Raw genomic sequence first — 72,089 nt, forward strand, 5'->3', positions numbered from 1 at the left:
CTTAAAGATGTAAGCAAAGTGCTCTTTAATTATGCTCAAAAAATCTTATAAAAATTACAGAAGCAAAGATATTAGGACATGTCACTAATTTTTCAAACCAAATATTGAACAGTCAATATTAATATGCAAATAGTGAATTGGTGATGTCATCGCTTCACTTTTTCGTTTTACACCGTTACATCGTTTTTATGTTACTAACAAAAGAATAATAAGTCTTCTGTAGAGTTGGTTTCAAATGCTAGAAATCAAATTGATCAATGTACTTTACAAGGTAAAACTGTCTCAATGGGCAAGGTCACATAGAATACATTAATTTTTTGAGCTTGTTTTTGTAAATAGACACTACGGGTGACAAGCAAAAGTTCCTTCAGCAAGGTTTTCCATGTCAATGGTCCATAAAATGAGGAACTATGCTCACCAGCCACAGTTTTTACACATAGTATGTGGAGAAAGATATTCCAGTCGAACCTGTCTATAGCGATCACCCAAGGAAGACAAAAAAGAGTGGCCATTACAGAGATTCCAACCCCAAGCACCTTCTGATCGGGAGATTCTCCCGCCTGAAACCCATAGCAAACGGGAGACTCCAATTTTAAGGGCCCTGGAAGCTCTAGGGTTCTAGATGCTCTCTCGTGCTATCTAAGGCTTATTTTTCAACATACAATGATATTAAAGTGGGTCTGCATTGGTAAGAAACATGTCTAGCGCCATCATAAGGCTCATTTCTCTCTGTGGTGCCCAGCATGTCTCCCATAATGCCGAGCGGCGTGCATCAAAATTAACCCGTTCCATACTGAATTCTGATATTCCCATAGACTTAACACACAGAGGTTCCCGTAGGGGATGGCCTAGCAGCGCAGCGGCTCGCTTCGCTCCCACATTATCTTGCGCAGTCCAGTGCATACATTCACGTACCACAGAAATCTAGATATCGATACCGTTATAGGTTGTCACTTATCACTTCGCGATGCGCGATCTGCATGTATGTTCGGTGCTTTCAAACACTGTATTCGACACTCAGATCGTTTATTCTGATCGTTGTGTCGAACTTCAATCTGCGATTATGTCGCGGATACGACTTGGTAAATGCTGGATCCAGTGGGAGGAGATGCGAGCTGTTTATCGGCAAGAAATGAACAAGATAAACGTTGCCCTTGACAGCCTATCAAGCCATTCAACACAGGATGACTTTGCTGGTCATCTGCTAGCTGCTGGATGTCCACCACTGGGCATCAGCACTGGTGTCGAGCCTATGAAGCTGTGTGCCAGGATTGCGGGATCAGCCCGTCGTGAAAGTTCCACTTGCACTCAGACTGAGTCAGAAGCCTCTGATAAGCCATGGTGGGTGAAACTCAACTTGTATGATATACAATTGTACCTACTTTTTATTCAGTTGCAAATGACATTCACTGAACGCTGAATTTATAACCTTCCAAATCCATGTAACGACTAACGTTACCGTTACTCGAATTACCGCTGCGTTGCCGTTGATCATCATAACATCGCGATGAACGATGACAAAATTTAAAACAACCTTATTCACGTTTTTTTCAGTGATTATTACAATAAATACTGACGTCCAACTTACGACAAGAAGTGTCTATGATGACTTGATGACTAGACCTAGACCTAGACCTAGACCTAGGCCTGATTAATAGTCGCAATACACGCGCCGAGGAGCCGAGGAGCTATTTTACCAGCTAATTTACCAGCTACAGGGGACACATTTCTTCGAAATTCTCGTGCACCTTGCGGAACTGCTACGATACACTAGAATATTAATAGTGCTTTTGGCTGCGGATTCTGAATTCAGAAGAATGGACACATTTGAATTTCACATTCAGCCTCAGCAGCATGACCCCGCTCTTCGTGTGTAGTCCCGTCCATTTGTCTTTGTGCGCTGTGCCCTGGAATAGTGATATACAGTCAGTGCACCGTGTCTCAGCTTGGCACTGTGCTGTGGAACCAGAACTTCACGTTGGAGACGAGCAGTCTACCCCATCATGCCCCAGCCTGTTCCGTCACAGTCCCCTCCCTCAACGAGGAAATCAACTGCGCTTGTTTGTCAAGTAATCAAGGAGCTGTTGAACAATGAAGACTACATCAATATGCTCAACAGTGTAGTCAGCAATGCAGTCGACAAGGCCTTCACTAAACTCAACAGCCGTGTTGAAGTGCTTGAAGGTCAAGTCCATGATCTCCAAAATGAATGCGACAACAAGTCACACCAGATCACAGTTCTCAAGAAGGAGATAAGTCAGCAGTCAGACCGAATCCAAAATCTTGTCCAGGGTCAACTCGACCTCGAGCAGTACTCCAGACGTAACTGCATCCGGATCTTCGGTGTCAGAGAAGCAGCAGGGGAATGCACCGACAACATACTGTGCGACATTGCTCAGAGCAAGCTAGGAATCACCATAAACCCAGCAACAGACATAGACCGGAGCCACCGCACAGGAAGGAAGAAACCTGAATCGGCCTCTCATTCTCCCAGACCAATCATCGTCAAAATGACCTCGTACAAAAAGAAGCATCAAATCCTCACAGCAAGAAGAAAACTGAAAGGAAGCGGTATCTCCATTCATGAAGATCTCACGAAGCACAATGTCGATCTCCTACGCAAAGCAACACACCACCAGAAAGTGAAGAATGCCTGGTCATCAGACGGTCGTATCATAGTCGAAATACCTGCCTCACATGGGAAAACGATCAACAAAGTAATCAGAAGTGAAAGTGATCTGGCCAGATTATGACTTAAACTTCTCAAAGTCCCCCACCTCCATGTATGTATCCTGTAAGTTTTTGTAGTTTTTGTAAGAGACAACGGGCTCAAGATAATATCTGTTATTTTTGTGCAACCTCTAGTTCCAGTCGCCTGAGGGCATTAGAAGAAGATGAAGATGGTGTATCTGTACTTAGTACTGAAACAGAATATTTCATTCCAAGTGAATTTGCCTCTATGATGAATGGTACGTTTTCAGAAATGTTTACGTGTCTGCATTTCAACTGTCGAAGTTTGAAGGGTAACAGTGATAACTTTATATCGTGCATTAATTCCTTGAATACTGAAATATCTATTATTGCTGTATCTGAAACATGGGCACAGGGAAATGAATCCCCTCAGTTTACGTTGCCCCAATATAAATTCCTCGGAAGGGGAAGAACAGATAAGAGAGGTGGAGGTGTTGGTATGTTCATTAATAGAAAATATAATGTTAAACAGAGATGTGATTTAGAGGTTTTTGATCAATGTATTGAGTCAACATTTGCTGAAATTATCAATTTGAAGGATAAAATTGTTATTGGCGTGGTATACAGACCCCCCAATCAATCTCTTCAATCATTTCTTACTGGTCTACAGCCAACGTTACAGAATATATCTCGAGAAGGTAAACATTGTATCCTACTTGGTGATTTTAATGTTGATTTATTGAGTTCCGACAGTTCCACTCACCAATTCTTGGACTTAATTCTTACCTCCTCATACACTCCTACTATTTTTAAACCAACACGTGTAACAAACCACTCTGCAACCTTACTTGATAATGTATTCATTAATCGTCCTGAAAATGTAGTTAAGTCTGGTATATTGATTTCAGATGTGAGTGATCATTTATCACCCTTTGTCATCTATCACCTTGGCCGTCAGCAGGTGAGCACCGAAAAGGAATCATCCACTTATATTTACAAAAGAATGATACATGAAGAGGGTATGACAAATTTTTTTTCATTGCTCCAGTCTTATGAGTGGAGCCACCTGGAAAATATTCCAGACATCAATGAGAAATACTCTGTTTTTATATCTCATTTTATGACCCTGTACGATGAGTGCTTTCCTATAAAGAAACTTGATAAAAAAAAATATGAGAAAAAACAAACTTGGTTTAACAGCCATCTGAAGAAGTTGTGTAAAAAGAAATACATTTTGTACCGTAAATACATCAAGAATCCTACAATGTACAGAAAAGAGATTTACGTCAAATATAGAAATTTTGTGAATAATGAAATACGACGTGTTAAGCGGGAATATTATCATGGTATTTTTGATAGAGTAAAAAATGACCAAAAAGGTACATGGAAGGCGATTAACGAAGTCTTGAATACATCGAAGTCTAAAACTACATGTGCAAGTATTATGAAAGAAGGTGTTCTGATTGAGGATAAAGAAAACATTGTGAATTTATTCAATGATTATTTTAGTAATATTGGTTCTGAGTTGGTTAGAAATATGCCCCCGTGTTCTATGAATAATGATTTTTCAGAGTATTTAAGACCGAGAGTATTACATACTATGTTTTTTAACCCCATTTCTGAATCTGATTTGATTACAGCTGTATTAAGTATAAAGGATAATAAGAGTTCAGGGCATGATGGCATAGAAGCATTTATTGTCAAAAAATGCATTCATTTGATTGCATCCCCATTATGCCATATTTTCAATACTTCAATTGAAAAAGGTGTTTTCCCAAGTGATATGAAAATCGCAAAAGTTATCCCAATCTTTAAATCTGGGGACAATCGTCTTTGTTCTAATTATAGACCAATTTCTATTTTGTCCATTTTTTCAAAGGTTTTCGAAAAGTTGGTACACAAACGATTGATCTCATTCTTGGAAAAAAATGCAATCCTGTATCAAGGGCAATTTGGTTTCAGACAAGGATATAGCACATTTATGGCCCTTTTAGAATTTGTCAATAATGCTACTTTGGCTTTTGAAGAAAAAAACATTGTTATTGGATTATTCTTAGACTTATCAAAAGCCTTTGATACTATTGATCACAAAATTCTGATAAGTAAAATGTATCATTATGGAATTAGAGGCAATGTGTTAAACTGGTTTGAAAGTTATTTGTTAAACAGAAAACAATATGTGTTTATTGATAATCATACTTCACAATTTCAACATATCAATGTTGGTGTCCCACAAGGATCAGTGTTAGGTCCATTACTCTTTTTGCTTTATGTAAATGACCTGGCTTTTGTAAGTGATGTTTTAAAGCCCATTATATTTGCTGATGACACAAACATCTTTCTGTCAGGCAAGGATATCCATGATATGAATGTTGTATTCAATGCAGAACTTGAAAAGGTGTATTCCTGGTTTTTATCCAACAAACTCACTATTAATTTTGAAAAAACAAATTTTATGATATTTAGACCTCAGCAATTACAGCTAGATACAGCTTTGTTTGATTTATCCATTAATGACCAAAAAATAAGTAATGTTAAAAAAATAAAGTTTCTTGGTGTCATTATTGACGAACATCTCACATGGAAAGATCAAGTGCAAAATATTTCAGGTAAAATAGCAAAAGCAGTGGGTATTTTAAACAGATTGAAGAGCTTGCTTCCTCTTCGAATTATGTTAAATATTTATAATACCTTGGTTTTGCCACATCTTTCATATTGTACTGTTGTATGGGGAAACTGCTCTAAATATCTTTTGGACAGATTGCTTGTTTTGCAGAAACGTGCAGTCCGTTGTGTCTCAAACTCTCACTTTTTAGCTCCAACAAACCCTTTGTTTGAGAAATTGAAGGTTTTAAAGGTCTTAGATTTGTATACATTGCAGGCAGCATGCTTCATGTACAAATTTTCTAGGGATTTACTGCCTGATGTTTTTAAAGAGTATTTTATTTGTAATAACAAAGTTAATTTGTATAGAACTAGAAACTCTGATAAATTGTATGTACCATTTTACCGTCTTAGCCTGTCAAGAAAGTCAATAAGGTATACAGGCCCAAAAATATGGAACTCAATTACCCCCAGTTTGAAATCATGCCCCACCATTTCATCATTCAAAAGACAGTTTAAGTTACAGTTGATTAATGCATACCGGTATTGTTCATAGAACTGTACTGTGTCTATACAGTGCACTGGCTGATTCTCGGCATGTGTTGTTCTGTGTTCTCTGTTCGGGCGCGCCTGCTCGGTGACCTTCACCCCGGCGCGCTGGCGCGGTGCGCGCGCCGGGGTGGGGGTCGCCGGGCGGCCGCCTCGGGTGGAGGATGTAGGGTGGTACAGGTTGGGAATCGCGCGCGTGCCTGTGGTGATTATGATCGGAGCCTTCTACATTCATTGTACAATGTATTACAATTATTCTTTTACACTGTACTCAGTACATGTATCGTAATGGAGAGCTCTGATCATGTTGGAAGTGGTGCGCCCTCAGTGGCGGGGCGCGGCTCACGATATTGCTTGGCATAAATGTACACACTGAAGAATCACGATTATACAGCTGCACACCATATTCAATGATACTCGATGATGATATGTATTTTTTTTTTGTCTTTGTCGATTCTTATAGAATATTATATGCTCAAACCATATATATATTTCTTAAATTGCATTCAATGATAATTCTTGCCCATTTTTGTCCCACCCTTTTTATGGTTGTTTTTGGTATGTCGTGGTTCCTTCCTTTTGGATGTGCTTTTTTTTTTTTCTTCTTCTTCTTCTTCTTCTTGCCCCTATTTATTGCAAATCCAGTTCTTTTTTATGCGACTCATGATTTATGTAACAGTGTATAACGACATACAGTTTTAATATTGTATATTTGCTCAGGGGATCAGCCTCGAAAGGCCAATGGCCTACTGCTGATCTCCTCCACCATTTATTTTAATTGTTATGTCAATCTGGAACACACACTTTTTAACTTTTAACTGTGATTATGTATTTATCCAAAATAATTTTTGGTTTGTATGTATGTGTTAGAACTGATTGATTGTGTATTTATATGTTTTTACCTGAACTGTGGAAATAAACTGAATTGAATTGAATTGAATTGAATTAAGTCAATTAGTGAACGTGTACGGTGTAGACCCATAACGGGCCATATCAGTATCACTATCTTATCAATCAGTATGAACGTTTTCATTTTAGCGTTTACAAGTATTTTTAAGGTTATTGTTCCTCACTAACCCAGCCTCAACAAATTGTCGAATGAAATTTCTAGGAAGGGAAATCATGATAAATTCAAGATATGTTATCTGTTTTCCAATTGCAATCTCGAGATGTTAGCTTGGTGTCATTTCTCACATGTGTGATAATAATATTCAGGGCAGGGGGACAGCACATAGATATAGGAACCGCATGTACATTTGTTCTGGTACTACTAGGCCTAGTAGTTTACTAGTAGTACAATTTGTACTATTACTACACTGTACTAACGTTTAGATCTATATAACTCTTACCGTCTAACTGTTAGTAGTAGCAAAGATTTATGTGTGAGAGATATTCGTAAATGCATCTGGAGCTTTCCCTCATCACTCATTGTGTTGGACTTCATGAAAACTCAATAAAGAGCATGAAATTTGAAGGAATATTTTACTGCACATCATGTAGATATCTAAATCAGCTGGCCCGACGAAGAAACCGACGGCCACATTACAGTAATTCACTGCCCAGCGATGTTTTTCTGCTCGCTGCGCTGGTATGGTGTATAGCGAGTAGGTCATTAATTGGCTGAGTGAGTGGATTGTCCCGGATCTCTCTCGCGACAAGTAACCCGTTCCCTCGCGATCGGCCGAAAGATTGAGGCCGCGCCGGGCGGGCCGCGCCGGGCGGGCCGGGCTGGGCTCTCGGTACCCCACCATAATTATTATGCACTGCTTGTGTGTGTTCTCTCGATCTCGGCTCTGCGCACAGCTGCTGTGAGATCGTGCGCTGACCGGCATGCAGGCGGCGATCAGCCACAAACGATGTAACCACAGAACTAGAGTTCTGACTTGAGTTAACCCAGCCACCGGAAGTTTTGATAGATGGCGCTCTTTACAAAAAGGTCTGGCATCAAAATAATGCCCAGTGCAGACCGGCTTTAAGTAAGAAATCATTTCAAGCGGGAGACATAGAGCCAGGGCGGGAGAATGGGAGATTTTGCAAAAACGGACTTTCGGCGGGAGATCTCCCGTCGAAAACGGGAGAGTTGGAGTCTCTGCCATTGTAGATAGGCGGCCGCTTTTAAGTCAGCGTATACAGCAGGTGGCTGCCATAGACAGGTGGCTACTATTCAAGACAGGTTTGACCATATTTACATTGTATGACAGATCACAATCTGTAAGTTGAATGGCGGGGGGATTCTAACATTCATGTATAAGATTGAGGAGCAAGGTGTTGTAGGTAATGAAAAACCAGCAAACATATTCTATATGTGACTCTTTTCTTTACAGGCAACCAATGTAACTGTTTGCAGTTGTAGATTATAACTTTTTAAAGCATTTAGTCACTATTTCCAACACTAATTTGTTCATACAAGTGTACACGTAGCTTCATATTTACACAACATCAGGGATTCTCTGGAAGCACGAAGGACCTACCTTACAATTTTCACTCTGGAAGTAGTATTTAAAAGTGCCCTTTGCAAGTGAACTGAATGTTCACCAAGGCAGTTCACAAATAAAAACCACAGTTTCATACTCCAGCCACAGAATTGTAAGAAAAAAAAAATGAGAAAGTTGACAAAAATAATGGATAAATATACAGACAGTTATAAATATCTTGCATATTACCACAGCTGATTCATATTTAATCATCACATAAAAGAAAACAGAAACCACCAAAAAGTTTGTTCATTTACTTATCAAAATTAGTAGCAAAATATTTTATATTCGCAAAACATTTTATATTCGCAAAATAAAAAGACAAACAAACAGATAAACTCTGACCTTAAATTGACCTCTGCCACGACCTCTCTGATCACGATGACCTCTCCCTCTTCCCCTGGAACGCCGGGATTCTGACAACGGAAAATAAGATGATCTTTCAAAGACAGAAAACGATTCCTACAATTTGTATGCCAATATCACAGACAACTACTTGTCAACTTTATTGATTCAATATCACGATTGTGAAACACTTAGCAGAATTATCATACCTGATATAGTGTCAGCCTGAATTCAACTGACAAATTGCGCTCAATTAAAGCAAATAAATATGCTTCCAAACTCATTGCGAGGTCACCATTTGGCACGCCACTTTATACTACCTGACAGACAGCATAGAGTACATTATACAGCATTTTCTTGATGATTCGCTTTCTTTTTGATGGGAGGGGGGAGGAGCAAAAGTAACACTAATATCATGCTTGCAGTTACTTAAACACAAGACTAGAGATAAAATGCCTGCATTTGAATCCAACCAAGGGCCCATTTCATAAAACTTGTCATCAGTAACAACTGCCACATTTCTATGACAAATTTGCTCTCAGCCAATCAGATGCAATGATTTCAGTAGCTTGTCACATCTATGACAACTTGTCACTGATGACAAGTTTTATGAAACGGGCCGCAAGTCTTCATAAAAAACAACAAATAAGTTAAATACTACTGACATCATCATTTTTCTTTTCTTTTTATTTTTTTGCTCCATTTCTCTTTCTGTTTTGTTCTGGTTTGTAAAGAAAATTTAAGTCCTGGTACTCATAAATGACAAATTTTATATTCCTAAAGTGCACTGCACCCAAACATGGAGCACATGTCACTGCACTTTGATACCTGGCTACATAAATATTGCATAAAAGTGAAACGATGCATGGCATGGAAACTTCGGAGTATAGCAACCTAAGAAAAAAATCTTTTTCTTTTTTCCTTCGAACTTCATACACATGTAATTCGATATGAGCAACATCAAGCCAACCTAATGAAAAGTACAACAAAGTGTAAAGGATAATAAAAAAAAGAATGTCAAGGAAGACAAACAAAGAAAGCATGATGAAAGCCTTTGAGTCCTGCACAGTCAGACACATAAACATGGTCACTGTATGCGACATACATTTCGCGGGGTTTTTATTTTCGCAAATTTTGCGAGCTGGGTGTTATTCGTGAATGAAATACATGTAATACACAAAAAATGTTAACTCCGATCCCGACTCTGATCCTGGCATGAATGCAACACGCACACATACATTTCTTCATTCACAGCTGGACGCAGTATGATTGAAAATTTAACAACTCACGTAATAAATGTCAGGAAGTCCCACTTTGCAAAAAAAATTTGACTCACTACTGAGATACTGTATACGATGAATATTTCATGAGGTTTTAATTTTTACGAATTTCGCGAGTCAGGAGCTATTCGTGAAATTAAAGACGCGCGAAAATATTGACTCTGATCCCGATGTGAATGTGACGTACGCCTGTACACTTCTCCATTCAGTACAGGACTCCACAATCACGAATCTAACCACTCGCGAAATCATCGAGAATTCCTGATTCGCAAAAATTTAGACTCACGAAATATATGGCGTATACAGTATATGCTGTATAATACAGTATTTCTATCCCTATCAACATTTCCTGCACAGAGATTTCAAGATGGAGTTTTTCAACTATTCGTTGCCAACATTTGATGGACTTCCCACAAACCCTGAACTTCTCTAGGTGTCAGGTTCCATGAAGGAGAAGGCTAAATTTAACTGCTTCAGGAACCTCCTTTATACCCCCATAACACAGAGATTTGTTCTCATTGGTCACTCATCGGAGGCAAAATCTACTGCTTCCAGCCACCCACCGAAGTGTATCGGATGGCATTCGGATGAATCCAACTTGTGTTGGTCAACCATCAGGTCAGTGTCAGACATGCCAGGCATGATCTGATGAGGCAAGATCGTCTGATGAGGATCTCACGCAACATATCTGACACTGACCCGATAGTCAACCAACACAAGTCTGATTCATCAGACTGTGATCTGATACACTCTGGTGGGAAACCAGAAGCAACAAACTTTGCCTTCGATGAGTGACCGATGAGAAGAAGTTTATATTGGTTTCATTTTTTTTTTATTTCAAAAGATGAAAAGTCCAACTTTCAAGAGGCGATTTTGTATTATCGTATTTCACTCTTTTTATCGAACTTCATACTATGAAATCGTCTTGGCTGGCATCTCTGTACCAATACTAGCAGTTCACGAATGAGGAAATTGTCCTCCAATCTCTGATAAGACATCTCTCACTCGGCAAATCACAAACTCGTAAAAAAGAATTAGAAAAGTGTTGCTAGGGGCAACAGCTGTCTTTTGTGGAAAAGGGTAAAGGGACTATTGGTGGACAGAATCATTTTCACACATGTAGAACATTATCATCCTTAATGGCACATCTGACTTGCCTAACACACAATTTTTTTCCTAATAATGGCATCTTTAATCCACGACAGATCCCTACACTTTCTGTAAAGTACTATACAATTTGTATACTTGTTCCCTTTAGTACCTGAAGACCTAAACTACAGACTTGGTAAGAAAACCAGCAACCAGACTAGATTTCATATCTGTCTCAGACTTCAAATTTCAGACAGGAGATACAAAGGATGGCAAACTTTTGATATTTGTACAAATAATCAAGTTTCTAATTATTCAGTCAAGTCAAATTAATTTCCATTTTTCTCAGCTTTCATGTTTGTGACTTCATTAGGGTGAGTACATGACAGGCATCATATTCTTCTGAATGTCCTGTTTTCTCAGAGGATAGGCAGATATTTGATACTCGTCACATGCTTTAAGTATTCTCAATAAGTCTGATTTGTTCAACAGTAGGATGTTCAATCTCTGTCTAGACTTGCCAAGTTTGCCAAGATAATTTTTGCGAAGTTTTCTGCACTATATCTAATATAGCTCTGATAAGGTATTCTACATTCAAAGTGTGCATTCTATAATCATCCAAGCACTAATTTAAACATATCTATGCTACCTGCTACTTCTGTCATATGGCATAGGCCTACGTACAGTGTATATTTTGATATAGTTTATGTCTTGTAGCCGTCATACCCCTGTACTAACACATTTCTCAGTGTACTCCGAGAGAGTTGACAGAAATGAAGTAAAAGTTCAGGTCATTTTTGTCCTCAAAGAGAAATGATGGAAGTACATACTGACCTTGGAACACAGTGTAGTCTGCCTGACTGTAATCATAGGGCGTGACCCGTCTCTCTCCTCTCTCTCCCCTTGACTCCGCCCACTGGTCTCTCTCTCCCCTAGACTCCGCCCACTGGTCTCCCTGCTCCCTTGACTCCGCCCTGTGGTGTCTCTTATCCTCGCCCCGCCCATGTTTCTCCGCCCCTCTCCTCTCGGCGTGCTCTCCACGGCGATCCTTCTTTGGCCTCGGAGTCTCACCGGTTGGGTTGTCTGAGTGCTTTCTTTTCTTGGACTGTTTCCCACCCTAGTCCAGACAAAGAGATGGCCGATATGTCAACTGTGAGAGAGACTATCACAATAGCTGATTTGACAGATGTTACCAAGCCAGATACTGTAAAAGTGGAAATTTTTGCGGTGTTGAAATTTTCGCGCATTTCGCGCATCCACAAACTAGCACGAAAATAAAAGCACGCTAATATTTTTGCTTGCCATATGTTCCTGTGTGTGATGTCTTGATTCCTAGTCGCGTGAAAATATCCACTTATACAGTACTGTATATGCCATATATTTCGAAAGGTTTTTATTTTCGTTAATCTTGCGAGTTGGATGCTATTTGTAAAACTAATAATGCACTGATCCTGACCATGATGCAACAGGTATGTGTATATTTCTCCTCTCATCACTGTACTCCCAGAATTTTATCGAATTTGACCACTCACCAAATTGTCAGAAAGCCTTGATTCGCAAAAAAAAATTTGACTCGCTATTAAAATAAATGGCGTATGCAGTAATGCAATATGAACCAAGTGCTATCCATGCTATAGGTGTATTTGTGAGCAGCATCATCAGGGGCGGATCCAGGAATTCTGCAAAGGGGGGGGGGCGCAACTAATATTTCTGGTGCCACTTCCGGGTTTCATTTCATTTTTTTTTTAAATTTCTTTTGTTTTTAACGATAAATAAAGGGGGGCGTGTGCCTCTTGCGCCCCCCCTCTGGATCCTCCAAGGATCATTATCAACAATCAACTATCTACATGTACTTCTACTAGTGTGGTATTCTACTATACCATACTTCAGCATGTTCTGATGAATTTTCATGTATGTAATTGTGTTGTGTGCCTGGCAGAAGGGTCTTAGCATAATATCAATGTTGCCATGCAAGAGCCCTTCTGCCGGACACACAACAAATATACCTCTAAAAACCATGAGATTTTCCCCTTTCTACAAATATAGGGATTCAACAAAATTTAATGGTGTGACCATTGACTGGAATCCATCGACCCTTCGCACAGGTTGTCATTGTACGCCCCTAATGACTCCTTTCATTGAGTCCCTCCCCCTTCCAACCTTCACATTTACTAATGAAGGTTGCTCTTCTTAAAAAAAAAAATATATATATATACATAAATCATATAACACTCTAGCTTTCCCTAATCACTGTATTTGACATTAAGTTAACAACATGACAAAGGGTCAAATTGAATTAGTTTCATAAGCAATATTGTACTTACATTAATGTATCTGCGGGTTTTAAATCGTTATCCTTCTACACCCACAGATTTCTGCTAAAAAGCTCTTCCCCTGCTTTTTTTGTTAAGAAATTCTCATGAAGGGAATGGTGACTGTGAATGGGTACTTAGGGTGAACATAAAACAGTGACAAGGACGAATAGAAAAGTCTATAGCATAAACACAACTGAAGTCATTGGACAATTCTCTTTTACGCTACGTGGGGGGGGGGGGGGGGGAGGGGAAGAGATTCATAAAGTATGAAGAAAGAGTACAAATGATGCATCAGCCAAGTGAGGAGGCATCATTGAATGATTCTAATCTCTCGCGACAAGAGTCCACGAGTGTGCCTCTCTTGTTTGGCTGCTCCGTTTGAAGGTCTGCCAGAGACAAGCAAGGCCAACCAAGAGCCGAGCAGCAGCCAAAAATATTTCACTCCGATCTCTGACGTGACGGGGTGAGGCACCTTGCTGCTATTTTAGCCAGACACCCATTGTCTGCCGGGGGAACGGAAGGACTCAACCTTCATACAATCAATCCATGTACTTCATTAGTCACTGGATGATTTATGGCACAGCTCACGGACCAGCACAAAAATGCAGGAAAACAGGACACGGGAAATGAGGAAAGAAATGCCTTTAATTGGCACGGTACAAGGAGGGATTATCTCACATGATATCAAATGCGATTCACACAATATCTATCAAACTTGGCCAGACATTCTTAATTCAGAATAACATCACTCCAATCACGCCGTTTTCTTTTAAAGCTAGAGCATTGTCACCCTAACTGTGATATTGAAAGAGAAAGGCAATATTCTCTGTATGAAGTGGCAATAAAATATTTCGCATTCAATCTCGGATACCGCCGTAGCGATCTTCAGCACATTTGAAACTGATTCATCGATAGTGTTACTGCAAGATATATGAACAAGCAGATTTAAGTATGATTTGGGTGCGAGCCAAATCAAAAGTGGGCATGTGCACATCCAGAGAGGCCCCAGGTTGACTGTTTCAAGATCATACAAAGAAGAGGAGATATAACCAGAATAGTTTAGAGTAGATTCGATGAATATTCTCTAAGGGTTTGCATGATGAGAGGCTCAAGTTACAATAGTTTGTGGTGAATCACAAACATTTCTTCAATGATTTGTCCAAACTACTCTGATTTCATCTGGACCATGATCAGGATTTGCTTATCAAAAGGATCAAAGTAGGCCCTCTTCAAGACCATACTCAGTCAAGAAAGATCAATGTAGCTCACCCCAAAACATGGAACTTTTATTTTCAAAAGTTTATTCTCTTCCAACATTAACTTTGAGTAGAAATAAAGTGTCCAGTGTGTCGACTGACAGTTTAGCACAAACGGAACAGGGTGAATAAGGCATGCAGTGTACTGCACAAAATGGGCCCCTGTCTTGCGGACGCTGAAGTCTACCTTGTACTGCACTTGTTCCCCAAACTAAAATACCACATTGAAAATGATGGGGAAGAGGGAGAGGGGGAGAGGGCGAGGTAGAGGGGGAGAGGGAGAGGGGAGAGGGGAGGGGGAGAGGGATGAAGGGGAAAGGGGAAAAGGGGGAGGGGAGAGGGCAGGGTAGAGGGGAGGGGAGAGGGGGAAGGGAGAGGGGGAGAGGGGAGGGGGAGAGAGGGGAGGGGAGGGGAGAGGGGAGGGGGAGAGGGGAGGGTAGAGGGGAGAGGGGGAAAGGGGTGGGAGAGAGGGGAGAGGGGGAGAGGGGGAGAGGGGAGAGGGGGAGAGGGGAGAGGGGAGAGGGGGAGAGGGGGAAAGGGGGAAAGGGGGAGGGGAGAGGAGAGAGGAGGGGAGGGGAGAGAGGAGGGGGAGAGGGAGAGGGGGGAGGGGGAGAGGGAGAGGGGGAAGGGGGGGGGGGACTTTACCATTTGTCTGACTGGCAGCGGCAGCTCAGAGCTCCTTCCTGGCCCTTCTTCCTTTTTATTCTCCTCTTTCTTCTTCTTGGCAGCGTCTGGGTTAAACACTACACGCGTCTCATACGTCTCGGGCTCCTCCTTCTCCGGCTTTGGCCTCTTGGTGGCTCTCTTCATGATCCAGACAGACAGAGGCTGGACAGAAGAAGACTGGAGGGAGAGATTTCATTTCTTTCTATCGTACCTTCATATTTACCTATTCAGTTACGCCAATTGTCATCTACGGAAACATTCAAATCCAATCTGAAAATGTATTTGTTCTTTTCACATCGAGGATTACATAATTGCAAAACACAATTTTAGGAAAAATTGTGTTTGCTTGTTGTTTGTTATTTTCTTTCCTGTTGTCATGTCTACAACGCATACATGCATATATATTTTTTTTCTTTTCTTTTTTGAAGGGCCACGAGCACTGAAAGGCGGCCTGCAAGCTATACAAATAACCACTGCTATTATTTATTATCATTATTATAATCATCATTATCATTATCATTATCATTATCATTATCCTTATCATTATCATTATCATTATCATTTTTTTTTCTTTTGCCAATTCACAATGCATGCTTTACTTTTCATTCGGTTCGCATTACTCCTGATATTCATGTAAACAAGTTTTAATAGTGGAGTAAAATAGCAAAAAACATGCCAGCAGAGTCAACAAAAGTGAATCAAAATTACTATCAACCAAGAAATGTACGTACTTATTACACATATGATAAATATCTAGAAAACTGTCATGAAATTTCAATATGGAGAGCAGATATTAAAGTGGAGTTTATTTTGTGGTTATGTGAAAAGATCTATAATATCAATGAAGTAGCTTTATAATGTTAATGTCCCATTGTGGAATGTGATTTTTGGTCAGGCGAGGGCTACAGACCATCGTTTTGCATGTGTGTGTTTGTGTTGGGTGGATGTGTGTCTCTTACAAATCCATAATTGCGGCTAATAGAGGTCATTTGTGACCCTGCACCCCAAAACAAACAAAAAGTCACCAGACATGGATTTTTAGTTAAGAGTAGATTCTGAAAGAGCAGACTCTAAGCTTTAAAATGACGTATAACTCAATTCAAATGGACCCTCCTAACCTATCTAAATATTGGAGAGAAAGGACACACTCTGAAAAGTGTGAACTGAGAAAACAGGCTCTGAAGTACAGGGTGTATTCAAGAGCTTAATCTTTAACAAGCTATACTGGCTGTGGGATGAATGGAACAAAAAAACAGGATGTTGACCACTGGAGCAACAACAATGAAGGGGTTATCAGATTAAGCTGAAATTAAGCATGCTTCATTAGCACATTCTGTACATGACAAACGCCAACTTTCAATGCAGTAGCATCATTCTTTTTAAAGTTATTGGAGTTGAAAGTGAAGTGTATTGACAGGGTTTTTTGAGAAACGGGAAGAGGGTTCTATGAGAAACAACTAATCACACTATTCCACCAAAAAGTGTTTGGGAAAAACTGCTGAAAACACAAGTTCCTGTTTGTTTTATGATCCCAAACTTTAATATGATATAGAAAAAGACTTGCTCTTTCAGAAAATATGGAAAGCTAAAAATTGGCATGGTTGACTCATTTCACTTATTTTCAGTCCTCAAACAAAATCACTGTGTGCGACTTTTTGTTCGTTTTGAGATGCACGGTCACATTTGGTCACACCTGGTACTCGCACTTATCCCTTCAGCATACTGTCATGTACTTGCATCAGCCTCCCCCCATATCAGAAGATTTCCTTCCCAAACAGTAAGTACTGTATAAGCTGTTATTTTCGCGAGGGTTTAACTTTCACGAATTTTGCGAATTACTGTTGAACTGCAAATTTAACAGCACGCGAAAATGTCACCATGCACTACATGTAGTTTAATAGTGCGCCTATGATAGCCTCGGGTGTCAATTCGCGAAAACAACACCTCGTGAAAATGTCCGTGACCTCCTGATTCGCGCAAATATCTGTCAAGTGTACACGAAAATAACAGCTTATACAACATTCCTTCTCCGAATTTATTCCCACGTACATGTATATATACCTGTTGCGATGCTTTAGTCTTGTCGTTTACTGTGATCTTGTCTGCCTCCAGGATGTTGGGTGAAATCTGCCTGGGTTTTGAGAGGAGCATGTACTGTAGAAACAGGTGCAAAGAATGGAAGAGAGAAGACAAGAATCAGTAAAATAATACCAGAGTCACAAGGTTACACCATCTGGGCCTTGTTTTATGAAGAATTAAAACTGATTTTAAAGTTGATTTCAAATGTAAGTCTATGGCAGCCTGTGTGGTACAGAAATTTAGAATCCATTTTATCTTTTGATAAAACAGGGCCCAGGTCCTGGGAGATTCAATGTAGAAATGATCATCTCTTCCTATAGCAATTAATTAAGCCATTGAGGATGAGCTGATTTTGCTACAACACACATTTCCAATAGGCACCTGCTTGAGCATACTCAGGACTAGTCTTCAATGGGCTAAAGACGGAGCAGTGTGGGGATGCCACGGAGCGGGAAGGTTGGCCAAGCTCAGACATTAAGTATTCAAGAATCACTATAAGGAATTATGTACAGCTTTATCACTGATTTCTATGTAAAGTACACTAATAGTCAAAGAATCGGTTTATTGCCACTTGGTCTAATATCGGATGGTCTACTTTCCAGTTCGTCTAACACCACTAAGGCTAAACTCATTTGGTCCACCACCAATTTCGTCTAATGCCCATTTATTTTCACTTGGTCTAATGCCCAGGTTGGCTAATTATCGTTTCATCTAATAACCGGATGGTCTAACTGCAATTTTGCATCCCTGAATTTTTTTGTCATTTTGTCTAATAAACCATGGTATTAGACAAAATGGGCATAGCCCATATATGGAAGTAGACCAACTAGTAATGAGGCTAAGTGACAATTGGACTAAATGGTCACTAGACGAACTGGTTGTAGACGAAATGGGATTAGACCAAATGGGTTGAGACTAAATGCCTATGACACGAAGTGGGAGTAGACCAAGTGATAGATCACCAAAGAATATTGACTAGAATCAATCGTTACTGATAAGCATACGCATCGCTGCATATATTCGCAGACTTGCAATTTCTATTGACTAGCAGGCCTACACTTGTCATGGTTTTTCGATGTACATTGTAGTACCTTGGTGGGCAGGTAAATGAAAATCAATTCAAGTTGTCACCCTTGTTTCTTCCACTCTACCAGGTTTTTGAATCAAAAGTTCTAAATCTCCTACATTCACCTTGTCATATTGAAGAAAGATTAGATGGACATTGTTGCAACAGATTTTTCTTCTTTTTTTTTTCAGTAGAAAATTGAGTAGAAGTCTTAAAGCTGTGACTCTAGCAATGGTGAGAGAACAGAACTATTCGGAATGAACAAACATGATTACACATGTGCAAACGCAATTCTACCTACAATTTTTGTATGAACAGATTAAACTGTACAGTAGTTACGCACAATTACAAGTTAACTTTGCTTGTGAGAGGAAACAAGATTTCAGTAAATTAAGAACAGGGAGAATGAACAACAACAAAAAAAAATAGCTGACTACAGATGACCTGATATACAATCTACAGATGCGTAGAACATACCGTAGATACATACCTACTGAAATGTACATGCACACACAATGTACACATGTCCACTATGTGAATATTTACAAGACAAAGAACAAATCTATCCCATTTAGACCTAATCAGCTTTTTATGGAATGACTGACAACCCAGAACAAGTGTCTACAAAGTCCAATAAGTGAGGGATTGTTTTTGTTTTATTTTTCTTCCCACTACAAGGAGAACATATTTTATGTCAACAGCCTAAATACATTTTCTTGTTTTAACAATTACAGGGCAGTCCACAATGTGAAATTTAAGTCTCCCATACAATTTGTTTATGTAAAAATCTTGATATTGAGCATGACGGTAGTGTAATGTCCTATGCAGCTGATGGTTCTACACGCTTGGTGATACCTTATTCATGTTTGTTCTTTATTGCTTGACCACTACCAATGGGATTGTGATCAAAGGATTGAGATATGAAGCCAACTGCCTTTATAAAGTTCAGATACATTCTGTGCATTTGCAAGTTCCTTGTCTGCAGCATGTCATCATTTCTTGGCATGGTGCTCAGAATGCTCTCAAGACTTTATTTAAATTTCAGATCGATGGCAAAATGTCCACCAGAGAATTCCATCTGCCTGCCATAAGCAAGGCCAGCTGATGCTAACGAACCTCCACTCATCATTAACAGCTCTAGAGCCAGTCATCTTTTTTTGACCAATACAAGAAAGGTCAGCAAACTGGTCATTAGCTCTTCCCACTAACAAGGCACATGACCTTGATTTTATAACAACCTCATCCCCAAATGAAAATACTTTGCAGGACCCAGAGAAATGTCAAACCAATGTATCTGTCACCTATCCTTGCCAAAATCAACACATTCCACACTGTATGCTGGCAGTATAGACCCATGTGGTTTGGGCGCTGTTTTGTTTTTTATTTTTTTTTATGTTAATGTCTTTATCAACCAAAACTGGGGGGCTTCAGTGTGTCTATTAACAATTATAGTTAAAGGGGTATTCCGGACGATTTTTATAATTCAATATCATATAGTACATAAATCGACAGTTCTTCCATGTATAGATTTGTGGAATTTATTGTGGTCCTTGAGCAGAGAAACCAATTTTTGGAAATAAACAAATTACACCGAACAGTGTTCATGACATGGGAGCCTTACATATTTCAGAAATGTGGCAGTGTAATTCCATTACAATACGGCTTGTGAAAACAAGCTCACCTGTGTAAAATCTATACATGCCTTCTTTTGTTCTGCTTCATTGAGCCCCAACTCATGCATGCATTCTAATGGTAAGGCTGTGTGTCATCATCCTTGTTCATTGCAATTTGTTATAAATTTTGAAAACATTCCTATTCCTCATCCCAGTCACAATGAATTCTGAAACTCTGTACCTGGTATAACCAATTTATAGATGTTCAGTATGAAAATCGTCCGGAGGTTTCCTTTAATGTATGAATTGACATAGCGTTGCGCCTGATTCCTTGCATTATCCATTGAATCATCTCTTCTTCTGACTTTGGAAGCCGCCCAGTCATGGCCAACATAAGTTACAGTGTTTTAAAAATAGGTAAAGAAAAACCCAAACACAATGCCCGGGCACTTTCAGGGCAGAAGAATAAAAATCTATTTTGACCACCATGTGATTTGTCGTTGCATTGTGTACACAGGCATGGAATGGTTGGGATAAATTCTCAATCTAGCATACCTTAGATAATTCAAATCAAGCAAGCCATCACATAAAACAATACTAAGAGAAAATTTTATACTGGGCAAAGAGAATTGCAACATTGAAACTTCAACTACATAAAAAGTGCATGGCAATAAAACACACACACTATACACAAATGGCAGAGGTCTACGACATTGCACATAAGGTCATGGAACAGGCCAGCTTACTTTAATGTACATTCAAATTTATGGATATCATTTTAATGAACACCCAGTAACAAGCTACAGTTATTCCTTCTGCCTAGACATATCTACTGCAATACATTTGATTACTTGGGATCCAGTTGGCATAGTCAGTCATTGCCTGTCTGACAAGCTGTTTATTAATAAGCCAGTTCATAATTAGCTCATGTACACATTGGTACAAATGACCTTTCTTTCTTTCTCAGTTGGTTAGGCACTTCACTTGTTTTCAAAGCGGCATAATGCATAAGCTTGCCTGACATAACAATTTATGGAATTCATGTCCAAACAAAGAATGAGCATGCATAGAGCAGGTGATCACAATACTCCATCAGTTGACAATTTAGCAGGCATCCATTTCATTGTTTTGTAGGGCAAGTCCAAGATATCGCGCACCTTACGTATGGGACATTCAGAGATTTCAAACCTCTGAAAAGTAATGAAGGAGCACTTGGATTTTACTGTTAATCATCAGGAGGACTGGTAGCCCTGAGAAGAATATTGTGTTGAACTTTGATGTCATTCGACCTTGGGTTAATTATTTCATTAAGAAAAACATGCCAACTTACGTATGGGACCAGAGAAAAACTGGATTTTTCAAAATAAAGTTTGAATTGAAAATTCTCTGAAAGTACCTTACTGATCAAGTTCTATTTAGAAGTGAAGAAAGGTACAATACTGAAGTGTCTTTCAGCAAAGTTTCACTGCAAAAGAATGGCGCATATTTTCATGAAGTTTGTTTAATTAACGAAAGTACACCTTACGTATGGGACATGGCTCAACTTACGTATGGGACATTTGTCTTTAGTGCACAAGTGTATTCATGGGAATGACTTTAAATTTTCCCATAGTGTCATATTCTGTTCCACAAATCATACTACAACATGTAACAAATGAAATAGACTTCTAAGTGGGTACTTTCCCGGTTCAGATACCTAACAAAAGCTAAAATAAGACAAATAAAAGTAATTACCAATTTACAATTAAATGTCTTAGTTTGGAATCCGTCATGCTTTAACATTGTCCTCATGATGTCTACACATACAGATACAGTATACTGACACTCTATTTCTAGCCCATTTGTAATACTCTGGTCAATATTTTTTATCAAATGAAAAAAAAAAATGTGCGAATTCTAGCTTGCGACCTTGATGTAGCATACATGCACATGTACCATGCCTAATTTGTAGTCTTGATAATTTCAACTGTAAAATCAAATGTCATGTACAGTGTAATTTGCAAATACAGTTTGAAGTGGGTACTTTTAGTAGTTCTAGGCTTACCTTGCAAGTTGTCTAAGTTCTTATAGAGCTTTGTAATTGTTTGAGATGCAGCACAAAACAAAACAACAACAAGAAGAGTGATTAATTTTGCTCTGTAATCATCATGTTTTGCCATGTGAATTTTAGCTTCTGCAAAATCAATCAAATTTTAATGAAACTTTTAGATTTTAAAAGCCTTGGTAGAACAAAGAGATAGAAGAATGTATGTGCCAATGCTGGCTTTTTTTTTTCAAATTGCTTGGCTTCAGGTCTATGAAACCAAAGATGACAAAATTTGTGTTTATACTTTGTACATACATACTGTATGCTTGTGTAGTGATACAGGAAAGATTATCATTTGTACATAATCTTAAGAGAAAATGTAATTCTAGATTTGAAACACTTAAGTAACTCACTGATCTGAAACTTACAATTTTGATAAATTCTAATAACCTAATTTGATCATACACTACAAGATTGCAATGCTTGTTGATAATTGTGTAGATGTGGGGTACAAAGTACAATGTAAGTATGAGTTGATGAAGGTGTCTCAGAGCACATATGTCTCTTCAAACACAATATAGAAAAGAAAATTGAATTCCCTATTTGTTTGTGTAATTTGTGATATTAGCACTCCAACCACAGAACCAGTATTGATATTGTGGTTCATGGCAAATGTAAACTATAGTCTTCATTTTACAGGATTTTCAGAAATCATGTTCATGACCTTGATAAGTCATGACATATTCTGAGGGTGTGCAGTTGAAATATTAAACATCATATCAAAGTAAAAAGTATTCTCGTAGGGTTTTTCCTTTGCTATGATCAACTCAAGTAATGACAAAGTTACCTGCTGTCACCTCAAGTGATTTTTCTTTTCAGTAAGATCGGTAATATTGTCATTGATGAGCGCCACAAGCACAATTGTTTTGATTTCCCTTTTTAGGCTGTACAGCCTGTAGTACATGCTGAACAGTGTACTGCACCTAAAATGACACTCAGAGAATCCCATTCTCTAGGACAAAGTCATTTTGTAGAGAGGTAAAGTTGAAAATGATAACTGAATTAAGAAAATGTCCAATATCAAAATGTTAAAAGGAGGAATGTTAATTGATGACCAGCTGCACAGCCTGTAATGAAAATAAGAAAATACAGGTACAAATGAATATTCTTTATTTTCCTTTCTTAATCATAGAATGACTCAATAATGCTGTTCTTACACTCTCCCTGAGGTCAACTAAGTAGGAGAGGTAGATATACAGACATATCCTTCAGAGTAGGTGCAAAGATAACCATTAACCAAACAAATGTAAGGACATATAGCATCCATGTCAAAAGGCGGTTTTCCCATTTACTTTGCATGTAATGTCCCATACGTAAGCAAACTTTAATTAGTTATAAGATGAAGGACTGATTAAATTTCCACATTTAGTTTTGCTAATCTGGAGTTAAAATGAATAAATTAGAACTTCCTAAAGTATGATTGGTCAATGTTACAAATCTTCAGAAAAAACTTAAAAAAACATACTCAAATCCTTACGTATGGGACACTTCGTTCTGGGAAAGAGCATAATTTGCATAATTAATGTGCTGACCTTGTCTTACCTATTGGAAATCATACTAGCTCATACAAGGGTATGTCCATAAAGGAACTAGGTCAAGGACAAATTCAACTGATTTTAGATGAATATTTTTAATTTGTCCCATACGTAAGGTTTGTTTTTGATTTATGCAAATTAAGGCCATATTTCTTGCATAAATTTGCATAATTAAATATTTTCTTTGCTGGAAATATGTAATTTAACTCTTTGGCTACAACATGATATCAGTAACTTTTTGATTAAATCAAGATGAATTTTGAGCATCTGAGGGGACATTATCTTGGACTTGCCCTGTATTGAACGCAATAACAGCCTATTTCCTTTTATATTGCAAAATACCATTCTCGCTGTCAGGTGGATGTGCAGGCAAGCACCATAAGGATCACATGAATAATCATCGCATCACAGATGCTTATCTCAGTGAATTTACAAACCAAAATGCCTGTTGGTACAAATGAGCTTTTTCTGCTCATAATGTGCAAAGTGGAATTGAGAACTGGTCTGTTGTTATAATGGTATGCATAAATTTGAGTATCACAATAATCCTGTCTACTTGATACACTGTAAGGTTACCATGGCAACATGTGAATCTTTTAGGAAGCACTTCCATTACACAATAACTGCAGTGCAACAACCAAACTACAATATGTAGGTCACATATATTTAATGCAAGCTTGTGATGTCGTGTTGCAAAGTGGTTAGAATAAAGGCTTCCTCAAAAGAGCCGGCACCTGTTCTGTCATAAATGCTAGATGATGAGCGCACACATAAAAACCATCTCCTCTTCAAAGTGCTCACTTGACTGGGGGAAACCCCCTCAGGAAATTGGCCAACTGATCCTGCCAATTAAGCCATCAAAGGTTGGGGATTTTTGTCCCTGATCAGATGAAAGTGGTATTAAAATTTTATGTTGTCTTTTCACTGCACAGTGCTGTCAAAAGATGAAACAAAATCAAATTCAAATTGTCCCATCGCACTCACTCACTCTCACTCATTCCGTTGGTCATTCATTAATTTACTTACTAATTTACTCACTAATTCCTTCATACACTCACTAAATTCAGTCACTGCATTTCTTCCTTCATTCACTCATTCATTCATTTACTCTTGATCGTTCACTCATTCATTCATTTATTCATTCATTTATTCATTCATTCATTCATTCATTTATTCATTTATTCATTCATTCATTCATTCATTCATTCATTCATTTACTCTTGATCGTTCACTCATTCATTCATTCATTCATTCATTCATTTATTCATTCACTCATTCATTCATTCATTCATTCATTCATTCATTCATTTATTCATTCATTCATTCATTCATTTATTCATTCATTCATTCATTCATTCATTCATTCATTCATTCATTCATTCATTCACTCCTTCACTGGTAGTGCAGTATGATAAAAACAGACTAATTTGGTCAGCTACAGATATATTCACTGGGAATAAACATTGGCTTCTGGAATACAAGACAAACACTTTACTGACCAAGTCATTTCGCTCCTATTACTATTGCCATAGTGTGTAAGCTCAAAGTCAGCATCAACTACAAACACATGTACACTGCAGGGTGTACATAAATGTAACTTTAATTGACCACTTGCCCGGTCGGGCAAGCAGATTTTCAATGCTGCTACAAACCACTTGCCCAAAAAGAAAGTCCAAAATATAAGGAAATAATAAAGAAAATCATGTGTCAGTCAAGGGCTTAATAAAACACAATTATTTGAATAAACAGCACACTTTGATTGGTATGCTTAAACACAATAGAGTTACAAACTTGGTCCGATCTAGTGTTGCCGTTGCATTGCATTGGGACTTCTTCACGTGAAGTGTTGGAAAGTTGCTGGAATTAAATATAAAGTGTGCTGCATCACTAAACAGCCATTATCTTTGGGCTTCTGTATGGTTGATTTTGTGGGAATGTTGGGGGAATAAGCGAAGAAAAGGTGGCTTCAAATTTTTTTGCTATTACTGTTAAAAAAGACTTGCCTGAATTTGATTTTCACTTGCCCTGGGCAATCAGTCAAGTGCTTATGTACAGTTGTAGCACCCTGCACTGTAATATGTCACATGATTTTGGGTTCTCTTATTCAAATTTTGCAAGCCTGATTTGGAGTATAAAAAGTACAAATTTATACTACACCTTTTATTTTATACATGTACATCTAGAGTCAATAAGAGCACTTGTTCAATGATATCAAACAGGCACTCGTGAGAAAACAGGAGACTTCGTCTCAGACGGTCAAAATTTCACCACTAACAGCAAAACTTTCACTGACAAAAAAAAAATCATATATCTTCACAGCAAAAATGACGTTAACAGTCAACATGCAGCATCTTATACAGTGTATTCCTGTGAGATCATTCTTTGCTCTCAGTAGTATTTGATCATGTATGGCATTTGGGTCTTAATCTTGGTCACTGTTCAGATAAGTCAACACTCAATACATTCTTTGACCATAATGCCAGGCATTACACACAACAAGTACTGAATGTCCGTCTTGTATTCCAGAAGCCAAGGTTCATGGTAGCAGTTTGTGCCTACCAAACCCCTCATTTCAGCTCCTTCCATCTTCACCACAGTACACGTCCTGTAAATGCCCAATATTTTGCAATGTGGAAATCTTAGCCAATTCCATGCTCGCTAAAGTAATGCTAACACAACATGCAACATTTTAAGGATATTGAAATATGTACAGAAATACTCTCATTCACAAAATAACAAGTGAATTTCATGAATATTGGCAACTATTTTTTTAAATGCAAAAGGCTGCAGAAGCATTTTCTGGTTTTACAAAAAGTGTCACAGCACTTACACAGCAGTTCAGGCAATAACCTTCTTTGACAAAAATCAAGCTTATCTATTAAAACCTGTGTATCTTCATGATTTATCAGTTTGCCTTTACTGCAGTCAGCTTAAGTATCACATGAACTCTTCACAAGAAAAAAAAATACTTCCAAATTAAACCAGCAAGTTGTGATTCATCATGTTACTGTATCGGATGCCCTTTGTTTTCTTCAAATTCTATTCTGGGGGAAAAAAACAGGTACACTAAACAAGTGATCACAGTTGTAACCACAAAAGTTGCTTTATCAAGTTTGACATGCTGATAGTTACTTCAGATAGTGATGATCAAAAAGTGCAATGCTCTCTCCCGAGGCCCTCTAACAATGCCATGAAAACAACGTCTCTCAACAGCTATCTCTTCACCGCAAAACAATATGAGGTCAAAAATTGATATTGTGAAACTTGTTTCACTTTCATATGGGTCATGTACATCTGGCAGAGGTATTCAGGTGACATGTACTTAAAGCTATATTCTGTTTAATTATTCAGCTTGAAGCACCACTTCAAATAAACAAGACTGTTTGTCTCAGCGTCCTTTCATGAGGCAAGAAATTTGTGAGAAGTTGAATTGGGGGTATTTGCTATCGCTGCATTTATCACAAACTCAACACAAAACAATATCTGAGCCAGGAAATTTACTACAGGTTTCATTGCACTAATAAAGTTAGTGCCATTAGTGACTAATACAATATGACATTTCTCAGCAAATGTATACTGTTTCCACAAAAAAAGCAAAAATGATAAAAAACTTGTGAAAACACTGCTGATCAGATCAGAAGATAACGGCTCAACATGGCTAACACAAAATGACATTCTTCACTGTTCGAGGGTTTTTTGTTTTTTGTTTGAATGTTTTGTTTTGTTTTTTACTTCTTTGTACACATACATACATGTACAAACAATGTTGATTTTCTCTTGATTTTGTAAGAAAGAATTAATTTGTACTACAGGATGTGTTTTAGTACACAATGTACTTTATCCTTGATACATTCCAGGAAGATTCCAAAACAAAATGTCCTTCAGAAAAATTCAATATTGGAAAGACTTGGAGCAATCAAAAAAAAAAAGTAAAAACATTATGACATGGCATTCATGACACAGACCTCAAATCTAAAATGCTGACAAATGAGTTTAGGTAATCACAGAATTCAATGTTAGCTTATTAATCAACACTGAACTCTATTTGTTGTTATTTTTTTTTCATGTGTGTTTGTGTGTGTGCTCACTCAAAATTGTCACAGAATTTACTTTTTGAAAGTTCGCAGAAAAAAAAAAGAAGCTTCTTCTCTAGACATAAAGAATGACAAAATATCCTCATCATCTATGCCAGGAATGTGAAATTTTCATTTTTCCAGACCTTGAATTTGGCTATTAATAAAAAAAAAAAAAGAAAGAATTATTCACAACCTAGAAGAAAAGTGTAAAATTTAAAACGTTAAAAACACAAATACACACAACACACACACAGAGTTGCTATCACATCAACTTTTTATGAAACAGAGCTCTGATCTGACTGGTCATAAGCAACGAAGCAAAGCCATGGCTTATCAAATACCCTACATCTTGATGTACTACATGTAGTTCCAACAGCCTCAATGCATAAAACTCTTCTCGCAAATCCAGTAAAATGCCTTTGATGGGAGTAAATGTTTGTGTGATGGATAAGAGCACAGCAGCAGATAATGTATGGTCACCTTGTCCTGTGTTGCCCTTTTGGCCTCGAGCTGTTTAAAGATCTACACACCAAATAATTACTATTTTAATAGCCCGGAATTCAGTATTAAGTAAACTTCTAAAACTTTTCCAATATCACACAACACACTTCACTGTCCTACAGCGAATACAGGCATTATGCATTTTAGTGACTGATGTTCAACAATCTACAAAATACGACAAGGTACTGTATACGCCATATATTTTGCGAGTCTAAATTTTCGCAAATCGGGAATTCCCGACGATTTCACGAGTGGTTAAATTCGCGATCGTGGAGTCATGTACTGAACGGAGAATGTACACGCGTACGTCACATCCACATCGGGATCAGAGTCAATATTTTCGCATGTCTGTAATTTCGCGCATAGCACCTGACTCACGAAATTCGCAAAAATAAAAACCTCGCGAAATATTCGGCGTATACAGTATGCAAGGTGTGATTGGCAGGGATACATTCAAATAGACACTACAACAGCTAGCATTGATTTCACTGATCAATTCTCCCTGTCGCATATACATCGTAGCTCTCCGAATCTGAATGCGTGTGGCGCTCTAATTTTTTTACCTTTAGTTCGTGGGACACAAACTTCCGATAATGAACATGTGATGTGTAAACGTACACTTTTATGCACATTGAATGCCGAAGTACTAGCTTGTATTCATAGATCGTATCAAATTCTGTCTTATAATCTCGCGAATAATAGAGTTATTTTCTAATCGGTAACTTCACATTTGATGTATGGGATTCTTCTGCGAAGCAACCCAACGCTGGGCGATGATGCCAAACGACGAAATTATGGAAAATATCTATAGATGAAGGACGTGACATGGGTGAAGTTCCCAACAGACAAAGTTCAGCAGAGAACGTGGAAAAATCTGCTTCGCGGAAGACCACTTTGACCTGGAGTCAAACTCGCACATTTGTTCGAGACATTTCCAGAAAGGAACATATGATCAAAGATCCTACACTACGTAGGATCTTTGGTACCATTTCGAGAACCGCAAAACCGGAAGTGTACTTCCCAAAAGCGATCGATCAGATATTGGTATCACACGGTGATATCGCTTGATATCAGCTATATGCGAAAGGGAGAATTATCAACTGTCCATCTTTGAAAGGCAAAATGCAAGGTTCACTCACCATTTCAAATGGATTAGCAAAGGATGCTTTCATAGCTTGAACCTTCTTCTGGGCAGCAGTCATCTCTGATTGGCTGGCATCACTCTCTGGCACGTCAAATAGCGTGATGGTGGGCGTGGCAAGTGATACCGGTGGATGAGAGGGTGTGGTCCCCTCGGGAAGAAGAGCTGAGGTTGAAGATGCAGTGACTGGGGGACCTAGGAACCAATTCATGAAAACTGAACAGAGTATTCAAAGAGCTTTACAACAATAAAAGTGATTTAAAAGACAAAAACAAACAAACAAACAAACAAACAAAAAACAAGGAAACAAACACACAGAGTGCAATTACAACACAAAGATCTATTCTGCTTTAACAAGAAAAGTGGAGATGTTATCCAAGCAGTAGAGGTTTCATTAGAACAGAACTTACAATTGCAGTTTAGAAAGTTATGGAATTTTAGAGTTCCACATGTTTTCGATAAAGGGTGATTTTGGGGGCAATCAAACTTGGAAGGAGTGATGTCATGACCTAACTAGTTTAGATAGATTGTATATCCCCAATTTTAAGTACTGTATTTCAAGATACACTTTCAAATATATGGGACCTGTTTTATGGAATGATTTACCAAATGCACTAAAGTTGTCTAATAGACTTTCAATATTTAGAAGCAGTTATAAATTCTTTCTTGTTAATAAAGATATTAGATAAATTTCAAGTTTTATTCATTGTATAAGCACCACACTTTGATGACTCCTGCCTTCTTATATGTATAGTGTTCTCTCTGTTGTATAGTTTTCTGTTGTTATTGCATTAATGTAATCTATTTTAGCTGTAATATTTGGGATCAGCCGTAGAAAGACCAATGGTCTATGTTGATCTCCCGAAAAACTGAAATGATTGCTTTATGTTGTGTTTGTCTGTTCTGTAATTGTAATAGGTTCAACATTTCCTCTTTTGTTCCAATGTTATACTGTGTATGTATCGTTCCTAGTATCCTTTGTATTAATGCTTTTTATCAGGATGTGGAAATAAATGAAATGAAATGAAATGAAATGAACTAGTTCTCCACTGATCTACACAAAAATCTTCACTAAATTAATTTCCTTCTGAAATGACATAAAAAGAACAGACTTAGAAATCGTTCACATGAATTTTCACCATAACGACAAATTTCAAGGAAGAAAGGGTTCTAGTTGCCACATCAATGAGCAAAAGCCCAATGCCTACATGGTGTCTATATCTGTGCACAAAGCAATGACAAAATATTTAGTACGTATATGTACATCAACAACGTCAAATGATCAAAACAAAAACAGATTCAGAGGGAACAATCTAAATCACCCAATGCATAATTGTTTTTTTTTGTCAAATTGTGAAATCAGTCACGTCATATTTCATGAGAACACATCTTAGACATGCAATGTGTTTGTTACCGTGGGGATGTTATAATTTCACAGTAAAGTCATATTCCAGAACTAACTCGGGTATTGTCACTTTCTTTTGTTTTTGTTGTTTCTTTATATACCAGCTTTGTGTATCTGTCATATCATTGCACCTCAGCTAGGAGTGAAGTCAGGGTACAAGAGGAAGGAGACAGACATGTTGATTTATGCACCGCTATACCACCGTCCCACAATGCCACAGCTGTGGGACAGCCGGCTTATTTGGATGCAAAGCGCTGTGGATTCATCCATTGTTGGATCAGGTTTCATGCCGAGTTGCAAAGGTAAAGTAATATTTCAAAGAAAGCGATCGATTCAAAGTGGGTCAAATCACTTAACCTGTGTAAACTGATACACCACTTGAGTTTTAATAGTGCCTTTCACTTCCTATTGTATGTGTACTCTTTGCTTTACCGCAAGCTTGGATGATTGTGCCGACACTTTTCATCAAATGAAATAAAGTTTTACACTACGCTGCTAGTAGCCTCACAACCACTGCAAAATGTGAAAGGCTGTTACGCATGACTCGAAAGCATAATTTAATAGTGCCTTTCACTTCCTATTGTATGTGTACTCTTTGCTTTTAATACCGCAAGCTGGGATGATTGTGCCGACACTTTTCATCAAATGAAATAAAGTTTTACACTACGCTGCTAGTAGCCTCACAACCACTGCAGAGACTCCAACTCTCCCGTTTTCGACGGGAGATCTCCCGCCGAAAACCCATTTTTGCAAAATCTCCCGTTCTCCCGTTTGAGATTTAATTTCTCCCGCCCTGGCTCTCTGTCTCCCGTTGGAAAGGATTTCTTACTTTATTACTATCGTGTGTTGAAAAAATAAGCCTTAGATAGTACAAGAGAGCATCTAGAACCCTAGGAACTTCGCGCTTCGCACACATCAATTTGGAGTCTCCCGTTTGCTAGGGGTTTCAGGCGGGAGAATCTCCAGATCAGAAGGTGCTTTGGGTTGGAGTCTCTGCCACTGCAAAATGTGAAAGGCTGTTACGCATGACTCGAAAGCATACTTTAAAAGTGGATATTTTTGCACAAGTAATTTTTTGCACGAGGGCGAGTAAGATGAATTTTGCATGTTTCTAATTCTGCAGAGGCAAGAGAATAATTTCTGGAACATACAATCGTAGGGCAAGCAAAAATATTCTTATCCTTTTATTTACATGCTACTTCCTGGTTGCGCAAAATGTGCGAAAATTGTCACTTTAACAGTACAGGGTATGCAATATATTTCATACCTCCACCTTCCCTAAGGAAACGAGAAAAAGGCAGAAAGAAACTATATGGATGTGTTGTCAAAACGTGAACTTCCTAATACAGATTACATTAGTTACGTTCAGACAGGAGCCCTTAACCTCGAAGTTAGGAAACTTCGAGGTTAGAGCTTGTAGTTTGAATAGGGACCGTGAAGACGCACTCGTAGTAGTTTGCTCGATGTTTCGAGCCACGAGAAATCTTATGGTTAGCGCTCTACCCACGAGCCGCGGGGGGTCCCCACTCGTAGTTAAGCACCGTGTGGACACGAAAAACAACGAACTCGAAGTTAAGAGTGACCTTGCCGTAAACTCCAGCCCCCACAATTTCCCTCTGCTTCTGGGTCAACCTCCCAAACGTACACCACAAATACACTACACGTGAAAAACCTATGACGCACGACACAACATTGATCTTTTCTTCCCATGCGCTTGATCTCTGAAACTGAACACGTCGAACTCGCTACTGTATTCTATATTCTTCTCCGACGCTAAAAAAACAAGGAAAAGTAGAAATTACGCGGTGCGTAATATATGTCCCCGCCGGGAGTAGCATTTTGTAACAAAATGTGCAATATAGGTAAAAAATCAAGGTCAAAGAAGTCAAAGGTCAAAATTCTGTGTAGAAGTTTTGAAGCCCTCACCTAGTGCCATCACATAAAGCAAATGGAATCGAAATTGGGTTAGAAATGGCGAAGGAGTAGCATTTTGTAGCCAATGTACAATATAGGTCAAAAATCAAGGTCAAAGGTCAAAGAAGACAAAGGTCAAAATTCTGTGTAGAAGTTTTGAAGCCCTCACCTAGTGCTATCACATAAAGCAAACGGAATCGAAATTGGGTTAGAAATGGCGAAGGAGTAGCATTTTGTAGCAAAATGCACAATATAGGTCAAAAATCAAGGTCAAAGGTCAAAGAAGTCAAAGGTCAAAATTCTGTGTAGAAGTTTTGAAGTCCTCAACTAGTGCCATCATATAAAGCAAACGGAATCGAAATCGGGTTAGAAATGGCGAAGGAGTAGCATTTTGTAGCAAAATGTACAATATAGGTCAAAAATCAAGGTCAAAGGTCAAAGAAGTCAAAGGTCAAAATTCTGTGTAGAAGTTTTGAAGCCCTCACCTAGTGCCATCACATAAAGCAAACGGAATCGAAATCGGGTTAGAAATGGCGAAGGAGTAGCATTTTGTAGCAAAATGTACAATATAGGTCAAAGGTCAAGGTCAAAGGTCACAACTGAAATTCTGTGTACAAGTTTTAAAGCTCCCATGTAGTGCTATCATATAAAGCAAACAGAATCAAAATTGGCTCATAAATGACAGAGAAGTAGCAAATTGAACATTTTGATCACACACGGACGCACACACGGACGCACGGACGGACGCACGGACGGACGCACGGACGGACGGACACACACACGTACGGAGCCCATTTCATAGTCCCCTGCTCGAACTCGTTCGGCGGGGACAAAAATGTTTTCGACGAATACCTTCATAAAGGCATAAAGTCATCAGTGCAGTGCTATCTCTGCATACCATGACAGAGAAAAAGAGTACCTGTAAGCGAGTCCGACAGGGTTGGACTAAAGAATAAATAGACGTCTTGTCAGCAGTGTGGGCTGAAACTTCCGGTTTTGTGGTTTTAACATCGAGTGGGACCCACTCTTAGTTACGGGGGGGCAGAAGCTTAACCTCGAGGTTAAGATTCGTCGTGTGGACACACGTCGTAGTTAGGGGGCAAGAGCTAAACCTCGAGGTTTCCTAACCTCGAGGTTAGGGCCTGCCGTCTGAACGTAACTATTGAAATAATAACTTTTTTTTTTTTTGAGGGAAGGGCAATGCAAGGGGGATCAATATGGGGCATGTTCACATCCTTCTACACTTTACGCATCATCAGCTGTCTCAGGTTAGGGATTTGTTTATCTCTAGTGACAAACACACTCAGTTAAAATAACAAGAATAATAATAATAATAATAATAATTGCATTTATATGGCGCTTCATACTGACGTTTCTATGCGCACTTTGCTGCTCATACAAATAGACTAGAAAACACAATAACATTAACAAAATTAACGTCAACAGTAACAAAAGAAGAAGAAAGAAAAGAAAAGAAAAGAAAAATACATGTGATGCAATGGGACAATAATTGATAACTGTGTGCGCCTCCAGAAAACCAGAGATGTTGAATTAATGACATACAGGGTACTTTAAAAAGGGGAATTTCATTAATAATAATAATAATTAGACAAATTTGTATAGCGCAGCTACTATGTAAATATACTCTACTGCGCTGTGATGTAACAGAGCTCCTGACATTGTTTACTGATTAGACACACAAAAAATAGGTAACAAATTAATCAAAGGCTTCTAAAAAAAGGTAAGGCTTCTACAAAGATTTGAAGACAGCAAGTGATGGGGCCTTCCTCATTTTCTCAGGTAATTTATTCCAAAGTTTTGGAGCAGCACAACTGAAGGCACAATCCCCCAAAGTCACTTTTGTTTTTAAGTAAGGTTGCTTTAGAAGCAACTTATCCTGTGTACTTCGTATATTATGAGAATATGAATGTGATTTCTGACATTATGTTGCTTTGTATTAAAAAAAAAAAAAAAATCAGAGAAGTAGATCATTACAAATTCAGACACACAAAGAGAGCTATGAACTGATAAAGTTTAGAGTGTAAGGCAAATTGGAAAGTCTACAACTGTATGTGCATACAATTGTAGGTGTTGAGCAGCCCTCGATTTGTTTTGCAAACAAATTTTCAGTAGTTCTCATTTTTCTAAAATATTTGTGCACATATAAACATATAAACCCTATCCCCAGAGGAGGAGAGTTTAATATGTAAAAACATTTTCCTCCTATCATATATCAAGAACAGATCTAATGACAATTTTTCCTTCGAGAAAAATGAAAATTTGTAACTTTTGTGTACAACTGGAATGGAGAGGCACTACTAAACACGTACGACTCACACAGCATGCTAATTTATCTTACTATCTACACTTAATTGGTTCAGACCTTTTCTTAAGAGTCTAATTTTTTTCCCAACATTTTCAGTGATCTTCTTTTCTTCTTTTTCTTTTTTTTTTTACATACTGTAACATAATATAAACAGGATAGAATTCCCTTTAACCCTAAAAGGGGCAGGGGTCGGAATCCTCCCCCTTGACCTTTCACACAAAAAATCTGCAACGCAAGAAGACCTCATCATGAGACTTGTTGACTTTTTTTCTTTCAAGTCTCGCCCAACTTTTGAGACCACATTCACAATGTCCATGCGTACCGTTATGAAGCCATGCCCATTTTTATAATGGGCACAATTTTGTGGTTTTGTGTGCATTTCCTATGGAAAACAGTGCTCTGTCATGAAACTCATAAAAATCTACTTTTCCTATTCTAATTCATCACTTTGATTGATTGATTTCATGCTAATTGTGGTAGAAAAGTGGAATCAGCTCAAGATTATCAACACGGCCTTGCCTTTTCACATACACCATCCAATATTTCACTGTGCGCAAATTCTGTACTTTTGCACTTGTGATCAACATCCTGCGCTTGTGAACACTACACACATCATTGGTCATCTACCTGGCTTGGACTTGTCCAACGACCTTTGACCTTCGTCATGGACATCGTCATGGGGACAGTGCAGCAAACTGTCGAGAGGGTCCAGGAGAGGAGCAGAGAAAGTGTTGGTCTTGGAAACAAAGACTTCACTCTCTTTGGCCTGAAGGAATGCAATTAGAGTAAAACACTACAAGCATCTTTCAGATATTATTTTCTTGAACTCAGAAGTAAGGCCCATTTCTTTCTAAAAACTATGTCTTCCTGGAATACTCCCAACATACAAAGATATAGAGACATTATAGTTGTAATGTAATTCAATCAGATTTCATTCAGATCACCAGGGGGTTTCATACTTACGAAAGAACTCCAAGAGTGAAACACCGTAAGCATCTTGCAGATATTATTCTCTTGAATTCAGAAGAATTTCTTCTTGAAAACTATGTCTTCTCGGAATATTATTCCCACACAAAGGTAGGGAGACATTACAGTTGTATTGTAATTCAATCACATTTCATTCAGATCAACAGGGGGGTTCATATGGAAGAACTCACTTGTAATTATGAATCTGAAATGCATTTCTAAATGCACTCAAAATGGCAGTGCATTCAGACACACAAGGCACATCCACATCCTCACTTTAATCATCCACAACCATACACACTTGTACGTACCTAACAGGACTTCCCTTACCCAAATCCAAACATGCTGCATGCATAAATCTCTGACTATCATCTGGACCAAAATTCTCATGTGGTCCTCAAATGTACAGCAATTCTCGCTATCGTCAATGACCTAAAAAGTACCCGGATGTGGCTTTTTTGTCAAGATCTAGTGCACTTGGTAGCAAGGGCACTTCCGGCGCGGGTCATAATTTGCACAACGCTAGCGTGCGCGTACGTGTACCTTACCTATAGCGCAGCGCCGACCACGGATACTAGTACAAGGCCGCTGTACCGCCCGAGCCAGCGAGTGGCCAATGGCCAGGCCGCGCCTGTCATACTCGTACACTGTAGTCCCCGCCATGCCGCCGGCGGCCGGCCTTGCATTAGCATGCACCACTGCACGCAGCGCATATAAGCTAACACATACCGGTACGGCGTAAATCGTTCGCGTGCTCTGTGAAATCCCACCCGCAAATCACAGATCAGTCATCTCTGCATACGCTGAAAATATGCTGGAAAATATTCAACCACCTGGATATACAGTATATCGTCATGGAATACCCATCTTTTTTTTTTTATTTGTTCTCTGTCGAAATGTCGCGAACACAATCGGGAACAAACAGTGATCTCGAACTTATCCTGTCTCCGAAGCAATTTCTTCCAAGTAAGTACGTACAATGTACGTAGGCACTAGGCCTACTACCTAGTGCTACTATAATACTCATACCACACTACTAGTAAGTCGCGCGTGCACGTACTGCGCTGTGGAGTCACCCGCAAACTTCACCCACGCAGCCACGTCACGTCTCGCATGCCAGTAAGGGTCCTATTTCTGCAGATTTTTTTCATTTATTGTTGTGCGAACAACACATAGCAGCTTCGCAGCAACAACCAATAGTCGTACTAACAGCAATTTCTTAAGAATGGAGAAATTTCAAATCATATTAAAGCTGTAATTCAAGTCGAGAAAACCGGAAGTACACGTAGAATACAGTCGGTTGTGTGTGTAAATAGCATTAGTCACGTATCACGCGCGTACGAACGGAAGTGACTTTGCTACCGGACTATCCCATAATGCACCGTAAATGACCCTTAAATCAACATCCGGGTACTTTTTACGTCATTGGCGATAGCGAAAATTAGCTAGTGATTGAGCTTTTACTATAAATTTTATCCTCCCCCCCCCCCCCGAATCAATCTCCCTACCCATATTAAGGACTCAAAGCTCATTGATGCTTTCCAAGAGAAACTCAAGATGCACCCTCAATGTATCTGAAGAAAAATATTATGATTATGTGATTCATTAATTATCTGATCTTGTAATTGACTTGTATGTTTGTATTGTAATTGTCAATATTCAGTCCGCTTTATATTATCTAGAACTGTATATCACTTAGAAACATTTTGAAACACAGACTACAAATTTTCATATTATAATTTTCAGAAATCAGCACCATCAGAAACTCCTGACTGTGACTAACTTTTGACACAACAGCTGTCTCATAAACACCGTCGTCTGTCAAGTAGGAATATAACTCTTGATAAGTTTACATGTACATGATTATGTAAGTTCATGTAGCATGTAGTTTTAAGTGTTACATTTCCACTCAGCAAAAAAAAAAGAAGAAAGTGAACACTTTTTCACTCATATTTCTCATAGAATAATTTGCTAAATATTGATGTTTTACATACCATGTCAAAGGTACTTTACTTGGCTAACAACCTGGTAGGTCATTTAAAAGGGAAACTTTAAGTGTGAGTGAACACATGCGTTTTTCTCTTCCAAGGCACAAAAGTAAAAATTGCAAAATGGACAAAGTTCTCATTCATGCGTATGTTCTCTTCCATTCAACAATGAGAACAAAAGATAAATTTAACACAAGACACACCAACCATTTTGCAAAAATTGCCCACTGATCTCTATCATGTCTTTGTAGCCCTCAAAGATGAAGAAAGGCAAAAATTAATGCAGATATTGAAAAATCTTGTCAAATCCAAATTCAAATGACATTAGTGAAAAGGCAATACTAACAAAAATGACAGAAAATTGAAATGTTACTTCAAATTAAGAAAATTAAAAAATCATCATTGGTTCTTGAATTGCCTCTTATTTTTGTTATTCATTCATTCATTCATTCCTCTCTTTGTGTTAAATTGATCTTTTGCTATCAATGCTATCATGAATGGCATTTGCAAATGAAAGACAAAATGTGACCCGCTACAACAAAAGGATCCTAAAGTCGCTGACAGCTGAGCCGAGAAAATCGAGTTTGAAGTCACATCATCAAAATCGGTCAAAACAATGGGATTTCTGTTTTTGGCATAATTTTGTAGTCTAATGTTTTGTCTATCATCTGCCGAAATTTTGAAGCTTAATGATCAAAGGAAAGGCAACAAATAAGTGTTTTTCTGGGCCTTGATTATCCGACTTTCAACGTAACAGAAACGTGTCCGAACATTTGGATTTAGCGCCGCAGCTAGACTCCGCCCCTAGCAACGAGGGAATGATCTTATTGGTCAATGCATGGCATCCTGATTAATTGGCCGTGCGTAGACCGTTGGCGCTAAGCTTGAATGAACATCGCGGAGGTCGCTAGGTGCATACCTTCTATTGTCAACGGTGAAAACTGTCTCCCCTCCCCTTGAACATGATAGCGTAGGAAGGAAAACTTTGAAGGTGTTTTTCTCCAAACTCTGATTTCCTCGACCACTTGACATGCGCTAATGAAATCATCGATATCTCCACAACCGAGTAATTTTATGAGTCATGTTATACATGAAATTAAAGCAGAAGAGTACGGGAATTATGTCATACCATTTTCAGAAAATTGTCCTCCCCCGACTTTCGGATCCTTTTGTTGTAGCGGGTCACAAATGTCAATTTCTGCAATTTTTACTTTCGTGCCTTGGAAGATAAAATTGAATGTGTTCACTCATGCGTATACTAACCTACTGGGTTTATAGCCAATTAAATAACCTTTAATATGGTATATGGCAAAAAGATTTGTACCAAAATCTTCTATGAAAAATATGCAAAGAAAAAAGTGTTTCCTTTCTTTTTTCGCTGAGCGTATTTTTGTAGTATGGATGTTTACAATGTATGTAGGATGGACGTTAATGTAGTATGGATGCCCAATTATGAACCATTACGGAAGTGCTTTTCGCATTTACTTAGACCTTATCACTACGCACTTCATAAACTTTCAGATTGTTCTCATCTTGATGCATTTGCAATCCCACTAACTCTAGCTCCTTTTCTGAAAGCTTCAATTTTGTTCTTGAAGTTTAACTCCTATCTTTAACCCTGCATTGCAGGAAGTGATATCACGAAGGGTGTAAATTGCTCAGCGCAAAGTTTTCAGCAGTCCCATGTGGAAGTTAAAGAGACAACAACCCACCTTGGGAGCGTGCATGCCCCTGGCTTCCATGATGAAGTGATGAATCTCATTGATGTTCTGCTTGATGAGGGGTGGGACGGGGTTGCAACACGCTAAGACCCCACCCTGGTCTCTGCAAAGGGAAGAATAAAGAAAACTTGACTACTATCAGTCACCTAACTGTACCTGTTGTCACATAAACATTAAAGATGAGGTAGCATGGGGATACCATGGAGTAGGGCTGGCCTGGCTCAAATATATTTGAGAATCCCTGTAACTAATTTTTAACACCTTTATCACTGTTCTGTATGACAGTATATGCACAGCCGAAAACTCTCGATAAGAGTTTAAAGGGATAGTACAGTTTTGGTGGAGATGAGAATTGGGTTTTTAACTTTTTGCGAGATACCAAGAAAACACTTATGATTTAGTACAGAACATACCATTTTAAGAGGAATTCAAAGTTTATTTGACGAAGATCGGGTTTGGAATGACTGAAACATCAAAAAACAAAGTAAACAAAGCGATCGTAATAAAGTGTGGGTCCCACACTTTATTAGAATCGCTCTTTTTTGATATCTCAGCCATTTCAAAACCAATTTTCATCAAATAAACGTTGAATTCCTCATAGAATTACATGCTCTTTCACATTTTATAAGAGGTTTCTCATTATCTCACCAACAAATGTTAGAAACCTGAAATTAGGTCTCAACCATAACTGTACAATCCCTTTAAATTTACCAATGAGCATACACTTCAACGCACATACACTGTACTTTATACTGACGAGTGGCTGACGTGTGCTATTCATGGTTTTTAAAGTAACTTGGCAGGCAGAGAATGAAGATTCATTCAATTAGACCATCCATGTTTTCTCATGCTAATAGGTCATGAAAGGCAGCCACTTCAATCTTCATGACAAGATTTATTCCTACATGGCAGCTGGAACCAGCCTGACCTTGAGGAAATCTCAACTCATAATCATTAAATCTTTGTGCATCATGTTTGCATGCCAGACTCAGTCGAGGGCATGAAAACTTTGCATTTTTGCTCAAAAGCACAACCATGCATGAACTGATTGATAAATTGTAATATGCCACAGCTTGGTCATAAAATTTACAACACTTGCAATTTACTCTAACACTTCGCTGTACTGCATTTCAAGCAAAATAGAAATGGTTCCAAGTATTGTTTGAAAATAAAAGTTTTCCAAAAGTGCTCTTCCATTGCATTCTCAAACTAAAAAAAGGTCTCACAACTTCTAAATTAATAATACTGCAATGATCCAAGTGATAAGACTAAGAGTACAAACAACTCTCATTTAAATGAAGTCCTCAGGACCAGCAGTATCTTTAATTAAACTGATTTTTGTTTTTTCTTCTTCTTCTTTTTTTTTTACAGCCGAACAAAAAAAGTTTATAAAGATTGAAATAATTTTGTGGCCTCAATTTTCTATTTGTTCTTTCAAAATTTAGTTATGACAATGTCCGTTACAACATGAGTGCACTCTACATCATCATCTTTGACCAGGACTTGGTCTCTACCAGGCAGTTTCCATTTACACTCAGGAATCACTATCAAAGCATGAAGCATCCTGTTTTGTTTTGTTTTTCTACTTACTTGGGGAGTATTTCAGCGATCTGATACATCATGTGAAGAGGGAGGACGTATCCCGTACTCTCATCCTCCTGCCTAGCAACACTGTCTCTCCAGGCAAACAACTTCTTGAAGGCATACAGCTGGTAACAAGACACAAGAAATATATGCAAACACATCATTAGTTCAGCTAAAAAAAAAAAAAGAATAAGAAGAGAGTAGGCTTCATTCGATATCAGCATAGCATTTATCTCTTTCACTAAGGGGATCACCCACAAGATTCAAGGGGAATCAAATACTGTAAAACATGACATTTTTAGCAGCATGAAATATTCGCATATTGGAGCCGATGGCTTTTTACTCACCATGAAATTTTCGCAAATTACCTCTGGCATTCAATGCATATAGTGTAAACAAGAGCCTTCGCATGCATTTTAATTTTGCGAATCTTGGCTCTCGCAAAATTCGCGAGATTAAAATGCATGTGGATATTCCTCGTTTTACAGTATCGATCACCTGGGAAGACCTCTTTCAAACTAGCCAATGAGCTCCAGACAGAATTTCCCTAATCCACTCTTCTGCAGTTACTAGAACATGTTACGGCCAATGTGCAAAATGGCCCGCACATGTTGTTGGCATTCTGGACTTTGTTTTTCAACGGGGACTTTTAACTATGATGCTTTTCACGCTGTCATCTTGGAGTTTGGGAGTTCCAGGGGATGGTTTGCCATGGTTTAAGAGTAAGATTTCTCAAAATTCATCTGCCATTTTACCTGCCACTTCATCAGCAAGACCTTTCATACTACAAAATCTCTTGGGTCTGCCTGGTACAGCATATTGTACATTCAGGTGGAATATGCAAAGTGTGAAAGTGATATACAATACTGTAAAATGCATCATTTTCACATACAAATATTTTTGTGAATGAGGTCACCACAGACGCTTTTGCTTGATGTTGTTTCAGCAAATTTATTTTGAGGCTATTGTTCACTCCATCACTACACAATGGTGATGGTTTTGCATGTTGTTAGATTCCCATCCCAAAATTGATTTGCAAAACTTGTAAAAATTTTGGTGTAAACCCTCGCAAAAATAACAGCTTTTACAGTAGGCCTTGATGAGGGAAAAAGGAAGATACATACATTGTATTAAATGTACTTACAGCATTACACATGCCATTCATATAATAGCACAAAAATGCATAATGCCAGGAGGGCTGGAGTCTATCACGCAGATATTTCAACATTTTCAAACACAACAAGAACATTATAAATAGAAATATCTCATCTCTGGAGCTTATGTAATTGAAAGTATTACCTCCAAGATAAAGAGAATCACAAAAAGAATGAATAATATACATCCAACTCATCTCCAAAACTTATACCTGTGCTCCAATACAGGATTAAGCGTTTTTGCAGACTCTCCTTTAATGGAGGTTAATTCTCGTCAAGCAACAATGAGCTATACATCAGTGAAGAGCTGAATACTTCCATTTTCAAAATCTGACCAATAAAAACAGGCTGACAAATTCAATGGTTTGGTGATGCTATTTCACATTTTTTGTGAGGCAAAGCAGACAAAACGCTTGATACAATGGATGGTCCCTGTGAATCACTGTCCCGACCAGACTAGTGAGCGACAACTGGTCCTGACGATCTATAAATATCTCAATAGCAGACTCCTTCATCTCATGATACGCGTGCTACAGAGAAGCAGTCTATTTACATCTGCAGCTGCTTTTAATCTCATTAGATATCGTGTGTTTAGACACATGCTCTGAATTCTTCACCATGATGCTGCATTTAAAGGCAAGGATACAGATATAAAATGTTGAAAATATTGAAGGGAAATTTACTGCAAAGATGTGATTCAAAATGAAAAGAAAAATTTCATAAGACACTGTATACCATGGATTTGCACAAATTTCAATACCCAAACTGACAAAGCATTTTGACCAAAAATCTCAGTTGGGTGACATTAAAATTTTGTCATGGTCAACTGATTCAAGATGAAAAGAAAAAAAAAGCACATTGAAAGATTTCTTAACTTCATTATTGTTGGACACAATCAACTGTTTTCAAATACTGGATCTGATCTGGTCTAGAATTTGATGCCTCACTGCGGCAAATGTCAAGCATCAACTCATGAACAAAACAGTTAGAAGATGATATGCATTGTTCATGCATACAGAGCTCTTTAACTCTAAAAAAGAAACTGTTTTAGAGTGTTGTAGTGGATGAGTAACTGTTGGACTATTAGCTGGCACAATTACGTCCTCCCAGAGCAGCAGGAAAACAGATCAACAGGTGTCAACACACTAATGGATTGGCCAGAACTGTCTCAGGGCCTGTGCATACAGTGCATGAGTCAATACAGTTGTATAGTACATACAAAGATGCAGACACACAAAGGCGAACAGACAGACACACATCAAATACACACACATACACTCTTCACAAACATTAATACACACAGAACTTGTTCACACAGGTAACACAAAAGTGCGCCCCTGCACTCACATAAATGCACAAAACAGTTGATATCGTCACCTCATAAAAAGAAGGGCGCTTAAGCATTCAAAGATTTGATTATGAATGAATCCAAAATGAATAAATTTTCATGAAATAAAAAGTTTACTTAATCAAAAGAAGGTAGATTTATAAACATGGTTCCAAATATCAGGTAATATAGTACCCTTGAAGTTTTGATTTTTATAATTTTACTGAAAATCAGAATAATGTAAATTTGACACCATGATGTAAGAGGAGATCACACTCTGCAACTTGATATCAATAACTCAATACCCCCCAAAACTGCAATAATGCCCTTCTAGGTCTCAGCTGACAATATACACTCTTACAACGTGTACATCTTTAGCTCTAAATATGGGGTGCTGCAAAAAGAGATGACTCACATGTTTTATAAATGGAGACTTGTGATATTACAAAAAGTGCATTGACTTGTTGAATTTCATGTTTGTTATGGGTGCTTCAATTAATTTTATGAAGTCTGCAGCAACAGGAAAAGCATGACTGACATGATTACTATTTTTATCTAATTTTCAGACCTTGACTTTGTAACAGTATCGATGATGCATATTTTGTATTACAAGAAAGAAAAAAACACTCAACTTCATTTTTTTTTTTTTTAATGCACGATGTGACAGTAAAGTTGGAGAAGGTTACTAATTCAGAGAAAGCAAGTAAAAACCTTGGATGGAAAGCGTTTGTTTTTTTCAAGAATGGCATAGAGATTGTTGCTTTGTCAAGGGTTGATATCTGCACAATAATTTCTTCATAGCACACTGTAAAGCAAGAAATACTGGAGACATGAAATTTTTGCAAATTGGAGCCAATGGCCTGTTTTGCAGCACGAAATTTTCGCAAATTGTTTACTGGCATTCAGAGTGTCACAGTTTTGATTTTGTGAATCTTGGTCCTCACAAAATTTGCAAAACTAAAGGCACACAAAAATTTCTGGCTTTACAGGAGATACTGAAGATTGTACAGTTTTGGTTTAATTCTCTAGAAGATATTGTCATCACTAAAACATTAAAACAATTCAACAAAACCTGCTGTTTCTCACCACTTTACAAATGATAAAATATTAAACATGAAGGAATGTTATTTCAGAGAGTAGGTGATTAGAAGTTAAGGGCCTATTCAGAAGCTCAAAGTCATACTATGGTGTTAGCAAGATGTAAAGAACACAATATTTGCACTACACACAACAGCATCTTTCAGTTCAAGTGAGGATGCATTTTAAAGAATGTCGCATATTGCCACTGCATATGCTTTTTGGGTTGGTTTAGCTTTATACAAAGACATTTAATTATCTATATCTGTCATATCATTGCACCTCAGTTAGGAGTAAAGTCAGGGTACAAGAGGAAGGAGACAGACATGTTGATTTATGCACCGCTATACCACCGTCCCACAATGCCACAGCTGTGGGACAGCCGGCTTATTTGGATGCAAAGCCAAGACACGGAAATATGAATATTTATGAAATTGTGACAAATGGAGCTGAAATTGGGTAGCAAACAGAGTAACTATGTCCATTAATGCTATTACTTTTGCACCAGAATCACAGTGATAACTAATAACGATGTCAATTTCCGTATTTAAAAAAAAAAAAAAAAAAAAAAAAAAACTTTTTTGAGAAATAAATATCTGACCTTCATACTAGGAAGCTGTGTCAAAGAATAAATCAAGTCAAACTACATGTCACTTTGGCAGGATACATGGAAAATGAGTCAGATCTTTGTGACTCATTGACATATGCTGCTGTCCTTTGCTACATGAGGCAATTTTGTTTTTTAATGTATACTGTGACTTACGTGACAAAATATGGACACATCTATGAACATCAACAAAACAAAAGAAATAAATGCCAAATCTACTTTAGAATGCAATCAACTAGAACATCGAACATAACATATGTTCATACCAGTGAACTCAAGTATTAAAAAAAAAATTGTCTCAAAGAAGGAGAAATCACCTGTTTCTTGTTGAACACTTTCCTGTTCTTCTTGAGAGCAGCTATGTGAGATCCACTGTTGAAGAGTGGCTTTTCATATCTCTGCAAATAAAAAGAAGTTGGACAAAATCACAGAAAGAGGACAAACATCAGCATAAAAGGGACAAAATCACAGAAAAAGGCCAGCAGAGAGTGTGCAACCTTGAAATGCTAGTAAAAAGTCAAGCCATGATTCACATCAACATATCTTTTCTTTCACATACAAGGAAACATAACTGGTATTGTGGCAGTAAATGAAACTCATCTTGAAAACTTCAGCATAGTGAGGCACAGTCATGACTTTGAGCAAGGATTGTGACATATGGAACTGTTTGCTACCTGAAATGGATTTATATTCAGCAAAATATAAATTACATAATGCCAAACAGTAACCATCTCATAATGACTGATATAACCACCCAGTACTTAACCAAGACATTACTTTTCATTTAACCCGTTCCTCCCGTAACTCTACGAGCCCCCAATGCCCCAAAACAAGATTCTTCGTACAGGTTGACAGAGAATGGACAGGGTGGTAATCCACCTGTGCGAAAGCAGTCGAGCGGTACCTGTAACCCCTTTCCACGGTCAACTAAGTGTGTCAACAAACAATGAAAATATCGATTGGGCACAAGATATGAATAGAGCACACACTGATGGGCTCACAAACTCTTTTGTTACATACAAAAAAAGTCACCTGAATGGTGCCTTTCAATCAGGGATGAGAACATTATTCACAAATAGTACAGACACACAAGCAAATATTCCCAAAACGTCACTTGTGACATATCAAAAAATTACATGTAAGTATGAAATAACAAACAAACACGCAAACAAACAAATATCTGCATATGAAATGTGCTAGTTCCCCCGAGACAGCATGCATACAGTACCAACTTGCAGCGAGGGGAAAAAAAAAAAAGGGAGGTTCACTCTGAGCTGACCTGGAGACAAATCCTGGTGCTGCTGTCCAGGACGGCTCGGAGAAGGTTGGAGGTCTCGTTGCCACGGCGAATGAGCTCATTCTTCATCTCATGGTAGATATAGAGGAGGTAGTGGGTATCCTCCCTGGCATAATGCAGCATCTCCTCAGGAAGAGGTCTGTTGGAAATGAGATTAAAAGCAACCTCTTCTTACCTCACACAACCCTGGCAGATCAAGATCCAATGAATGCGTTGAAATTTCTTTAGCACAATGATAGACTCCTTATCAACGATAGTTTCAAATGACAGACTTGTTTACAATCTACATCTTAGCACAAAGTAAACTCAACCAAAAGTATACAAGAAAACAAAAGTCCATAATTCACGCTCTCTGTTCTTCATATGCCAATGTTTGTTTTGCAAGTGATTGACAAATATCCTTACATTGACGTAAATAAGCACTGAATTGGTAAGTGTTTTAAAGTAGTAGGCATGAAAAAAGAAATCATCGCATAAGCATTCGAGCATCTCAACGGAAGAATTTCATGAATTGAATAATTATGCAGTACCCGCTGCATGCTGTAAGGATTAGAGCCAACACTTGCTGTCGGGCGGAAGCTTGGTGGTCTAGTGGACAAGACACCTGTCCAGAGATCAGGAGGTCGTAGGTTCAAACTCTGCTTGAGTATACAATGCCCATGATTTCTTTTGTCGATGCAAATACTAAAACACTGATGAATTCAGTGCTTATTTACGTCGATGTAGAGCAATTTGTCAATCAGTTGCAATCAAAACATCTCAACAGAAGAACTTTGTGAATTGAATAATATTTGTTTCATCTGCCACATTTTTCACAATCCTCTGAATTGTTTGATTTGTGTGATTCTTAAACTGTCTTATTTCTCCTTCAAATTTGCAAATCTGAGCATTGTTTTCTTTCTACATTTGGGGAAAATTGTCAATTAGCCTGTGAATCTAATCTTCCTTCAAAACATGATACCCACTCAAATTCAGACACACCAATTTCATGATAACATTATGCTTTTGCACAAAAGATAAAAGAAAAAAAAATTCTCTGAGGACATTATGGGTGGTTTTAAGAAGCCAGGTCTTACCTGATCCTCCAGTCAGCCAGCTGGTACTGTTTGTCGGCTTCCACCTGACAGTACCTGGCCAGCAGGGTGGCCAACCCATGGTGAGGGAAGCCCAGGGTCCTGGAGGCTTGACCGGTGTCAAACATGTTGACCACGTAGAGACCCAGGTCTCGCTGCAGCCATAGGATATCCATGTTGGCCCCATGCAGAACCTTTGGGGGGAAGCAACAGTCTCAGAAATGAAGACAACCAAAAGCCCTGCAACTGATTAACAAATTGACCTACATCAACATAAAAACTCAGGAAGCATCCCGGATTCAGCAGTATACACACACATCAATGCCAGCAAACATTCGTTCAACACCAATCAAGTGGTTATTCTGGATAGAGAATCCAAGTGGTTTGAGAGGGGCATCAAGGAAGCCATCTGGGAACGTGTGGAGAGACCTACACTTAACAAGAGAGGAGGTCTCCGCTTCAATTTATCGCACGCGTGGGACCGGGCCGTTCGCAAAATCCCAAGCCGTCTTTCGTGCGCTGGACAAGGTCCAGTGCGCTCTGCACAATCTCGCACTATTTAAGGGCCATTCCATCATCGGGAGCTTCATTCGCCCGAAGAAGCCAATTGATAATTGGCGAAACGTCGCAACAGTGAGTTTATTTCCAGTTTCTTGATTCAACTAATCTTTCATCAACATAAAAATCTATGTAAGGCATTTTGTTCATCAGTTGCATTAAAAACAACCCAATGCAAGAATTTGAATAAATTTGAATAATTATGCAGTACTCATTGTAAATTACAAGGATTAACCCGTTCCTTACGGGAACCTGGTTTACCAGGTTCCCGTGGGAGCAACTGATATACGGGAACCTGGTTTACCAGGTTCCCAAAATGAAGACAAGGGTGCCTGCTTCAGTGACCTAAATTCATGTTTCTGTGTGTTAAAATGCTCAGAAAAGTGGGTTTGATAAAAAGATCAGAGTTTATTCTATCAGGATTTGTTCAACTGTTTAAAAAAGGGGGTTTTACAGTATTATGTACCTTTTCCTGATTTAGTGTTTTGCTTGTTCTGCAGTAAACTCGTACGAACATGTACATAATGATCAAGGCTGAGATCAGTTAGGAGTGCGGGTTCACTGACCCCAGTCACCTCATTCAGGTACCTGGTTTTGCGTAGAACAAAAGATTCTGAGAGCTCATCAGCGCACGCTCTATTCTTACCTCGCACCCGATCGATATTTCCATTGTTCACGGGCACATGTAGTTGACCGTAGAAAGGGGGACACAATGAACCGCTTGACTGCCTTCACACAGCTGGATTACCAACCTGTGTGCCTCTCTGTCGACGGGCGAAAAGAATCTCGTTTGGGGGCATTAAAGGCACTTAGAGAATTGCGGAAGGAACGGGTTAAAAGCAGCACTGGTTGTGGAGCGGAAGCTTGGAGGTCTCATGGGTAGACACCTGTCCAAAGATCAGGAGGTCGTAGGTTCGAATCCTACTTGAGTATGCACAACGTTTGCCATAATTTCTTTTGTCATGGCCACTACTAAAACACTCATAAATTCAATGTAGGGCAATTTGTCAATCACGTGCAATAAAAACAACTCAACTGAAGAGTTTCGTGAATTTGAAAAATCCCAAGCCCATTTGTATTACATTGTCTCCATAAATACTGTTCGGAGATTGGTCATGATGCTATCACTTGACTAATCCAGCAAAGAACAAAATTGTTTATGTTATTAAGAGAAGCTTGGTGGATTGCCTCCACCCCATTGCATTGCTACTGTAAAGACTTAACTAATCTAAAGTGCTTGCATACCTTAACAATCTTTGGATCCGTGAAGACGTCGTTCAGGATGTGGAGGTCACTCCTGAGCTCCAGGGTGTCAACGATGTAATCCTGATCGGCCGTGGATATCTGCATCAGGCAGGTAAATCCCTGGTACGACCGGTAGGAATGGTGCTACGGAGGAAGAAAAGCAATAGACATCTTCTACAGCTGAAGGTTTACTAGAAAACTATCAATAAAAAGAAAAAAAATGGAAGAGTGACTTCTCTGGTATTGACAAATTGAGTACTAGGGTAATTTTCCTGTAGAAATTATAATTTTGTTGTCATCAAAGTAGTAGAACTGAATTTTCATGCATATCCTATAACAGAAAAAAAAAAAGAAATTGTTGAAACTAGTTCATCCTTAGTCAATCTGCATAAGATCAGGTAAGAAATTCCAATCCTTTTTTTCAATCTGTGAAAGAAATGTTACCTGTAGCATTTTAGAATAAGTAGCCAAGTTTAGGGCCATTATACAATTGTGAGTGTTGTGATTTAGAGACTTTGGTAATTATGTGTATGCAATCAAATTAAGTGCTGATATATGACCAAAATAGGGTTCAAATGAAATAAAAGTCACTCTCCTTCATAATGAAACACAATCAATACATATAGCTAGAGATCTGTCATAACATTAAACACAGTAACACAGAAATACTTCACTTTTCAGTAGATAAAGTATTATTGAATTGCAATGCAGACATTAAAAAAGAACATAGAACGACAGAAATGTTGTTTCTGAGACTAGAAAGGTTTAAAACAAAGTCACAGAATTGTCAGTTTCCAAACAATAAAGCAAGGCAAACAAACAAAAGGCGAAAACGGTATGAAATAGGAACTAAATACAAATCTTAATCTATTTTGACTACATGGAATAACAAGAGTTTCTCAAGGAGTATTTTGATGAACGAAAAGGTAAGAAGAACTATAATTCATTTTTCCACCTCTTCATTCCCCCACCCCCCAGCCCCAATAAACAAACAAAAAGGGCCTGGACTTGTGTAGAGTACAAATTGTGATGTCATAGCCATTCACTGCCATTGAGACTACTTCTAAACAACTTTACCTGACCCGAGTATACAGATACTTGTACCTTGTTCAAAATCAAGCTACAGGTGTATAACAAAACACTGTGAAATCATCACTTTGGTACAATATCAATTACACTGAAATGCCCATGAAGGGACTTAAAAAGAAACCAAAAAAATGTATCTGTCATATCATTGCACCTCAGCTAGGATTGAAGTCAGGGTACAAGAGGAAGGAGACAGACATGCTGATTTATGCACCGCTATACCACCGTCCCACAATGCCACAGCTGTGGGACAGCCGGCTTATTTGGATGCAAAGTCAAGACACAGAAACATGAATATTTTTAAATAGTGACAAATTCAGCTGAAATTTGATAGCAATTGCAGTAGTAATGTCCATAACTTTAGTGTTGTTCCTGTTGTGCCAAATTCACAAAGAACACAATCATCTCACAAAACAATAAAACTGATATTAGAAATGAATATATGTCTGACCTTTACACCAGGAAGTAGTGTAGAAGAAATTTGTTTGAACTATAAGAATGTGACTTTGCCAGGACCCTGGAAATTGAGTCAGATCTGTGTGATGGGCTGGATACATCACAATAAAAGCCACATTATCGTATGCTAAGATGTACATGTGGATGTAGGCAGAAAGATTATTTGGTGTGTGATTGTTTTGCCATTTCACGTGGACAATTAGACAAATTGTCAAGTTACGCTAGGATCTCACCTTAAAAGAAAATAAAGTATCTGTAATGATCATTGTGAATTCTGGGCAATATTCAATGTCAAACTTTGTGAGTAACATACTGATGAAAGATATAAGCTATGTCAAGTTTTCAAGCTGATGAAGGGTGGAAATAGAAAAGAGCATTAACTTGAAATATCAGTAACAAATCTATGGCATTGGTCATCCACTTCAAATCCACTGCCTGATAGGTTTACCTCTAAGTCCACAGCAAATTCCTTGACTTTCTTCAGATCTTGCAGCAATTCTCCTAGGGTCTTAGAGTCATTCACAAGAGTGAGGGGTGTGGCCTCAAGAGGGAGGTAGCTAGGGTTCTCCACCGGTTCCAGTTGGGTGGGGTCAGGCTCAAAATGATCCAGCTCGTATTGGTACGGATGTGGGTACCTGGGTTGGCAAGCAGCAAGGACAACATTAAGTCCTTAGTCAATCAACATAAGAACAACTATTATTTGAATCTTAAAAAAAAAAAAAAAAAAAAAAAATGAATTCACTTGTTGCGACGTACCACCAATTATCACTTGGCTTCTACACTCTCCTATCCATTTGACTTAACTCTTTATGTGCCACGTTCCCTTGCCTGACTTTATAGTCAACGGCGTGCCAAGTTCGCATATTCTGCTCGAATGTAAAAACCCGCCCAAACCGATCGATAAGTCGCCAAAGGACACAGTACCATGAAAGTGTTTCTCACGGTTCCATTCCTGTCACATGTAGCCTGCAAATTTCATAGTGACTGAATATCAAGCGGTGTTCCCTACTGGATTGGCAAGTAAATTCTAAGTTTCTGTCACTGTTTTGTGTGCAAAAGTCATGGCTCTACAGTAACATAGTTATTGGTCATTTGAAAGAAAAACAATCATAGATTTGTCATACAACTTACATAAAAGAAAAGTTTCACATTTTCTTGACAACTGTGCTCATATACATGTCCAGCATGATCAAAAATCTACAAAAGTTACATAGATTTGAAAACCAGAATGTTTTCCCGAAGCCTGATTACATTGCTGTCTCAGAATACTGTGGCACACAGGGGGTTTGCACCATGCCACATAGAGAGTTAAAACATGTAAGTGGAGGTTCCCTTTAAGACAAGTAACACTCACAGGTCTGTTTGCGTCTCTTCATCTTGCTTTGAAGGTTTGGCACCATCTTGCTCAGTTGATTTTTTCTCCAATTCTAGAGCTTAAAAGAGAAATAAACATAACATCATTATTTAAAGCATTTAGAACTAGAAGTTTTACGTACAATAGCATCTTGAATGAATTTATATATTATTATAAGATCATAATTACATGTATTAGAGAGGTATATGCCTTATAAAGCATAATGTGTGTTAATTTGAAGACATTTTGCTATCACTTGTGGAAATTTGAGTAGGAATGGCTTCATGCTTGTTGATGTGAATGTTACGTTCTGTTCAGTAGCAGACAGATACAATTTTTAGTCTACGACTCGATTCTTGTGCTTTTGCTCCAGGGTGTGTATCTTCTGACATAATGCAGAACTACCAAAACATTTTATCAAATAAATGCTTTCCTTACATCACAGGCACAGACAAACATGGAGTAATTTCATAAAATGTTATAAATCACTCGAGTTTTAATAACTGAAGTTTCTGTAGCAACATTCAACAAAGCAACCAATCAGATGGGGGGGGGGGGGGTAGTCACTGCTAAAGCAACAGTAATTATTGCCATTGACAATTCTACATCTAACAGGTCATGGTATAGACCCATGTAATGTACTGATCATGCACTATTCATGGGCTACAATTAAATGTTATTTTCAATACAGGAGTCTTCTTGCAAATCATCTTATCGTCCATTACAACGGAACACATTTTTGAAGCATTTCATTATCCCTTTGAGGACAAGTCCCAAGCATACTCAGACAGGGGTCTATGGGAAATGCATGTTGTCACAAAATCAGCTCGTCCTCAACGGGTTAAACACAATTATCATGCCGAGGCCATTTCCACGCTATGGATTGGATGTTGTCTTATCAAATCAAGTAGGATAATCTTGAATATGTACATCAAAAATTCTCACCTTCTGATAATGGCTTGAGTGCGTTGGGTTTATGACTGATGATGGGGATGAAGGGTGTATTGGAGTTGTCTACTTTGTCTCGAAACTTGAGCTGTGGGCGTGTGATGTTCTTGGCATGCATCAGGCGAAAGTTCTTTGATTTCTGCATCTTTTCATCTGCTTTCTGTGAAATGAAATATTAACTTGTCATATACAATGGGAAAGACAACAAAAACACATCCAGCATACATAAACATTTTTTTTCTGTGAAAAACTGAAGAAATACTCTAGAGACTGTCAGCACAAAATAAAGAGGTAAAATTAAAATACCCTTCTATATTTAGATAAGTATCAAGGCCTATGTGTAGTTTTAAAAAAAAAACCTTGAATTGTAGAACTCACAAGAAAATGCGAAAATTCTTGCTTCCATCATAAAACAATAAAGAATTCTACACATTACATACAGTGTAGCACGTAAGTAGAAATAGGCAAGACTAAATGTTGCTGTACAGCCAAATTTGATGCAATTCTACTGAACTAGATACTTTAAAAAGTGTATTTGGATGTGAAACGACAAAGATTTAATATACAAAATGCAGTTCTTCATATGTGTACCTATATACCTCTTCGTACATGGTATGTAAGTTTTGGTGTACAAGGATTGAAAGAAGCTAACGGCGATCTTCAACATGTAAAGTCAATTTGCTTGCTACTAGTATATCATGTTTCTCAAATTACCACTCACTAATTCACAGAGGGCGTGAAGGGCTCACCTTTTGGTTCCAGCTGGTGACAACGAGCTGAGGCTTGACTGGGTCTGGGGGGAAAGTTTGATGAGGTTTGCTGACACCTGCTGCTTCGTCCAAGAGGGCGCCCTTTAGGAAATAGAAAGATGACATGAGAGAAAGTGGTGAGAAAAACATGTGGCTGCAATTATCACAGTTAGTGTCCAGATAAAGTGTGGACTCCAAATGAATGTAATTTCAAAGGTACAGAAAGAGAAAGAAGGTTGGATGAATCACACAATTCCAAGTAAAAATAAGTTCCAAGTTGAATCTTCTGATAACATACTGTGCACGCCAAATATTTCGCAAGGTATTAATTTTCACAAATTTCAAGTGCTTGGTGCTATTCACAAAATTAGAAACATATGAAGGTATTATCCTTATTCCTGACATAAATGTGACAAGCATGCATACATTTCTTCGTTCAGGACTTTACTCCACAATCACAAATTCAACCACTCACAAAATTATTTGGAAGTCCCGATTCGCGAAAAAATTAATCTGGCTAAATATCTGGCTTATACCATATGCTAAAGATTGAGAGGGTGTGGAAAAGAAATTGCTGAATGGCATCACTGAGCATTTTACCTGCTTTCTTGTTTCCACTCAAAATCACAAATTCTTGGGCTGCAAATATCTAATGTCATGGCAACAATCATTTCATGCAACGAGCAAAAAACCGAAAGTTGAGATGATTGGTAATGTCACTGTCCCTGATAGTGTTCACGGCATTGTACTGGCCAAGACACAAGAGGGAGACAGTCCTTCTATGTGCATCACATTAAAAGTCATCATCACAGCGAAAGACATGTGATATGGCAGCATGGATTGATGCAGTACATGTACATATGACTGAACTAGTAGATGAATGGCAATACACCCTCTTAAAATCATGCAATATTAAAGCATGTACATGATGTATGTATTCTTTCTGTCACCTTTCTCTCTCCCTCTCTCTCCCCCCCCCCCCCCTCTCTCTCTCTCTCTCTCTCTCTCGCTTTATCTATTCTACAGAGGATCTCCACTTTTATGAAATGTATTATTGTGTATGTTGCATGTGATTGTTATGTATGTATCTTATTGTATCATAAATGTGATTTGTACAGCAGGGCTCCCTTGGAAAGCAGGCCTTGCGGCTTGAATGGGACTACCCTGCTTTTATAAAGAAGACAATAAAGAAAGAAAGAAAGAAAGATGTAATCAAAGCAAAACTAAAACAGTGAAAATGAGAATATAATAGTGCAGTGAAATATAATGTGCAGGAGCATTTTTATCTATGCGGCACAGAAGCTGAAAGCAAACATAACGGCTTGTGTGCCTTGCTGTAACAGAATAGTGACAGTAAGGGGAAATGTTGGATTCTCAAGCCTAATCCTAGTGGAAGCACTAATTTTTCAGCTTCTAAGAGCCAGCGGCAATGGTTGCTCCTGTCTAATATTCATCAAAATTCACAACGTGATGGCCCTTTCTATGAACATATGGATCAAGGCTCGGTGTTTTGAAAAAAAAAAATGCCCCCAATAACAAAATTACTTGTATTATATGACCTGTTTCTTTAGTAGGACAGCCTATACCAGCCACATATAAGTTGGAGTAGGAAAGAGGAAGGGATTTTCAGTCCATAAACCTTGCTGTACGAGCAACTAGTGACCACTCTCAGGTATCTGTACATATAGTTTGTAACCTCATACATTCATCCACACACACACACACAGACACAGCTGGAGGAGGGCAGACCTATGTATGGGGAGCCTTACGACAACACATAAATGCAGATATTTATCTACATGTAGGTGCCACTGCTCGATTAGGTTTTGTACTAATTTATTGTCCCCCTACAGAAAAGGCACTGATCACAAAAGAGTGTAACTTTGCAAACTTCAAGAATTCCAATACATGAGACAACTCATCATAATTATTGTACAATATCTTACATCATATGTAAAATCCAAAGCTAGTGTTGAATAATTCTTTGTTTCCATGACTGGTATCAAAAGAAAATACAAAACATTCTTGGCTACATTATGTCATGCACACTTCGATTGAATTTCTTCCATCAGTACGCTGAGATTTATCTTAAGTTTATATCTTCTATTCATATTAAATTTTTGAACTTGTCAGTCACCTGAAAAATGTCTTGAGAAATATTACTGTGACCCTGTCCTAACACAGAAATGCTCAGACTGCTTATTCCAGTTACAATTACAAACAGTGGCAAGCCTACACAGTATCCAATATTGCCCGATTATTTTTACCACGCTCTCCAGAAGGGTGTCGTTGGTTTCAATCAAGGCATCCATCCGGTCCTCCAGCTCCAAGGTGCGGCTGATACCAATCTGACTTCCCTTCACCCCCTGCTGGCCCGCTAGCTGCCGGATGCTACGAGAAAATGACAACAATGCAAACATAATAGGAATGTCATTGACGGTAAACCACAATTCTAAGAGGGTTCAAATTCATTCATCATCCATCTTTTGGAATTTGCTCGCAATGGTACTGAAAAGGTCTACCAAGAAACTTGTCTGGCTGTTGCAATCTGTCAGGATGAGGACTTGTTTTGGAATATTTTGATACATAACAATTTTTTAAACCGCAAAACAGTTCCCATCTTAGTAAATGCTTTTTACATTGGAGCATCCTCCCAATTCAGTGGGGGGAAGGCGGAACATAAAGTAATGATCCATCAAGCCGTAGCAGTAGTATTTCTCAACAAGCTGCATATGATTCATTAGAGAGGAGGATCGAGGGATATTGATATGGCTCCATTTGTAATTAATTTCATAAAACATTACACAGCAACCATGAGAGATATGCTCCGAGATCGCAATACTGTCTGTGTACCCTTTTGACCAATATCTTGAATTTTTTATCATTACCTTTTCAAGTGAAATAGTGTTATCACAGCATTATGTCCCAAATCGCTTTAAATGCGCTATAGATACAGTGTATGTGTCTACTACATAATTGACAGTTTCTGCACTCAAATATGGGAACTCTAGCTTTTACCTGTAACCAGTTCTCTACTAGATTTTTAGTCCCATTATACTCTGAAGAGGATCAACACAATTCCTTCCAGCAGTAACTTCATGACATAACAACATAAAGTATGATAATTCAGTGATAATACCACAGTGATAAGATTGAGCTAGTCAAGATGTATATCAACGTTATGCATACAACCATCGAAGCCATCGATCAGTATCATGTGTAAAGTTTGTGCTTCCTGTGTCTGTCATATCATTGCACCTCAGCTAGGATTGAAGTCAGGGTACAAGAGGAAGGAGACAGACATGTTGATTTATGCACCGCTATACCACCGTCCCACAATGCCACAGCTGTGGGACAGCCGGCTTATTTGGATGCAAAGTATGAAACCCTTTCTTCATTGTATCACTTTGGGGAATGTTAACAGAAAGGCATAAAGAAAGCACGAAAGCAGTGCACTGTTAAAGTGCATAAAAGGTATCATACACACAGTGTACAAACTGTTTCTTTTATCAGAACTTTCACTTGCTCAACCCAACGAAGGACAAAAAGAAGATATTTCATGTCAACACCTGTTGTGCTAGAATGAAATTATGGTGAGATGTAACTATTTGTACACAATTAGTATTAAGTACAGAATCCCAGTAGAACATGACATATCAATTATCAAGGTACATCTGTAACTGCTGTAAACCAAAAGAGTTTCTACAACAGTTTCTGTGATAAGATATGAAAGGTAATAATACACAAAGCCAAAACCAATTATGAGTCTAATTAGAACACCTGGGGTCCATTTAAAAAAAAAAAAATAATGTACAATGCTTCCACAAGTTGCTATGATCCAATGGCAAGTCTTGCTGGAATGGCAATTAGCATGAAAATGATAAGAATTCAGCTTCCTGATTGGTTCTTGCTATAAGAAGCCTTTATTCTTTAGCAGAGTTGCTATTACATTTGTACATCCAAAAAAAGAAAAGAAAATCACAGACTGTGGAATTACTTTCTGAGTAGACGGTCTCCTTGTGAGTTACAGAAATGTCTGAAGCCTTCGTAGCTGGAGTAGAAGTCATAGTCATCACCTCCAGCAGGTAGTTCGTTGGCTGCTCTCGTAGCCAGCATCAACTTTCCCAACGCTTTCTGCCAATGAGGATCACGAAAGTAAAGTAAGGTACAATTTGAAAGCAGAAAGAATATGACATTCCAACCTGGTGATGAAATCGAAATGCAGTGCTCAATAGTTTCAACAGAATGTCACACAGAATATATTTGTAATAGGTGGCATTGCAGAAAAACTGATGAAACATGATGTGAGAATACATTGTACAATTCTAAAATCATGTATTGATGTAATCCAAACTATCAATTGGACTTTGGATCAATTTTGACTATGAGGTCAATTAAAGCTCAAAATAGTCAAATCTGTGTGCAGTCACAAGCAAACCCCTTGTCATGATCTGTGGACTGCCCCATCGCTATTAAACTCTGCAACTGCAGCTCAGACAGATCTTTTGGTTTAAAAAAAATCCAAATATGATCTGTAATGTTAGTGATTAAGAGAAAATAGATCAAACTAGTTTTGTCAGATTGAATGATGATATGGGCCACCATGATATGCCTACAAAATATCAAACCCTTTTTGTGGATCAATGAAGTTGAGGTTAGAAATTAGGCGATTTAGATACCCCCCAAGCAAGATGAAAGCCACCACAATTCATTGACGTTGATGTCAACTTGATCAATGTCAGTTGTTGACAAATTTACTTCTGAATCTGTGAGCACAGTTCATTGCTATCAACTTGATTTGATCGCTGTTGACAAATTTACTTCTGACTTTCAGTTTTTGAATGTTTTTGTGACTCTAACTGTATAGTAACAGTTATTTGTTGAGTGTATGTTTGTTTGTCATCAAGTTTGGAACTGTAACTGTTAGATCTACATTTGTACATTTAATTATCACTCATCAGTCATTGCCACCATGTCAGCAGATTAGATCTCGAATCTCTACACAAATCTAGACTAGCTTACCTTCGCAAAGTCGTCGACAGTAGAAAAGCCAGGAAACACCTCCTCCCTTGACCCTCCGGCTCCACCCTCGACATCACTACGGCCATTCCCCGTGGCCGCCGTGCTGGCGCTGGCCGTTTCTGAAGGCAGTGAAGCCATGATGATTCAGATGACTGATAACTCGATGTTTGTTTTTTTTTTCAATAATAACATGCAAAGATACCGGTAATTCAATGCTTCAAGTGTCAAAATTCACATCACTGAAGAAGGTAACGAATGGGAAATGTTTCATCTGAAAGTCATTTCGCAGTACTGTACCGTACTACTCACTGAAGTCTAGACCAAGAGTTAGCACTCTGTTTCAAGTGTTTGCCTTCGCTGACAGCATTCGCAGTATATGGTACCACACACTGTAAATTATTTACGTACACGATGATACTGTACCACTGTACATGTACGCGTACTGGTGACTTCGGCTGTCGATCGGAGGCTGCGCGCACGTGGCGTGTTGCGTTCTGTGGCTGTTCTGTTTCCGAATCATTTTCCTCCTAGTAGCGTTGAGGGCACTATCACGAAGAGAAGAAAATGGGCAAAACCATAAAAAACAAATCATGAAAATCATGAAAAAATCCGCTCTGCACACCAGCTTTTCAGCGCACCGCCACTACAAAATCAAGTCTTATTTACCGAAAAACCCCGGTGCAAGTAACATATCCGTCGGCTGCCGAGACGTTTCAACTTTCTTAAAATGAATAATCTGTATCCCAAACTTTGCATGCAAAGTGCAAGAAAAAGAATGAGCCTCGCATCCCACCTAACCTCTATTCTCAATAAGACCCCAAGTCCTTTTATTTGGATATTCATGTGCGCATACCACATAACATGCTTTGACCTGGGTAGGAAACTGAAAATGTACAAAATAGGGACTTATGAATATGGCAAAATCAACATAAACGAGCAGCATGGTGAAAGGATCAATAAAAACTACATCTGTAATTTTATAAGTAAAGGGATGGGACTTACCAAATTTGCATTTTATTTTTTTTTTCACAAAGTTTCAAGTGAAAGCGATTACAATATGTAATAGTTGGAGGACACATCGGTTGTAAGCAGAATTTTAATTTCATTAAAGGACAATGTAATTCCACCTTCATAGACATGTGGATTGAGTGCATGCAGCAATATTAGTAGAATACATCGGTGAAAGTTTGGGGAAAATCGGACATTCTGTTCAAAAGTTATGAATTTCTAAAGTATCTGCGTTGTCACTGCTGAATGAGAAGACTTCTACAGTGTTTGATGTCATATGCGTATACAACTATATAATAAGAAAATAAAAAGAGAATTTCACAAAACTTTACTTTTTTTATTAAAGTGCACATTTCTTTGACTTGTCACTGACATATATATTAAGTGTAATATCATTTCCCTGTTGCCTTCTGAAAGAGAGAATTAAGTCAAGTGTTCTTTTGTTATGCGAGAAAAGTGAAAATAAAAATTATGTTGAATTTTCTTTATTCTCTCTTTATACCGTTGTACACATGTGACATCACAAGTTATAGTAGTTTTCTCATTCAACCGTGAGTGAGCAGAAACTTCAAAAATTCATAACTTTTGAAGGGATTGTCCAATTTTCCTCAAACTCTCATTGATGTGTTCTACCAATATTGGTGCATTCACTCAACCCACATGTCTATGAAGGTGAACTTGTCCTTTAAAATCGTTTTTTGACTGACATAGTCAGCAACTAAAAACCACTCTTATCGTAACTGATCACAGCTACGTTATCACAATGATAGGCCTATTTTGTTGCAAACATTCTAATTCATTATGACGACAGGAAAAAATATTGATGTTTTGGGTGCGAGTGAACGACTTTTTAAGGTGGTGATGCACTGTCCATGTAAGAGCTAATTTGTACAGGCGGTTTGATTAATTTCATCATTTTATTATCATTCAAAACTTGTCCACTATTTAACATGCTTTTCATGAGTTGTGTGTTGGCCTATACGTTTGTCCATCACTACATTCTGTTGTTGTTTATTTCCTATCTTTCTGAGCTAAAAGCAGGGCCGGCGCAGTGTTTTCAAAAGTGTGTGGGCCCACTTCCGGGTTTCATGAGCTAACAAGCAAAAAAAAAAAAAAAAAAAAATGGTTTTCAGCTCATCTCTCCCCGTCCACTTCCGGGTTTCTTCAGCTGACAAAAAAGGTCCTCAGTTAGTTCTCTCCCCTCCCATTTCCGGGTGTTATTAAAAAAAAAAAAAAAAAAAAAAAAAAAAAAAAAACCACCTAACCTTACCGTCGCCATACTTCAAGATCTCAATGCACCTCCCTGCTCTCAGGCTCTGGGAATGAATTGAATAAAAAAGGGGGAAAAGATAGAAGCTTATTGTATAGTTATCCGAAAATAAATGAAGAGTTTGTTTGCAAAAACCGATAAGTCCATATTTGCCAAATGGAGATATTTGCCAAATTGAGATATTTGCGATTAAAGGTCAAGAAAAATAGAGAGAATAATAAGAAAATTGTTGCTTCTTTTGACCATAACTTCAAAAATATACCTTTATATGTAGTGACCAATATATCATTTAAAAGGTATTATTTTGTACTTTATAACAGAGATCGTACTTCAAAATCTTAAAAAATGGACTTATCGGTTTTTGCAAACAAACCCTTCAAATTTTAACAATACAATCCTGTTCTCGAAGAGACCACATCATGAGGAAAATGAAATAAGACCCGCATTGAACACGTGATATGTAGGCCTATAAGAATTAGGCCCTATCTAGGCCTAAATCGTGACAACTCAATCATTTTGGAATTTTCACAATGAAATGCACTTATTAGATGAATTAGATTATTAATCAGTGTACAAGATAATAGGTTTACGTGACTTTATGTATTATTCTTATCCATACCAACTCAAGTTTAGGGTGACCCGAATGATTTATTTTTACAGTGGTGTTGGAAGTTTGCTATTTACATTTCTTTCTTTTTTTATCTGCGAGGGACAGTGCTTACACCGAGGCACGTGTGTGTGTGTGTGTGTGTGTACGCATCATACACAAACATTGTGACCGCGAGCTGTGGTAATTGGAGGAGAGAGAGGCCAGAAGACGCGTGGCTCTTTTGGCCTCTCTTCATGCACATGCGCACTGTGAGGAACTGCACATTCGGCACTGATAGGAAGCTCTCGTGACTGGGACAGCTCAGCTGAGTTAGAGACCCAGGGTGGTATTCTTGCTACCATGATCGTTTTCAATTCTTACAATATGTCTATTTTGTTGATTCTTTATCATGGTCAAAAAAGTGAGTGGTTGCTGATATAGGCCTCAGTTTACACACTAAAAGAAACAAAGGTTCAAATTTGCACACTATTCAAGTCCATATAGCAGCACCCTGGTGTGCACATTTGCACCTTTTATTTTGCAAGTAGAAAACTAAATCGCTTAATATTTTTATTCCTATTACCTATACAAATATGCAGACATACTCATCAGAGTGTAAGTTTGATCTTACGAGTAAAACCTTGGTACTCATGGTCCAATTTTTTTTTTATTCACAGTGTATTGATGTTTACGGTGCATGTTTGCACCCTTGGTTAACACAAAACAGTGTGTACAAATTCGCACCCCTGCAGCTTTAAACCTCTAAGGGTGCAAATTGCTTACTGGGGTGCAAAGTTGTACCCTATGGGATGGTTAAAAAAACCTGGGGATGGGCGCACGGAGATTACTGTACTATTAATCGTGTTGAATGCCATCATCAGATACGGACTCTGCCCACGATCCCTCAAGGAAGGCATCATCCTCCCTTTTCGACTTTTCATAAAGGGAAAGGTAAAGACACAATGGACCATAAAAAACTACCGAAGAATCACACTCACCTCCGTCTTTAGCAAACTCCTGGAACAATGCATAAAGCCACGCCTCGAAAGACAGCTCACACAGATCATATCGGATGAACTTCAGTTTGGATTTCGCAAGGGATTCTCCTGTCAACTTACCTCTCTCTCCCTGGAACTCCCCATCGAAATTTACATTGCCGCAAAGAAACCTACCTTCATCGCCTTTCTTGACGCAGAAAAACCCTTCGACAAAGTGTGACATGATGGGCTTCTAGGAAAACTCAGAGCTGCCCACTTGGATGTTAGCACGTACAATATCCTCCAAGACATGTTATGATGGCAGGACAAGCAGAGTATTCTGGCAAGAGAGAACCTCACCACCCTTCCATATCACCCAGGGAGTACGACAAGGTGGAGTCCTATCGCCCTCCCTATATACCCTTTATTGATGACCTCATCAAAGAACTACGTAATAGAAATCTTGGATGCCCATTCCTGAACAGATACTCGGGGGTCATCATTTTGGCAGACGACGTAACATTATACTGAGCTCTTCACCCAACGAATTTCAGGAGATGCTAAATGTTACACAGACGTATGCAGACAGATGACACTACAAGATTGACCCTCAAAGAGTGCATGTAGTTAACAAACGGGAAAAGATCACACAGCCAAATGCAATGGACAATGAGCGGCACTTCCATCGAACAGAAGACCTCCCATGAGCATCTCGGAATTATGAAACCTATAGAACCCGGCTCGACCCTACAGAAACTATCACTAGCTGCAAAAGGGCTCAAAACTTTTATGCCCTCTCTGGAGTCAGAGCCCACACTTTAGGTCTTATCCCCACATCAGCACACTTATGGAATACATTCTGCCACCTCCGCGTATTGAATGCCATCATCAGATACGGACTCTTCCCACAATCCCTCAAGGAAGGCATCATCCTCCCTTCTCATAAAGGGAAAGGTATAAAGACACAATGGACCATAAAAAACTACCGAAGAATCACACTCACCTCCGTCTTTAGCAAACTCCTGGAACAATGCATAAAGCCACGCCTCGAAAGACAGCTCACAACACAGATCATATCGGATGAACTTCAGTTTGGATTTCGCAAGGGATTCTCCTGTCAACTTACCTTTCTCTCCCTGGAACTCCCCATCGAAATTAACAATGCCGCAAAGAAACCTACCTTCATCGCCTTTCTTGACGCAGAAAAACCCTTCGACAAAGTGTGACATGAGGGGCTTCTAGGAAAACTCAGAGCTGCCCACTTGGATGTTAGCACGTACAGTATCGTCCAAGACATGTATGGTGGCAGGACAAGCAGAGTATTCTGGCAAGAGAGAACCTCACCACCCTTCCATATCACCCAGTGAGTACGACAAGGTGGAGTCCTATCGCCCTCTCTATATACCCTATTCATTGATGACCTGAGCAAAGAACTACGTAATAGAAATCTTGGATGCCCATTCCTGAACAGATACTCAGGGGTCATCATTTTGGCAGACGACGTAACATTATACTGAGCTCTTCACCCAACGAATTTCAGGAGATGCTAAATGTTACACAGACGTATACAGACAGATGACACTACAAGATTGACCCTCAAAGAGTGCAGGAATTTAGTGGTAACAAACGGGAAAAGATCACACAGTCAAATGCAATGGACAATGAGCGGCACTTCCATAGTACAGAAGACCTCCCATGAGCATCTCGGAATTATGAAATCTAGAACCCGGCTCGACCCAACAGACATCTTACATATTGCAAAAGGACTCAAAACCTTTTATGCCCTCTCTGGAGTTGGAGCCCACACCGTAGGTCCTATTCCCACACTATCCGCACACTTATGGAATACTTTCTGCCTTCCCCGCATGCTTTATGGAGTTTCCATATACCACCTAACAAAAAGCATGATAGCCAAACTCTATCAGACGCAAACACATCTTTTCAAACGGATCATCGGTCTACCCCTGTCTGCTGCAGATGAAAGTATATATCTCCTCACCGGCCTACAACCAATATCACGAGGTATTGATCATGAAACACTCTTACTGCTTGGTCAAACCCTCAACATGGACCACACAAGGTTTGAGTGGCGTTCCTTTCTCCATGCAGTAAGCTGCAACACCCCAATCATCTCTACTCTGAAGACCACCTTATCTAATACAACCTATACCCAAACTCAATGACCTCATGAACCGTTTAATGCCATATCCCCGCTAGAAGCGCCTCATAAGAAATGTGATCTCTACAGCAACACATAAGGACCTCACAAAAAAAGATTAACCTCATACCCTCACTTGAATTTTGGACACACTGGAATCACATTAACCCGATGATTCTCTACCCCACAAATCCTCCATCCCATCATCCGTCAGGCCCTAACAGCAAGAGCTCAACTCTTAACATCCACATGTGTCATGTATACATACTACAAACAAGACTCCTCAAGATAAAGAAGCAGATGGCCCCACATGCATCCTATGCAATGAGGAAGATGAAACCACATACACTTGTGTCTACCTGCCGTCACACCACTGGAATCCGCCATTGACTTATTAAACAGAACAGAAAGTGCGCCTGCTGGAATATCCCTTTCCTTCCAATAACACCCAGACTGCGCTCCAGTTTACATGCACCACACTCTTACCATATGACTCTAACCTCCCACAGTCGATCTGCCAATGACAAAATCCTGCTATGCTTCCTTCACTTTATATACCAACTCCATATTAAGCGATTGAACTGCAATCTTTCCAACCCTGTCCCCTGATATCACCAATCTAAACAGGAAGGTACCTACTCCTGAACACCTCTCTACCATCCACGCTTGCACAACCAATATCACGAGGTATTGATCATGAAACACTCTTACTGCTTGGTCAAACCCTCAACCTGGACCACACAAGGTTTGAGCGGCGTTCCTTTCTCCATGCAGTACAACATCCCAATCATCTCTACTCTGAAGACCACCTTATCTAATACAACCTATACCCAAACTCAATGACCTCATGAACCTCATGAACCATCCACGCTCGTCAATCTCCGACATAAACGGAGGGAGGAAAAGAAGAAGAAGAAGGTTGTATGGCGACAATTTTGGGGTTCAAATTTAAATCCGTATTTCTTAGTGTGTATATAAAAAAAATCGTTTGATCACGTTACTGTCTTGTGACATTTTCTTTTCCATTCATCATTCTTCTTTAGTAAATCTAATTGCATTAAAAAGAAATTTAGTACATAAAGGAACAAAACACCTATAGTATTTACAACTCTTTCTGATATGAATATGAAGAATGAGGCAAAGTTCATGCGGATGACGAACTGACGAAAGAAGGCGATTCTGTGAGAATGTTGGAGTGATCATGTGAGCTGTGTGTTGTAATCCCATCTCTCTACAACCAAAATTTGTCAGTCCTCATTATTAATGTTTTCTAACAGCCCCATTGCGTTGAAATATTGCTAATGATATATCAGTTATCGTTTTCTGGATCTTACAATGCCGTCTTGATAGTTTCCTCCTTTTTTCCTTTCACTGTTAATTTTCTCAATATTCTGTGACAAATGATAAATGTATTGGCAATGATAATAATCATAATGCTAATGATAATAATGTTTATTTCTATTTCTTTTTTAGCTAGCATAGCTATGGAGCACAACATTGCTAACACATTTTGAGTATTTTACCAAGGCTTCCCAATGTCATTGATACATTACAGAAAAAAAGAAAGAAGGAAGTAAAGAAAGAAAAAGAGAAAGCAAAAAGGAAGAAAATCAAAAGATGTCTGAGTGTGTCTTGGTGCCGCAGTTGGTATCAGGTGCTCACACATTCACCTTGACTCTGTATACATGGTATAAAGGGCAATTTCATTTATGATCCTGATTACTGAACCCCGGAAAATAGAATATCTGAGTGCGCGCTAACACTATAGTTGCATGGTTTTGAACGCAGTGCTGCCTGACACGCCCTTATACATGTATTACAAAAGCGTCCCGATGTGCCGTGGTCACATGCTGGACAAGAAAACAGGAAAAGAGATCGAAAGTAAAGAGAGAAATGCTACATTGTTGCTGCGGTTGGCATCGGGTAAACAACCCACTCTGCTTACTCACATGTTCCAGTTGCTATATAGTCTGGTATGTGTGGTATGCTTGCCAAAAATATGAGACAATATAACCGAAACCTGAATGACGTTGTATGTATAGGATCTAAAAATCTACGAGACATCCAATATCTGGCGCTTTTGAAGTCGCTTTTAGCTAGGGTGCCCTCGTAATCAAGAATCAGTCGTGTTTGGAGCTTCGTACCAGAGGTGAGAAATACAAACAATGGCGTCTTATGTAGGACTGAATGTTGGAGGCAGAATTTACGAGACATCCGAAATGACTCTCACCAGTCAACCTGAAAGTTTCTTCACCTTGCTATTGAGTGGCAACCCTACCAGTGCCATCAGAGATGAACGGGGGAACTACAGAATTGATCGTGACGGTGACATATTCCGATACATTCTCAATTACCTGCGTGATAACAAGCTCATTCTACCAGAAGGTTTCAATGAGCTCGCCTTACTCGAGCGCGAAGCAGATTTCTACCAGCTCCCATCACTCAAAACGGACATCCAGGCCTTGAGAGTGGTAAAGCGCAGTGACCCTATTTCTTTAAACGTTTCTGGAACGACTTACACAACAACAAGGGAAGTTCTTTCCCATGAGCCCAAGTCAGTTTTCCAACAGATTCTGGATTACCAGGCCACTCCAGTGAACGGTCAATACTTAATACCAGGTGACGGAGAACTCTTCAACCACATATTGGAATATCTCCGGTTTGGAGCTCTCGTTCCATATACCTCTTCGAATGGATGGGAGTCGCTAAAAAATGAAGCAAGATTTCTGAAGCTTGAGGTTCTTCTGGCGCACATCGCAGTCCGTCAGATGTTAGCATCAGATGAAACACCCATTAAGGGACTGGCAATGTTTGCCAGACGGGACGATTTCGTGTTGTACGCAAGGTATCGATCAATTTTGAGGAGTTTAGCTACAAAGCTAACGAAAAATCCGTTTCCAGAGAGGGTCATCTATCGATACAACTGCAGAATTCCTATTTTCGTCATGGTAATTTCTCTGGACAGGTCTCGGGCAGGAGAACCTGTTTCTACACCGGCAACCGAGGCGGATCCTAGTCACATCAGCCGATACCCTGCAAACAGAGAAGACATGGTCGCACTCCTCTCTGTTCTCGTTGGCATGGAAACCCATCGAAAAGTTTTCCCTTCCTCGTACCTTGGGTTGTTTTGCATTCCAAGCGACATAGTTAGTAGTTTGCTTAAGGAGATATTTTAAGCTTTGGCTGTAGTACTTAGCAGTAGTATCTTCATCCACATGCATACTGTTTAATACTGTGATGGAGTGATGTACTTGAGGTTTGATGAGTACATTCTATAACCAAATTCTACAAGTATTATACTCCACTTGGCGCCAGCTATTATTGTCAGCATTTTATAACGTTTAATTTCTCAAAAGGATTGGTGACTAGAAGTGCTTCATGGCGAAGTGTATATAGGGCGATGTGAGTCAAAAAATCCACAATTTAGAGGGTAGAGTGAACAGGGATAATTATAATGTCCGCCCATGTCTGATTAAAGCAACTTGGGAAGAGTTCATATAGCACTAGTTGTCGATCATTTTTACAAAGAAAACAAGTTGCGTTTGTGCGCCAGGGATTTTGACAAAAGTTCTGAGTGGATATTAATGTCCTAAACAACACGATTGTTATTATGATTGTTATTATGATTGTTTTCGTTTTAAATCAGCGAGAGCACAGTGTTATCGTCGTAGTACGTCTGAATCTATCACAGCACTTGTGGGTGGAGAATGGTGTCTAACTAGATTTCGGTAAATGTATCATAGGAATGCTACGAACAGAAAAACAAATGTTGTTAAAATTTCTAATCATCCATTTTCACGCTCCTCTGCCACCACCGTCTATTTCTTCTTCACTTTCCTATTCTTCTAATTCTTTATTTGCTATTTCATGTACACGTTTCTGTCTGATATTATTTCTTATTTCCAGTGTACATACCTTTTTTCTGTGTTGTAAACGTAAGGCCAAAACAGTGGTGTCTGATGTAAATAAAAAAATCATGTTAAAGTTGTTGATGTTGAAGGGCAGAATAGTTTAATGTGAGATTCTGATACTATGTCATGTACGTACTGTAGATATGCTGAGTATAGGGTGAATAAGTTCTAATAACATGTAAATATTGCTGATAGATTTACTTTTTGCCATCTTTCTCCTTTCTATGTGTGATAATACATAGTTTTTGTTTTGTCTCCGCCTCGAATTGACGTCGGAGGAATTATGTTTTCGGGCTGTTTCTGTCCGTAATCAATTTTTGTAAACAACGTTACTAAAAAACTTGTCAAGGTATCCTAATGAAACTTATCATGTATAATTATGTATGAGCGGGTGAAGTTGTGCCTATCAACCTTTGGGTGTACATACTCATGGTCAAAGGTCAAGGTCAAATGCTCTAAATTTCACTATTTCCCATAATGCAGGGAGGTGAGACTAAACCTAATCTATGCAATGTTTGAAGGTATTTTCTTGAAACTTATCTAGTGTATGCACGTCATGTGCTACCCAATAGAGAGAGTTTCGGGCTATGATGTCAAAGTTCAATATTGAACTTATTGTATGTTAAAATTTGAATTTTTCCTCATAACATCTCGGAAATGATTCAAGGTATGGAAATGACTACATATGCATGTACTGACTGGCAGTGATTATCTTGGGGATTTGGGGGTCATGGGTCAAAGTTTAAGGACATCTCCTCAGAATTTCACTATTCCCCTCATTGAATATCAATGCAATGCCGGCAGGATTTTTCTTGAAACTTCGTGTATACAAGTATTACCCAATAGAGATTGGCTGCACGAGGTAGAGAGGTTTTTCGATCGTCGTTTCGTCATTTTTCGCTGATGAAGACAGTTTTGTGCTTCGAAGATTGCTTCCTGAAGTTGAATCGCGCCTGGACCTCAGAGCTTTTCTCTCACGCGATAATTAGCGAATTTGATGATGACGTCCCTTGGCTGCGATTTCCTTTCGTTCGAGGCCGAGGTGGCGGCAGACGCCGACTGTTCAAAAGAAGGGGTCCTAATCGAAGAGAACGGTCGATGTCATCGTCATGTAGTTCGATTCGATCCGAGCCAACCATGGCCAACCCCCTGGCATATTGGTTTGATGATGAAGTCGGTGCTTCCGTCTTTCTTCTCCTGTTTCCCCAGCAAAGATGAGGCAGTTTCTCCTTAAATATTGTTCTGCCGCACCCATGGTGGTTTCGAAAATCACGCACGGCCGCTTCCATGCCAGGGACGCTATTTTCTTTTCTCCCCCCTTTTTTTTCGCGGCTTTCAATGTCGAATTCCAGGGATTGATGAACTTCCTCACATAACATGGCAGCCTGGATCCTCATTTTAAGCAGCCTATGTTTTAAGGCATTGACGAGCTCTGTGACAAAATCCGAGTCAGATAGCAGGTTTTCCACTGCAGCTTGAATAGTTTCAGTCAGCTCGACATCATCATCTACATTAACAGCAGGGTCACCATATAATGCTGTTTCTTCACTGCTGAACACGGGCTATTGCTTTTGTCATCGTTTGTTCGGGTGCTGTTCATTATTCCGAACGTTCGTTAATCCAAAACACACAAATTCCCTATACCTAGAGGTTCGTTAATCCGAAAATGAAAAAGGGTTCGTTAATCCGAACATTTGCCGCGTTATTCCGAAGGTTCGCTGTTTCGAAGGTTCGTTATTCCGAAAATGAAACAGGGTTCGTTATTCCGAAGGTTCGTTGATCCGAAGTGATGTAGGCTCCGTAACGAACCTTCGAAACAACGACCTTTGTTTCATTTTCGGATTAACGAACCTTCGGATTAACGAACCTTTGGAATAACGACCTTTGTTTCATTTACGGATTAACGAACCTTCGGATTAACGAACCTTCGGATTAACGAACCTTTGGAATAACGAATCATCAGAATAACGAACCTTCGGAATGACGACCCTTCGGAGCAAAGAACCTTCGGAATAACGAGCTGTAACCGTTTGTTCGTATTAGTGGCCCGCTTTGGTCAGTCGTTTGCAAGCAGTATTTGTATATAAGGTACCAGTAGATTGCTGGTCTATATATGTTCGGCAGAGCAATACTTCACACACGTTTATACATTACGGCGGCTAGATCAAATAATTAGTGTATGTGAATGTCCATTTTCTTTGTTACTCTTATTGAATTGTTCGAAACTCACAAGACTGGTTTAAAATTATGTTGACGAATATACCCCAAAGTTCTGATGCATTTGATGTTGGTTGGAATAGCCGCTTAAGGTGTGACATCATGCAGATAGCACTCAAAGAGGCATACTTTGAGGTAATACATTGGTATACTGTAGTCTGGAGAGCATCATGATTTTATTTTTCTTCATGTTATAGCACTATAGTGAATTTGTGCTACAGGCCATATAATTATACTAATATTGAGAAGTACAAAAATGGTATATTGAAAAATAATAGAATGTGTGTCGGATGTTGGGCGATGATATGACCACAATAAATGATAGTATTTTATATCTTACAGATGCCCCAAAACACTCTGAAAATAAATAGCAATCTCATGATATTTTCAGACAGTCCGATTCAAATGACGTTTCCTCACAGGACTATAGTTTGAAACTATTGGAGTTATTGAAGACTATATAATTTTACAGGGATTGTACTCCTTTGAAAGTGATGTCCTTCAGGGTGATATTGAAAGATTACCTATAGTGCTGATATAAGCATGCAAAATTTTCAGCAGATTTAGATGTTTTAATGATAAACTGATATGCTTAATTGTATCATGGAATAGACACAGCTTCTTGACATCGGCTAACCAATAAACGGTAAAAGTGACATGAAGTATACATACAGAAAGTGAAGGAAACTTGTGCACGTACATGAGCATGCTAGTAATGTTGTTCTCAGAATATTCC

The 72,089-nt window shown here is 38.7% G+C and overlaps 2 protein-coding genes across 2 annotated transcripts; one reads left to right on the plus strand and one right to left on the minus strand.

Annotated features, from left to right (window-relative positions):
- Nucleotides 1–8,618: 8,618 nt before the first annotated feature.
- LOC139740609 (exosome complex component 10-like) lies at nt 8,619–59,663 on the minus strand. The gene is made up of 19 exons (XM_071651195.1): nt 59,224–59,663; nt 58,199–58,335; nt 56,469–56,592; nt 54,202–54,303; nt 53,450–53,612; nt 52,505–52,583; nt 51,599–51,785; nt 49,609–49,752; nt 47,809–47,999; nt 46,715–46,871; nt 45,753–45,833; nt 41,277–41,395; nt 39,678–39,789; nt 35,639–35,777; nt 29,365–29,561; nt 17,331–17,423; nt 15,249–15,446; nt 11,867–12,149; nt 8,619–8,734 (listed from the first exon to the last, which is right to left on the minus strand). Exons 1-19 carry the CDS (start codon nt 59,359–59,361, stop codon nt 8,619–8,621), a joined length of 2,760 nt encoding a protein of 919 aa, XP_071507296.1. The 5' UTR covers nt 59,362–59,663.
- Nucleotides 59,664–67,252: 7,589 nt separating this feature from the next.
- On the plus strand, nt 67,253–69,522 carry LOC139740615 (uncharacterized). Its single transcript, XM_071651199.1, has one exon. It carries the CDS (start codon nt 67,391–67,393, stop codon nt 68,399–68,401), a length of 1,011 nt encoding a protein of 336 aa, XP_071507300.1. The 5' UTR covers nt 67,253–67,390; the 3' UTR covers nt 68,402–69,522.
- Nucleotides 69,523–72,089: the final 2,567 nt, after the last annotated feature.

This window comes from Diadema antillarum, unplaced genomic scaffold, assembly GCF_040938485.1.
Source record: "Diadema antillarum isolate AM-2024a unplaced genomic scaffold, OU_Dant_1.0 seq00000867_RagTag, whole genome shotgun sequence".
Classification (NCBI taxonomy): Eukaryota; Metazoa; Echinodermata; class Echinoidea; order Diadematoida; family Diadematidae; genus Diadema; species Diadema antillarum.

Coding starts and splice junctions, on each gene's coding strand:
- LOC139740609 (XM_071651195.1), bottom strand. CDS start 59,361: ATGGCTTCACTGCCTTCAGAAACGGCCAGCGCCAGCACGGCGGCCACG. Junction 39,790..41,276: donor ATCGCTGAAATACTCCCCAA/GTAAGTAGAAAA, acceptor TTCCCTTTGCAG/AGACCAGGGTGGGGTCTTAG. Junction 29,562..35,638: donor GTTGGACAAGTCCAAGCCAG/GTAGATGACCAA, acceptor ATTGGTTCCTAG/GTCCCCCAGTCACTGCATCT.
- LOC139740615 (XM_071651199.1), top strand. CDS start 67,391: ATGGCGTCTTATGTAGGACTGAATGTTGGAGGCAGAATTTACGAGACA.